This window comes from Arachis hypogaea, chromosome 18 (genome assembly GCF_003086295.3).
Source record: "Arachis hypogaea cultivar Tifrunner chromosome 18, arahy.Tifrunner.gnm2.J5K5, whole genome shotgun sequence".
Lineage (NCBI taxonomy): Eukaryota > Viridiplantae > Streptophyta > Magnoliopsida > Fabales > Fabaceae > Arachis > Arachis hypogaea.
Window position 1 is genome coordinate 22,724,035 of NC_092053.1, and position 65,534 is coordinate 22,789,568.

Consider the following 65,534-nt stretch of genomic DNA (forward strand, 5'->3'; position numbering starts at 1 on the left):
TACTCTATGATAGGTTGTTGCCAATTGTGAACATTACATATCTGCGTACTTTCTTTTGTTTCTTGACAAGCCTTGTAGGAAGCTTGTAATTCATCACAATGAGACTTCATTTTCGGCCAATAAATTCCCACCTCTGGAGCCTTCGGTACAAATCGAGGCCCTCTTCTCCGCAAGTGGCTCCATGCAGTCGTTCTGCTTTTTCTTTCCCTTCCTCTTCTCTTACACATTTCATGAGGAGTCCATCATTGTTTTTTTTTTTTTGAACATTTACCCATTGAGGAGGCAAAATCCTCTTGTTTCTTTGGTGATGTTGAGCGTTCTGAGCTGTTCATGTATAGGCGTTCGCGAATCATTGGTTTTTTCTTCCACGGACATCCTTTCTTCTTTGGAAGAACTTTCAGCTACCCGGTGTTCTAAAGCATGTTGTCCATTTTGAATAGTGATTCTACTCCCGGATGTTGCTAAAGCATCCGCATGCTTGTTTTCTGTTCGGGGTACATGCTCAAATGAGATCTTATCAAATACCTTCATCATGCGCTACACTTGTTCTCTGCATAAGGCCAGACTCCTTTCCTTCGTGTCGTACCCTCCTTGGATCTGTTGTATTATTAGGTTAGAGTCTCCTTTGACATGGAGTTTCTTGATACCAACTTCTTGAGCCATCTTTAGACCGAGCATTAGCGCTTCATACTTTGCCTCATTGTTGGTGCAAGAGAAATCCAATTGAAACATGAAGGACAGATTTCTTCCATGGAAGTCTGTAAGGATTACCCCTGCCCCTCCTTGAGGATTTGAAGGTGTTCCATCAAACATGAGAGTCCATGTTTCCTTTTCATTACAAGCATAAACAGTCTCTATTGTTTCTGGAATCTGATCCGGCAACTCTTCAATCGTTGCTTTTTCAAGACATATCGACAAGAGGTCAGCCAAAGCTTGGCTCCTAATGGTGGTAAGTGTTACCGATTTCACATCATATTTGCTTATTAGGAGTGCCCAACGACTCATTCTTCTAGTCAACATTGGCTTTTTGATTAAAAATCTGAGACATTCATTTTTTTATACGATTTATACTTGATGTGTTTGAAAGTAGTGTCGGTGATTCGGTGAGTTTTGTGAAAAATAGATTAAGTGAAAAATAATAGTTAAGATGAGAGATTCGGGGTAAGTAAACTTGTGAGAAAAAATACTTCTATTAATGACAAATAAGCAATACGAGAACTAATGATGAGAAATAGAGGTGGAGAACAAGTGTTGAGACCTCCACTAATGTCACAAGAGGATGAATGAGCTTTGTTTAAAGTGGACAGGGGTTGGTTAATGGTTGTTGAGTGTTTTGGTGGAACACCAGAACACCAATTTTTACTCGTAAAGGTGGTGAATGAAATGAAGAACAATGAAAGGAAATTTGGGTAGAGGAAAAGATGGATTTTTTAGCTTCTTAGCTTCAGAAGTCAGAAAGGTCTAGAAGAAGGTGAAGGTGAAAGTGAAAAATAGTGAAAGTGAAGGTGAAAGTCTGGTTGAAGGTGAAAGTAAAGGATGAAAAAGGATTCAAGGTCTGTGAAGAAGAAGGTGATCAAGGTGAAAGTGAAAAGTGAGAGTGCTTTACAGAGGTGGCTTGAGGTCTTTTTTATAGTGTAAAACCATGATGAAGAGAAAATCTATTGTCCAATGGTCTTAGTCTGATATTTGGTTTACTGCTTTTTTCCAAAATATCTTTAGGTATTTGTGTCACCTCAAGTCTTGTCAACTGAAAAGGTAGGATAGGAAGTTGATTCCCACACGTTAAACTAAAGCTCCTGACATGTGACATTAGTGAAGGGACATCTAGTTTGATTTTCTTTCAATTAGATGACACCTTTACACTCCAAATCCAACCAATCCACTTCCACCAATATAGTTCCCACTGAAGAGAAATTCAACTCCTCAAGGTGTTCTTTTGGGTTCCATCCTTTTAGCCCAATACCTTTAGGAGGAACTTAACTCTTTTTTGACCATATTTGTAGGTCATTATAAAAATAGATTATGTACAAAAAAGGTTTATATTTTTAGTACACAATCATAAGTCCCCATGCAGTCTTTGAGGGTACAAAGTATTCCCTCAAGCTGCATTAAACTTTTTTTGTACTCAACAGAACAAGAAAATTTTTGTTTTGGCTAACATATCATAACTCTAAAGAATCAAATCTCCCCTCTTTTATTCATTTTTTGTCATAATGAGATATGTATTTGTAAATATTATGATATTCAAATATAAATATGTCTGTATAATTTAAATATGATTATGTACTCATAAAAAATGAATAAAAGAACGTTATTTGCAAATATTTTAAATAAAATAAAATAAATAAATAGATAAATAAGATTAGTAAATAAATATATTCATAATTTATTTGTATATACGTATGTATTTATTCTTAAAAGTAGTGTATGTGTGTACATAATATTATTATTATTATTATTTATTTATACATATATATACATATATATTTTTTTATGAAAAAAGAGGGATGATTTGATTTAATATAATAATTTAATATATAAGGGAATAAGAAGGGGAGAAACTCTTACCCTTTTAATTGGACGCGTTTTAAATTTGAGTACCTGAATTTGGAGAGACACATAAGGAGAGAGAACACCTGGAAGGGTAGGAGAGAGGTGTTCCTCATAATCTCTGCTAGGGCATTTTTTACACCGCGCAGGATCATCACTGCTATCACCACCACCATCCAAATCCTCTGTCTTCTTCAACAATTGGGAATTTTTCTTAGGGTAAAGGACACTCCCACATTCAACTTTGCTCCGTCTTTTTACTCTGTCTTCTTACTTGGTAAGACCCTTTTTCTTCTTTCCTTGTTTTTGTCTTAACCCCTCTCAGGCCCCATGTATATTGGGTTGCTAATTTTGGAATTAGCTATAGAGATTCTTTGATAAAGATCTTTCACCTTACAGCTTTAGATGTTATATCCTCATTTGTATATGTTTCCAATGAAATCCCAAATAAAAAAGAAATTGAATTAAAATTATGAGCAATGTTCATTTGTAACCATAAATAGATATAAAAAATAAAAATAATTTATTTTAATTAATTTTTTTTGCAGGGGGAGTGTATGATTTTAAAAAAAGCAGTAGCCATTTTTTTCTGCCCTTTTTTTTAGGCAAAAAAAAAAAAGAAGGTACCCATAACTTTCTTGCCCTATTTATGCTCGACTCTTTTTAGGAGCTTTGAGGGTGGGACACTTCACTTTTTTGAAATAGTTCCAAAAAAAAAAAGGAAGGTACCCATAACTTTCTTGTCCTATTTATGCTCGACTCTTTTTAGGAGCTTGAACGGTGGAACACTTCACTTTTTTGGAACTATTTTGTACTGCAAATTTCTTAAGATGCATCACTCACATTTTTTGAGTGCATGATTGCTAAAGCAGTTTTCTCATGTATTGCAGAATGCTTGCAGAATAATATAACATAAACATTGGCTCTTGATAAAGAAGCCTTTTGGAGTTAAAATTCTAGCTTCTAAAAATGAAATTAGGCATAGTACTGTTTAACGTACTTGAAATTGATGGGACCGATGGTTGTTCCATGATCCGGGTCCAGCATGATGCAGTGTCCATTAGGGTGTACCTCAGAAACAATGTAAGGACCCTCCCATTTGTGAGCCTATTTTGGCAAAGACATCTTCCTTATTACTGCGTCTACTGATTTTTAGTACTAGATCTCCCTCTAGGAACACCCTGGGCCGAATGTGCTTGTCATAAGCTAATGCCAGTCTCCGGTGATATTCTTCCATCTTGCTTCCCACAACTTCTCTTTTTCCTTCCAACTCTTGCAACTCAGCTTCACGATCCCTTGACTTTTAGAATATGCGTCAACTCCCTACAAGTAACTGGGGTGTTCTCGTCTTCCTCCATATTCTCTAGATTCACGAACAGAGGTGGTGAGGGGGTTCTATAACTCGTTTGATCTCTAGCCATCACGTCAAAGTGTTCCTCCCCAGTGGAGTCGCCAAATGATTCGGGTGAGTTTTGTGAAAAATAGATTAAGTGAAAAATAATAGTTAAGATGAGAGATTCGGGGTAAGTAAACTTGTGAGGAAAAACACTTCTATTAATGACAAATAAGCAATACGAGAACTAATGATGAGAAATAGAGGTCGAGAACAAGTGTTGAGATCTCCACTAATGTCACAAGAGGATGAATGAGCTTTGTTTAAAGTGGACAGGGGTTGGTTAATGGTTGTTGAGCGTTTTGGTGGAACACCAGAACACCAGTTTTTACTCATAAAGGTGGTAAATGAAATGAAGAACAATGAAAGGAAATTTGGGTAGAGAAAAAGATGGATTTTTTAGCTTCTCAACTTTAGGAATAAGAAAGGTCTAGAAAAAGGTGAAGGTGAAAGTGAAAAATAGTGAAAGTGAAGGTGAAAATAGTAGGTCCTTTTTATAGTGTAAAACCATGATGAAGAGGAAATCTATTGTCCAATGGTTTTAGTCTGATATTTGGTTTACTGCTTTTTCCAAAATATCTTTAGGTATTTGTGTCACCTCAAGTCTTGTCAACTGAAAAGGTAGGATATGAAGTTGATTCCCACACGTTAAACTAAAGCTCCTGACATGTGACATTAGTGAAGGAACATCTAGTTTGGTTTTCTTTCAACTAGATGACACCTTTACACTCCAAATCCAACCAATCCACTTCCACCAATATAGTTCCCACTGAAGAGAAATTCAACTCCTCAATGTGTTCTTTTGGGTTCCATCCTTTTAGCCCAATACCTTTAGGAGGAACTTAACTCTTTTTTGACCTTGTTTGTAGGTCATTATAAAAATAGATTATGTACAAAAAAGGTTTATATTTTTAGTACACAATCAGTCGGTATTTTTGTGAGATGTACACCAGAGCGAGACAATATTTCTCTGGTGAGGAGTATCTTTGTTCTGGCCCTTTCATGGCTCTACTAACATAAGCAATGGGTTTATCTTTGCCTTCACCTTCTTGTGCAATTAATCCACTAACTGCTTCTTCTCCTACCGCTAAGTATACCTTCAATGGTGCACCAAGTTGAGGGGACGTCATGGTGTGAGTGGATGTAAAAACGTCCTTGATCTTGTCCATTACAGCTTGGTGGCGTTGTTCCCACTTAAAGGTGTTCTTCTCTTTCAACAAAGGTCTTAGGGGTCCTAAGAGCTCCCCTAATGCTGGTATGAACCTTCGAATGTACCCCAGCTTGCTTATGAACTTATGAAGTTCCTTGATGTCTTTTGGAGGTTCCATGTCTTGGATAGCTTTAATCTTATCCTCGTCAGCTGAAATGCTTCCTTTGTGGACTCTGAATCCCAAGAACTTTCCAGATGACACCCCGAAGGCACATTTCATGGGGTTCATCTTAAGTCTATACTTTTGCATCTAGAGAACATAGCTCTGAGGTGTTCTGTGTGTTGCTTCTCGGATGTTGACTTGACAACCAAATCATCTACGGGTGTTCAAAATGCTGTCTTTTCTTCATCTTCCGAAACCATTCTAATTTGGTTGTACCCGCTAAATCCATCCATGAAGGAGAACCTTTCAAATTCGGCTGTAGCATCTACCATTCTATCAATATCTGGCAGAGGAAAATCATCCTTAGGGCATGCTTTGTTTAGATTTTTAAAATCCACGCAGCACCGGATCTGCCCATTTTTCTTTTTCACTGGTACTATGTTGGCTAACCAAGAGGGGTGTTGTATTGGTTTGACAAATTTGGCTGCGAGTAATTTTTCGATTTCTTTCGTTACTTGGGCTTCTATTTCATTGGAGAATTTTCTAGGAGCTTGCATAGGAGTTGTTCCTTTCCTCACAGCTAAATTGTGAGTTACCAGGTTTGGGTCTAACCCCGGCATTTCATCATAGTTCCAAGCAAACACATCTCTGAACTCTGTTAATAGCGCTATCAAATCCCTTTTCTCCTTCTCCCCTAGAGCTTTGCACACGAACAAAGGCCTCGGGTGTTCTTCAGTCCCTAAATTAATCTCTTCCCATTCTTCCTCCTTCTGCTTTGCTTCATCTTGGAGTTGGGGAAGGGCATTTCCTATGTTGCTTTGAAGATGTTCTTTCTCTTGTACACTTAGGATGTCGGGGCCAGGGGAGTTCTGGTAATTTTCTTCCCTGGACCCCCGAGTTCCTATAGGATACACCACTTATATCCTCCACCTGGAAGAATTTTCTTATGAAGCCCTAGGTCTTCGATTGCTGTTGCTTATTTTTTGGTGTTTTCTTTTGGTGCTTCCTCCATCAGGGTGTTCTTTCATACTGCTTTTTGTCTGGGTATTCCGATGGCGCATTCCCACACAGGCTTTATTTTGTTGACCCCCTGGTAACGCAAACTCTTCATAAAAACTTGCATCCACTAAATGTGCTTCTCCTGCATCAAAGGGTGTTACAGTGGCTGAGATGCTAATATCCTTCCCTCTCCAGCTAGACTTTATGCGTTGATGCCAACTTGAAGGAACGCACCGATGTAAATGAATCCATGGACGTCCCAGTAGGATGTGGTAGCTAGAGCTTCCATCCACCACATGAAACTTATTATTGGTCTTTATGGGACCAACTTCCAAGACAGCATTAACACATCCTTTAAATTTCACACCCACTCCATTAAAAGCATTGAGCCCTACTTTAGTAGGCCTTATCTGATCAGCAAAACCTCCCATTTCTATAAATATATGAGTGGGTATGATATTTACTCCCGAGCCAACATCCACCAAGGCCCTTCTGACCTTCTTGCCTTTTACCACTGCTTCCACGTACAATGGTTTATTATGATAGAACTCCCCATTGAATGAGTCAGGGTCCCGAAACACCAGGGCGTTTGCATGGGCCTTTGCTAATCTTGTGAGCGGAGCGTTGACGCCCCCAAAACTTTTTTCATGCTTCTGAACTACTCCTATTGGAGCTCTAGCCACCTCTTTCTGAATGTGGAGTTCCAAGCCAAGTTGGTTGAACATGATTCTACAACCTCAAGACTTCAAAATACCTCTTGTCAACGTGTCTTCATCCAAGGACTCCTCCATAGTGACCATCTCTTCTGCTTGATCTACGATCTCTGTCAGCATTATCTCTCCTTCAACGCCTATCATTCCAACATCATGATGAGGAAAAGGAGTGCTTTTTACACCTTCTTGGTTTTGTTCTCCATTTAAGAGTATCTTCCCTTCCTTCACTTGCCTATAAAACATCGTCCTCACCATATAACAGTCAGTCAACCCATGGCTGTTATTTCGGTGCACCATGCAATATTTTGGGTCTCTCAAGTCTTCAGGTATTGGTGGCTCTCTATCTGTTATGGGGTTTAATGTTCTATCCTCAAACCATCCATTTACGATAACCATGGCCTGATCTTTGGAGAGAGGTAGCGGGGGTGGATGACTGTTTCTCTTAGCACCCCTAGAATAGGGACTCCTTCTGCCCCTGCCATCAGCGGCACACACCTTCAGAGGAAAAACTTCTTTAGATCTCCTTCCATTGCGCTTCATTGCCTCGGTTCTGTCAGATGCTCTCTTTAAGAGCTCAGAGAAAGTGTTTATGTTGCTCATAGAAAGATAAATTTGGGATCCATCTTCCACATTTCTAATACACCCGTACACCAATTGTGGCTCTGAGAGAGTGTCTATACAAAGTAAAGCTTGATCTCTGTATCTCTTGATGAATGCTACCAATCATTCTCCTTGTCTCTGTTTCACTCTTCCCAGGTCCATGATGTGCATAGGGGGTTCCTCTTCTAGGAACTTGTTGCAGAACTCCATCACTAATTGCTCCCAGGTGTTGATGCTGTTGGCTTTCAACTTGTAAAGATGTGTTCTTTGGCACTTCCGGTACCATCAAATTTACAAAAGGTAAGTGGTTGGTACCCCTAAGGGTATGATTTTGCCAAAATATGATGCCCGTTCTCGTCTTGAGGTGATCCCAAGCTGAGATTGAGATTCCGAGGGGTTATTGAACGTCGCCTAGGTGGTCGATTCTGCCCAAAATGAGTATTGCTAGACTCAGCCATTACGTCGAAGTGTTCCTCCCCAGTGGAGTCGCCAGGTAATTTGGGTGAGTTTCGTGAAAAATAGATTAAGTAAAAAATAATAGTTAAGATGAGAGATTTAGGGTAAGTATACTTGTGAGGAAAGCACTTCTATTAATGACAAATAAGCAATACAAGAACCAATAATGAGGAATAGAGGTGGAGAACAAGTGTTGAGACCTCCACTAATGTCACAAGAGGATGAATGAGTTTTGTTTAAAGTGGACATGGGTTGGTTAATGATCGTCGAGTGTTCTGGTGGAACACCCGAATGCTAGTTTTTACTCGTGAAGGTGATGAATGAAATGAAGAACAAAGAGAGAAATTTTGGGGAAAGAAAAAGATGGGTTTTTGAGCTTCTTCCCTTTCAGAAATAGGTAAAAGGTCCTTTTAAAGAGGTGGCTTGAGGTCCTTTTATAGTGTAAAACTATTTTGAAGAGGAAATCTATTGTCCAATGGTTATAGTCTGATATTTGGTTTATTCCTTTTATCCCAAATATTTTAGGTATTCCCGTCACTTCAAATCTTTTCAATTGTTCAATGGAAGAAGTTGATTTTCACAAGTTAAACTAAAGCTCATGACATGTGACATTAGTGAAGGGACATCTAGTTTGGTTTTCTTTCAACTAGATGACACTCTTTACACTCCAAATCCAACCAATCCACTTCTACCAATTTAGTTCCCACCAAAGAAAAATTCAACTCCTCAAGGTGTTCTTTTGGGTTCCATCCTTTCACCCAATACTTTTAGGAGGAACTTGACTCTTGTTTGACCATATTTGTAGGTCATTCTTAAAATTATTTATGTACAAAAAAGGTTTATATTTTTAGTACACAATCAAATGTAAACTACTGTGTCTCCATATCGTAGTTGTCTTTATATATATATAAGACTATAATTATTATTACTATTATTATCATTACTTATTCTCTTGGATTTTATATTGTTATTGTTTATTATTACTATAATAGCATTTCATGGCCCAATTTGAATTTTATGTTTAAAAGAGTATTTCTTGGTCCAGACACTAAAAAGGGAAAAAAGAGATTATCTCCTTTGACAATTAATTAATCTTTCAATTATGTATTAATTTATCCTACAAACATCACCAATTATTTTTCTTTAACTGACGGATGATTGACATCTGATTGTGTACTAAAAATATAAACCTTTTTTTACATAATTAATTTTTATAATGACCTACAAATATGGTCAAAAAAGAGTTAAATTCCTCCTAAAGGTATTGGACTAAAAGGATGGAACCCCAAAAAAACACATTGAGGAGTTGAATTTCTCTTCAGTGGAAACTATATTGGTGGAAGTGGATTAGTTGGATTTTAGTGTAAAGGTGTCATCTAGTTGAAAGAAAACCAAACTAGATGTCCCTTCACTAATGTCACATGTCAGGAGCTTTAGTTTAACGTATAGGAATCAACTTTCTACCTTTTCAGTTGACAAGACTTGAGGTGACACAAATACCTAAAGATATTTTGGAAAAAACAGTAAACTAAATATCAGACTAAAACCATTGGACAATAGATTTCCTCTTCATCATGGTTTTACACTATAAAAAGGAACTCAAGCCACCTCTATAAGCAACCCTTTTTCATCCTTTACTTTCACCTTCACCTCCACTTTCACCTTCACCTTCACTTTTTCACCTTTACCTTCATCCTCTTTTGAGAGCTTCTTTTCTGAAAAACTTTTATCTTCTTTTTTACTTCTGAAGCTGAGAAGTTAAAGAACCCATCTTTTCCTCTCCCAAAATTTCTCTCATTGTTCTTCATTTCATCCATCACCTTCACCAGTAAAAACTGGTAATCGGGTGTTTCACCAGAACACTCGACGACCTTTAGCCCATCCCTGTCCACTTTAAACAAAGCTCATTCATCCTCTTGTGACATTAGTGGAGGTCTCAACACTTGTTCTCCACCTCTATTTCTCATCATTAGTTCTTGTATTGCTTATTTGCCATTAATAAAAGTGTCTTTCTCACAAGTTTACTTACCCCTAATCTCTCATCTTAACTATTATTTTTTACTTAATCTATTTTTCACGAAACCCACCCGAATCAACACCCATCTGTTGTGTATCAGTTGTTGTTCCCAATTGTGACTATAGGTAAACCACGCATCCACAGTTTTTTCATGCCACTTCATTTCAGCATGTACTGAAAAAAAATTACTTTCAGCATCATAGTATTATCCTTAAATTTTTTGAATAAAAAAAACCAAACTGGCACTATCGTTTTGTGTAGAAATGAATAATTTAAAAAGTGACCAAAGTTGAAAATAGCGCTGTCATTTTGTCTAAGGGCAAAATTTTTTTAATTTAAAAATTGAAAACGGCGGTGCTATTTTGTGCTGAAACCAATTTTACCGTTGAGAATGGTCAAAATGGTGGTGACGTTTAGTACACGTGTGAATAAAAAATATAAAATTAACTATATAAGGTACGCTAATGTTATGCGGGAAACACGTTGAGTAGAGTAGAAAGTGAACAACACAAAATTATTTGCCTTTAAATTTTCAGAGAGTTTAGAGCTCTTTCTTCTTTAGCAATTAAAGTTGTTCTTAGTTCTTTAGCTTTTGAAGTTGTTCTTAATTCTTTAGCAGTTGAAGTTGTTCTGCATTTGTTGAGTGAAATAAGTTGTAGGTAAATGTAATAAGAGTATAAAATGGAGATTTATGTTAGTTTAAGAATATATTTCAATAGTCAGATTTTGTATGATATATATGAGGGTGTGAATTTTTTGTGTGAGAATCCATGTGTTATTGTTGTTCCTCTTTCAATAACATATGAAGGACTTAAGAGTGTACTTTGTCAGAGTGTACGTTAGCAAGGCCTGAAGAGAGTGACCAATATTTTATACAGGCAGCCTGTGTTAGTATTTAGGGGTTTCGTTCAATTTCAAATAATGCACGTGGCTGATGAAGCTATTATACAAGGAATGTTTTCGACCTACCATCAAACTAGAGCACGAGCTTCACTTATCGAATTATATGTTGAGATCGAAGAAATTGAAGATATTGATTTTCCAGAACCCAATATAGACCGGATGGATTATAATACCAAAAATATTCTAATATATGCTCGTCAGTACGTGTGATGTCACGCTTTCCCATTTTTGTCTTTAACTCTACAATAAAATAATATAGAAAGAAATTACTTATATTTTTCTTTTTCTTTTTTACTGAAAACAATAATAATAATAACTTTTAATCTATTTACTAAACACATATCCTAAGAATTAGTAATTATCCGATTTAAATATGTTTCTATTATTTTTCAATATATATTGCAAAAATGCCTAAAATTACTAAACATACTAAAATTTAATAACAATGATTTTGTTTTCCAATAAATAATTAAAATAAAAAAACGTAACGGTATATATATATATATATATATATATATATATATATATATATATATATATATATATATATATATATATATATATATATATTAAGAATTAATAATAATTCATTAAAAACTTCACACACTACATATATAAATTAACTAGAAATTTAAACTAATAAAAACTGAAACATCTAACATTTTATATAAAAAATTTAAAAATATCCCATATTCATTAAATAACAATCAAGGCTAATATATTTTAATTAACTTTTAACCTAAAAACTTAAATCACTAAAAAATTATATCCGAATTAAATAAATAATTCTGTTTTAAAATCAATTATTTAAAATAAAACTAAAATTATTAAAAACGCCTGTTTTTCAAAAAAGTAAAAATTAAAACAAAACTAAAATTCTAAAGCGCTTGTTTTTCGCATAAATTATATAAAATCAAACTAAAATGAATAAAAATTCTGTTTTTTAAAAAAATAATTAAATAGAACTAAAATTAAAAAAAATATATACTAACATTCAACTAATACTATACACTAACGATAATTTATCAACGCTAACAATTACTACTATTATTATAACTATAACAAAAAAAAATATATTTTTTAACTACTCCTAATCAACTAATAATTAATTTATTTATCTACTTAACCAAAAAAATTATTTTAAAAAAATTATATACCGTTTGTTTTTAGAACTTTTAGTTCAAAAAAATAGGATTAACCCTAACTAACTACTAATAAAACGTTTAAAATACTAACCTTTTTCTATCTTTGACTGGCTGCCGTTTTCTTTGTGGTGGGATAAGTAAAATGGCAACTTTCAACTTCTTCAAACAAATGAATAATAGGAATGGAGACTATGGACGGAAGAAGAAAGAATGAATGAAGAAGGGAGTTGGCGTTTTGATCAACGTGTGGGAAGAGAAAGGAACATGGCACGTGTCGACCATGCACAACAAAACGTCGGTGACGTTTTTCGCATAATGGCGTCGACGTCTTTCTTGCGGCATCTGACAGCTCCCATAGCACTGTTAAATTCTCCTGTTCGGTCATTTTGGTGGGTAACAACACCTTTAGCCCAATACTAAAAAAAAAGTTTAAATTATGATTGTTCAAAAATTAAAACCAAAAACAATTACAAACAGAGATAATATTATTTTGAGTTTACTAACATGTGTCTTAATTCTTAAGGACACAAATTACTAGTAGTAATGAGTTTTAAATAATTTATTTTAATCAATACATAATAAATATATTAAAAATTTAAATTTTGTATTTTTTATAAAAAAGTTTAATTAGTAATTTTATCGTGTGTCTTTATTCTTTAGGACACATATTAGCTAAATTTTATTATATTTCTAATAAAAAATTATCTCGTGAAAATTTAAATCGTAATTTTCGTATGAAGTTGATAATTGAGAGTCATTATTAGATGATAATTTAATTAAATTTATCAAATCATTTAATAATTATCACTTGAAGATATATTCATTTGAATTTTCACCAATTTATCATTTTTAGCTAATTCGATTGATTTAGTAGTTAGGCCACTAATTCACTTAAATAAGTATCGAAAATTAAAATTTGATTGTTTTATATATGCAGCAATTTATTAACTAATCTAAATCTTTAAATAAAATCTAAATTTATAACAAATTAATTTTTAGTCTGTCAAATTGTAAATACTAAAAATAAAAAAAATATTATTTTTAATTAATCCGCAAACTCTAGAGTAAATACCCATAGTCGTCCCTGAGATTTACGCAGATAACCAATGTAATCCTTAAGATCCCGATTTTTCCATTGTAGTCCTCCAGGTAGAGCTCCGAGCACTCATAATGGTCCCTGGATATATTTCTGGTGATGAGTCATCACCGGAGCGCTGACATGGACTCGGTTTGCCACGCTAGAGGACTCCCAACGGCTAGCTGAGCTGGCAAATTTCCAATTTGTACCCAAATTGGTCCCTCCTATTATATGTAACCCTAAATCCCTGAATTCTCAGACACTTCATCTCTTCGTCTTCTTCATATCCTCTTCTTCTTCTTTCATACACTTCTTCCTGTTCATACACTTTCATCTGGGGCTACTACTCATGTCGATGATGGGTGGTGGTAGCACTACAGGTGGAAGCTCTGTTCGTTCCCCATCTAGCTGGAGCTGGACTAGAACACAAACGAAGAACAGAAGATCGACCCCGCCAGAATGGTGCGGCTGTGGCTGCAGGCCGGTTCTCAGATGGTCTGGCACAGATTCGAATATGAACAAACCGTTTTATGGCTGCCCCAATTATAATGTGGGTTAGAATAATTACTTGTGTTGTTATGATTCTCCTCCCCTGACTGTTCTTGTGTTGTTCCTCTCTGAACTTTGATCCTTTCTTGGTTATAGACAAGTGGGAAGAGATGGTGCGAGCTTTTTGTGTGGGCAGATTCTGGGAATGAAGAATAGGTTGAGAAGTCAGAATCGTGTGGTGATGAAGTGAAGATGAACTTTGACTGGAGGCTTCGAAGGTTGGAGGAGGATGTCCAGATGCAAAAAGTGATTACCCAGTTGTTAATGTTAGTTGTGTTTGTACTGATAGTGTTATTGGTGATCCTGTATTGTAACTGATGAATGAGTTGGTGGTTTAGGGTTCCCTGTTAGCAACAGATGCAAAAAAATTTTCTTGATGGAATGAAAAATGCTGTTAACTATGAAACTGTTGTTAAGATAAATTTCATTGTTTATCAAAAAAATAAAAAAAATTACTTCTTGAATGGTAAACCACAAAGCATAGTATATAAGATAAATTCCATTGTTTATAAAAAAGCAACAAAAGATGAAGGTAAAAGGCAGCCTAGAAACCATTATGCTACTATCTGTAGTTTAATCAAAAGCAAGGCATATCAAAAAGGCCTTTGGATCACAATTCACCATCTAGTCATTGTAGATGGAAAAGACTAATTACACAAAACAGAAACTCCTAAGTAGATATATCTAAAGTCTTCAGTTCTTCTTTCTTGGCGGCTTAAATCCTGGCATTGGGATGAACTGCATCAAGTTGGCAAACTTTGAAGCTGTTGCTGAAGATGCACCCTGCAAGGAGTTTACTGTTAGTGTGGTTGGCGGCAGAGAGGATCGTCTTCTTGGTGACAGCTTCGAAGGTCTTTTCGGTCCAGAATCCTATAGGAGAAAAACTTGGGCATTAAGTAAGATTGATGCATGGAAATAATAAAAGTTTGAATATGTAAAATTTTAGTTACCTTTTGAGAATCCTCTTACTCAGAAGCAATAGGCTGAGTTATCTCGATCTCCTGGGATTGCTTTCCAAATCTTCTTGGCTAGAATCGTCTTGGGGCTGCTGAACAAGCTGCTCAGGCGCAGGATGTCCTTCATCATTTTTCTTCTTCTCAGCCGCCTCGGCAGCAGCGGCAGCATCAGCATCTCTCTTCTTTTTGCAGCCTCTCTTCGTATGCCCATTTTCACCACAAAAACTGCATGTAAAAGTCCCCAGCTGTCTTTTTAGGTGCACACCATCTGCAGTGTTGCCCGACAATTTTGGGTCAACTTCAGGCTTCTTAGTTCTAAAACTACTCTTCTCATCTGCATCCATCCTCCTCTTCATCTTTAGTTTTCCAGGTTTTGTCTTGATTTTAGGAGCATGTGGCCTGTTACAGTCCTCTGGTTGCTCCCACATTGGTTGCCCCAGAATTGGATTAATGTGGTGGTTATAAGTTTCCCTGTATGATTTCATGGTCAGCCATCTGTGACAGAAGTCCTCTGGCTGCTTATTCACACGAGAGAGGGCAATACAAGCGTGTACACACGGAATACCTGCAGGTGTCAAACAATGACATGAACCATGATAATAGTTATGGTTGAAGTAACTAAAATGCATAAAGACAATTGTGTTACACAATCAACTTACCCATCAGTATCCAAAATTGGCAGGTGCACAATCTTTTTTCTATGTCCACAACATGGTTAGTTGGATGTCCGTGCACCTCAAATTTTTTGTATCTGTTATCCCCAGTCCAAATAGGCTTCCAGTACTTGGATTCTTTCCTAACCTTTTCCAACCTGCTCTTTATAACCGGTGTGAGCTTCCCAGTGTGATTCTTTAGCTTTACCTTGTTTTTTGTTATGGTGCGCATAACAAACATCCTTACCTCCTCCAGCAATGTTATGATGGGTTTGGCTCGTGCATCATTGATCTTAGAATTAAACACCTCGCATGCGTTATTACAGATGCTATCCAACTTCGGCTTATGGCTGAATAAGCTTCTGGTCCAAGCATCCATCGGCCACTTCTGTAACTATGCCCAAGCATCCTCATTTAACCTTTTGATCTTGTCCATCTTGGTATGTTGTTGTCCTTGTACATTCCCACAAAAGTCCCCGTAGCTGTAAGTCCTTCCAATTCTTGTTGAAATTTTTCCATAAATGCCAGACGCAGAAACAGTGATGCACATCAGGCATCACCTCTTTCACTGCTGATATCAGTCCCTGCCAGATTTAGGAAACATTATACATATATAGCTTCAACAAAATGTATACATATATGACCCTGACTTTGTATTCGTGATCCATATTAGTCCCTGGCGTTTATGCTTATCCCATAAAGGTCCTTAAACTTTACAATCGATCCCCATAAAAGTCCCTAACATACATGCATATAATCAGACAATGATTCAGGAGCTGAACTATATAAAAGGTTTACAGGACACCCTGATTAATCCCATTCCTATTTGTCATTTCTAGCAGCAATGTTTCCCATAACAGATATGCAGATAATCATATGAGCATGTATACTACATAGATAAGCATGTAAAAGATAAGCATGTGAGCATATGAGCATATAACATATAAGCATTTAACCATCAATAATTAGAAGTGTATACATTATACCTTTTACATATCTGATATGAAGCATCAGTCATGATCTTTATAGTAACCCAAGTCCTTATGAAGTAGCTCAAGAAACCATCTCCATGTCTTTGTATTCTCCATTCGGACAATAGCCCAAGCTATTACATAGATATGGTGATTTGCATCTAACCCCACGGCTGACAATATCTGGCCACCAAACATTGTCTTAAGGAATGCACCGTCCGGCCCTATCAAAGGACGGCAACCAACCTTGAACCTGTTTTTATAGCCGCTTAAGCATACATACATCCTTTCAAAGGTAACTTCACCGTCTGGCTGTGGGCTGGTACATATCTCTATAGTGGAACCGGGATTGGTATTCAGCAGCGTCATACCATAATCCCGAACCATCCTATATTGCTCTTTCTCATCACCATACACCACACTTCTAGCATCCATTAATGCCCTCAAGATTGAATTCTTATTCAGTGTTAAATCAAACCGTGTCTTGAAGTAAGTTGTAGCCTCGTAGTGTCTAAAATTCAGGTACTTTCTCACCTTCTTTACAAGCTTGCTGCATACCCAATTCCTGTTGGCAGCCCTATTTTTGTCCTCTCTTGGACAAGTGTGGTCATCGTTGAAGGTTTTAATTTGCCAACATGTGTCTTCATGGTCTCATGATGCATAAGCCACCCAAGGACAATCACTGACCTTACAAATCGCCCTGCATCTTATGTTGTCATTTTTCACTAGCTTTATACTTCAACCCTCCTGGATTGTGTATTCCTTCACAGCTTCTCTAAATTCCCATTTCGTTCCGAATTTCATGCCAACCTCAAGATGCAACTCTCTAAACCTTGCACCCTCCCTAAACAGCGAATATGCCTCCTCAGAATCATTTCCTTCCTCCAGCTCATCTTCTGAGTTCGGAGGAATTTTCATCTCCTCTGAGTGCCAGGAATTGGTACCATCTGAGTCAATACTTGAGTCTAGTCCATCATCTTCCACTTCATCAACACAACCCACGAACCCAAGATCAACTTCAGTGTCGCTCACCTCCTGCACCAAACCATCATCTTCATCCAATATCTTCTCCTTCCCTTTCCATATTGGATTAACATTTCTGGATCCTACATCTGATTGTACCTTGTGTCTCCTAATCCTACTACCAATTTCATGATCATTCCCTGTAGCCTCAGAATCAGAGGAACTACCCTCATCCAGTCCTGGCTTAAAAAGGGTATCCTTTTCACTGTCAGAAGAGTCAGAAGACACAGCAAATGAAACTTCATTACTAAACACTTTGCTCCTGAATCCTCTGAGAGCAGACCATGTATAGGGTCTCCTGAAAATACTTGATCCTTGGGCTTCGTGGACTGGCTGGATCTGGTGGGCTTGGTGGGCTTGGTGGTCTTGATGGTCTAGGTGGGCATCGTGGGCTTGGTGGGCTTGCTGGGCTGGTGTAATCTATTGGGCTTCGTTGCCTTGGGGGTTAGTTGTCTTAGGAGGTTTAGTGTTTTTGTTGGCACCTTGGGTTGGGTAGGAGTCCTTGACACTGGTGGTGGCTGTGTGACTTCAGATGTAGTATGAACTTTGGTGTTGGAGTGTGAAAGTACAACCTTCGAGGTGGGAGCAACTATGAGTGCATGAGTCTCAATCAGTTGGGGACTGACATCAACATCTTTAGCATTACACCCCTCTCCACCATCTTCATCCAAGTACACAATTGTGTTACCTCCCTCTAACACCTTCAGAACTGACACTCCATACTCGAAATATACATCAATCATTCCCTCATTTGTCCTAGCACATTTCACCATCTCGCTTATCTCTTTGTCGCTGTTTATATTTCTCAACCCATTATCCAAGCCTTTTCCAGGAACATGCCACCAGCAATGCGTTATGTCATTGTACCTAAGCTCCTTATGGTAGTTCCATATGAAGAATACATCCAGCGTGTCAGTGTCTAGATCACCTAAACAGGCCTTGTTGTCCGGAGAATAAATCATAACACCTTCTGCATTCTTTTTGAAGTCACCCCGATGATGAAACATGATGTCCAACCTCTACTCCATCTGCAAGAAATTTATAGTTTTACTTAATACAAGCAGAATTTGAAAGCCTACTAATACATTATAAAAAAAATAACATCAACACCTCAAGAACACATTTTTGAACCATATCCCTGTTTCATCCCTGTTTCATTCCGGTTAAATATAGCAACCCCACAAACCCCAGCCAACCTTCAAACCCTAGACACTACAACGACACCAAAACTCCCAAACTTTAGACACACAAACAACTTGCATATCAACAACCAACATTGAATCGAAAATGCAAAGTAAAAAAAAAAAGAGGGAGATTACCTTAAATACGATCACAAAGTTCGAACCTCTTGCTTCTGGTGATGGAGGGGAAGAACGAAAATCTCTTGCTTTTTGTTCTCTCAACTTTTTCAACCCAGGGATTAGAACCCTACGGTTACGCCATTGATGAGTATACGAAGACGGAGTTAGAGGGTGGAAGAAGAAGAGACAAGTAAAGTTTGTATTGGCGAGAAAATTGATATTTATGCTAAATAATGTCAAAACAGCTTTGTTTTTGGTTATCAAGGGCGCCAAACCAAAACGACGCCGTTTCGGAGCCCTCCAGCGTGGCAAACCGAGTCAACGTCAGCGCTCCGGTGATGACTCATCACCAGAAATATACTCAGGGACCACTTTGAGTGCTCGGAGCTCTATCTGGAGGACTACAATAGAAAAATTGGGATCTTAAGGATTACTATGGGTATTTGCATGAATCTCAGGGACACTAAAATTAAAACAAAACTAAAATTCTAAAGCGGCCTGTTTTTCGCATAAATTATATAAAATCAAACTATTTGTTTTTAGAACTTTTAGTTCAAAAAAATTATATACTATTTGTTTTTAGAACTTTTAGTTCAAAAAAATAGGATTAACCCTAATTAACTACTAATAAAACGTTTAAAATACTAATCTTTCTCTATCTTTGACTGGCTGCCATTTTCTTTGTGGTGGGATAAGTAAAATGACAACTTTCAACTTCTTCAAACAGAATGAATAATAGAAATGGAGACTATGGACAGAAGAAGAAAGAATGAAGGAAGAAGGGAGTTGACGTTTTGATCAACGTGTGGAAAGAGAGAGGAACCTGCCACGTGTCGACCATGCACAACAAAACGTCGGCGACGTTTTGATCAACACGTCAGTGACGTTTTCCGCATAACAGCGTCGATGTCTTCCTTGCGGCATCTGACAACTCCCATAGCACCGTTAAACTCTCCAGTTTGATCATTTTGGTGAGTAATACCACCTTTGGTCCAATATTAAAAAAAAAGTTCAAATTATGATGGTTCAAAAATTAAAACCAAAGAAAATTACAAACAGAGATAATATTATTTTGGGTTTATTATCGTGTGTCTTAATTCTTAAGGACACAAATTAAAATTACTAGTAATAATGAGTTTTAAATAATTTATTTTAATCAATACATAATAAATATATTAAAAATTTAAATTTTATATTTTTTATAAAAAAATTTAATTAATAATTTTATCATGTGGTTTTAGGACATATATTAGCTAAATTTTATTATATTTTTAATAAAAATTTATCTCGTGAAAATTTAAATCGTAATTTTCGTATGAAGTTGATAATTGAAAGTCATTAAATGATAATTTAATTAAATTTATTAAATTATTTAATAATTATCACTTGAAGATATATTCATTTGAATTTTCATCAATTTATCATTTTTAACTAATTTGATTGATTTAATAGTTAGGCCACTAATTCACTTAAATAAGTATCAAAAATTAAAATTTGATTGTTTTATATATAACAATTTATTAACTAATGTAAATCTTTAAATAAAATCTAAATTTATAACAAATTAATTTTTTGACCGTCAAATTGAAAATACCATAAATAAATTAAAAAAATATCATTTTTAATTAATCCGCACACTCTAATTTAGCGTTGTTCAACCAGGCCGAACTGAATCGGGATTTGGCCGGTTTTCGTATTTTGGACGAAAAGACGCCGTTTTGTTCCTTCAAAAAAAAAAATGAAAAAGAGAACGTAACCCTAAGCTCTCTCACTCACTAGCAGAAGTGCAGAACCAGGCAGCACCGCAGCAACATCTCCTCCATCACTGCCAGACTTGCGCCGTCAAGCCACCGCCATGTCATTGCCGCCGTCGCAGCTGCTCGACGCCACCTTCCCCGCCATGGACGTCTGAACACATTGAAGAACGTAGAGAAGAGAACTCGAACACAGCTGGGAGGAAGCACGAAGCAGCCCTCCATCTCGTTGCCGTTCTTCAACGTCCAGCCACCGCTGCCATCCGCACTGCTACAGCGTCGGCGCAACGCGTCGCCCTTTTTCTTCCGCCTCCTTTTTGGCGGAGCTTCTACCTCTGTTTGGCTGTGATTCCGCCGCTGTCTCACCGAGGCTCTGCCGATGTTCCGCCGTTCTCCAGCCCTCGTCTTCTAGTTCGAGCTGCTTAGCCCTCTGTTCAGCCCTCTCCGTCGCGTGTTCAAGCTGCTTAGCCCTCTGTTCAGCCTCCGTTCCGCAGCCGTTCTGCCGTTGTTCAGCCATCTCCATCACGTGTTAAAGCTCCAGCTACCTCTCCGTGTACTGTTTGAATTTCAGAACGTGCTCCAGCCTAAGGTGATTTCTTTTCCTTCTTGTTCTTTTTTGTATTAATTATTCAGTTGTTGTTTTATTTGATTGTTGTTTTAATGATTAATATGTTGTTCCAGTTCTTGTTTTGTTGGTGGTTTGCTGTATTTTAAAGTTTTAATTGTTCTTGTTATTTTGATTTTCAGTTTTAATTGATCTTATTAACTTGTTAATTTGATAAATTATTTTTTTGGTGCTGTTCTTAGTCTTTTGATTGTTAGATTGTTCTACTGTTCTTGACCTTTTGATAACTTGTTAATTTGATAAATTGTCTTTATTGTGTTTTCCTGTCCTTGATTTGATAAATTGTTCATTGGGTTGCCGTTAACTAAACTTCATATGAGATTAAATGGTTTGTGATTGGTATTTTTTTTTTATCAAAGTGGTGGTGGGGGGCATCACTTGATTGGTGATTCTTCTTGTCCAAACTCGACGAAGCAAATCTGCAGCAAGATTTTGCATATTTTGATGATTGATGACAAACTTTGATGTTGGCATTTTATGTGTGGTTTTTTTGTTATTTAACTTTTGAGTGTGTGTTTGGATTAGAGTTTGATTGTATAAAATTGATTTTACAAATTTGATTTTAATAAAGCGTGAGTTAGTGATAAAGTGATTTATATTTGGTAATTTTGTATCAAAATGGATTATAATAAAATGAATATTGTTTGGATTACATCATTCAAAATTACGTTTAGATAACAATTACTAAAAAAAGACATAAATTTATATCATTCAAAATTATATTATTTTAGTACTCTTTGACTATAATTTCTTTTGGAAAAAAATTTAAATTTATGTGTTAAAATTTAGTATTCTTTTTGTTATAATTTGTTAGTACTCTTCTTTAGTATTCTTTTTGTATTTAATTATATCTTTCTAATGAAATTTATATTATAAAAATCAACAATAATAAATAAAATATATACTAATTTAAGAACATATAATAAAAAATATATAAAGTCAAATAAAAAAATAAAGTTCTATAAAATAGTACGTATTAATAAAAATGATTAAAAAAATTTATATGAACAATAAATACTAAAAATTCTATTAAAAAAATACAATAATATACATAAGTGAACATAAAAAAAACTCTAAACAAAATATTCATACTATTAACAAGAAAAATAAATAAAAAATTGATAAAAAATTAAAACTTAATAAAGAGTATTAATAATAATATTAAAAATATTTGTTTGTAAATCATAGCCATGAAAAAAAAAATTCAAGAATTTTGATGATTGTTTTTGTATCTTTTATTGTAAATGAGATTGAATGGCAAAATTGGTAAAATGTCAATTAATTTTTTAATTTATCAAGTGAACGTAAAAGCTAAATACAAAAGCTACAATTTGTTGCTTCTTGTGAACGAGAGTTCAAATTCAGAATCATGTTCGCGTTTAGAGAAAAAAATTAGCCAAACAAAAATTACAGCATCAAGAAGATTGAACGTGGTTCTTGTGCTTCCAACTATGAGATTATAATATTGTTGTTGATGTAGTACTTTTAATTTGGATGCTATTTTAAAATTTATATTAGACTATAATTATGTTTTAATGTGTTTATTTATATTTTATTTATTATTTTATTATAAAATAGTTATTCCGATTGAAGCATGGTTGAATCGGTTGAATCAATAAATCAGTGAACCAATAGTTAGAGCTGTTCGATGATTGGTTCAGTTTTTCGAACCTTGGTATTTCTGTTAATTTTGTATTGTTTTATTACATTTTAGCTTTCCTCACCAATCGCCTAAGTTCTAACCCACCGCAGCGCAGCACTGCACCCACCATCTCCTCAAACTGTACCCGCCAGCAACATCCCAACGACGGTGGCGATTTCAACAGTATAGTGGCGACAACACCAGCCAACAGCGGCAGCCACTCCACATCCACAACCCATAACCAGCGACAACAGTGGCTGCCTGCTCATCTCATCATTGATTTCAACCACCGATTCCACTTCCCCACCCTCTGTGGTTAGTGCTTTTTCTACTGTTCCATTGTAGTTCCGCAGTTAGATTGATTTTCTTTTCTGGAATTTAATATGATATGTGAATTCATCTTTCCACTTAGTATTTTAGTCACGTATATATTTTCTTTTTAGGAAATTTAGAACATTCGATCATTTTATTTATCATAGTGTATAACCTTAAAAAGTCTAATATTGTGGAATGAAGGTAGTAATGGAGTATCATATTGTAAAGTTTTTGAAGTTTGCAATCTCCAATCCAACTCTGTAACATGTTTCGACTGTTTTTCTTTGAAAAGGAAACGGCAAAAATAAACAAAATGCGGAGGGTTCTGGGAAAGATTTCTGGGTTGCTGAGCAATCGAAATATGATGGGAGTGGATAAAACTGGAAACAAATACTTCACCAAAATGGAAGAGGTTGATGGTATCAGTAAGCGTTTCTCTCTTTCTCCTTATGCATATGCTGCAATTATTCTGGTTTTAATATTGAATGATGTTATTATTTATTTTTATAGATTATATGGGTGATAATGGACTGTGCTATTATTTATTTATTTTGTGGTAAAAGAAGAATTTCATTAAGGTGGAGAGAAGAAGAATACAATTTAGAGGATAAGAGGTCTTCTGTAATAGATAAAAAACAATAAGAATTATCTATAAAGAATAAGTTTCAGTCTCTCAATATGTCTAGGACGGAAAGTCCTCCTTAAAGAGTTACACCAAATAGATGCCAAACATCTATGCCACAAAACTTGCTTGTTAGAAAATTTGTCATTGTAGGTGTGTGCATTGTGCTCCAACCAAATACTCCAAATAGTAGCGTATATTGCACAGTGCCACAATGATTTTGCCTCTTTTCATACTTCTGAAACCAATAAAAACCTAGTTAAGAGGAATTCATCTAAGGTTGCAGGGACCACCCAATATTCATCAAAGATGGCAAACAAATTGTTCAACAAAATCACATGCGAAAATGCAAAAGCAGATGTGAACTTGATTCTGAGTTTTCCAAAAAATAAGACACATTAGGGGAGACAACCTATGTGGCCTTTGAACCTAAACCCTAAACATGCCATTGGTGTTAATTCTGTTAAGCATATCTATCCATATTGAATATTTGACTTTAGAGGGAGCTTTGGACTTCCAAATAGGTTTTGTCAATATGGGAAGAGGTTTTATTTTAGGAATGCATTAGAGATGAATGATTTACAACTAAAACTACCAAGGGAATAAAGAGACCATGACCTTTTGTCGGGGTTGGAATATAAAGAAAAATTATCAAGGAGACTTAAGAGGATCATAAGTTCAGAGGATTCCTTATGATTTAGGTTATGGAAGAATTGGAAGTCCCATGTGAAGAAAGAACCTCGTCTGGTGTAGAAGGCCTGGATAGGGGAGTTATTCAAGGAAGATAGTTAATAGAGATGTAGAAACTCTTAAGAGAGGTATCTTCTATTCAGTGGTCTTCCCATAAGTGATAAGTTAAAACAAGAACTATCACCTACATTCAAAGAAAGCTAGGGTTTAAAAATAGTATAACCTTGAGAAATGAACTTCCAAGGGCTAGAATGAGTAGTATGGGTAGCAGCATTTGCATCCTAACCAGTCCTGTCCAAACCATACTTATTCTTGATAAGTTGATGCCATAGATAGTGAGGTGTTAAAGGAAAGCGCCATAGCCATTTAGCTACCAATGTAACTATATATATGTTTTAGGGTGGTTTCTTTGGTAGCGTCCGCTCCTAACAACCTTGGAAGTATGGCAATATTCGCTTTTATTGGACAAAGGGCCGTTTGAGAAGCTGCAAAAGTTACTTTTTTTTTTTAGCTTTTGATTTATGAAAAGTATTAGTATTAATGTTTGGTGCAATTTTCAAAATCAAATTGTAGTTTTTTAAGAAGTTATTTAAGTGCTTATAGAGAAGTTAAAAAAAAAAACTTCTCTCATAATAAAAAAACTTTTTATCACATTTCTTTTAAAATAAGCACTTTTAGAACTAGAAAATCAAACACAAAATAACTTATTTATAAACTACTTTTAATATAAGTATTTATTGTTTAAGCTATTTTTTTAAAAAGAGCTTAATTAAGCTGTGATTCGGCCCGGCCCAGTTGGCACAATGCCTCGACCCGGGCGGTCGGCCTAACAAGGCCGTCAGACCCGAACCGGGAAATCGACCCGGACACCTATTCCCCAGCAGCCAGCCACATGACAGCTGGGACAAGGAAGCTTCCTGGAAGGTGGATCTGCCCTTGTGGGACTCACCCTACTGACAGAGTATATATGGGGAGGGCCTTATCCCTCCCCCACGTTACGTGACAATCCCTTTACTTTTACTGCCATCTGTACGGTATCTGACTTGGGCGTTGGAGTCCTTTTTGCAGGTGGCTCCCCCTCTCCAGCACAACTGCTTGTGAGGTCGTGAGGTCCCGTTTTCTACTCTCCTATACCGTAGCCCGAGAGATCCATCTGTTCACCATCAACGTAGACCAGGCTCCCACCGTCACTCACCCTCTTTGTCCATCCGATCCGTTTGATACCCGAGTCACCGAACATTTAGCGCCGTCTGTGGGGACCTGGCGTGAATGGATTTCCTATTAGGTCCTATGGAAGGAGATGATGGAGGCGAGCCACGTAGGGAGGAAGTGGTTCCCCGAACCAGTGGGGTAGCCTCCTTGGCTTCTTCTCGTGAGCACACGAGACCCCCCCTCGGCGAGGAGAGCCTTCCTCCCGCTCCCGTGAAAGGCGTCCCTTCGGAGGGACGGGGAGCGACTATCCGCGGATAATGCAGGAGCTGCGCTACAGGGTGCAGAACCTGGAACGGGAGCTAGCGGGTAGAGAGCACTATTAGCCTGCCCCGAGACAACATCGTTCCTCATCCCTTCAAAGGAGGAGGGAAACCAGAGGGAGAAGCCTCCGAAGAGACCGCTCTAGGGGCACACCGTACTACCGGTCCGATCCAGAAAGCCAAGGGGAAAGTAGAGAGGTGCCGAGGAGGCGGCAAGACCCTATAATCTATACCCCCCGGCCTCCGGCGAGACGCACTGAGAAGGAAAACCGAGAGGATAGCAGAGAGAGACCAAGGAGAACGCCACGACGCCCTGTGATCATGGGGTAACCCCTTTCCACCACTCCATTCTCGAGGTCCGGCTTCCGAAGCATTTCGATAAGCCGACGGACATGAGATATGACAGCACCCAAGATCCTCAAGAACATCTAACGGCCTTTGAGGCCAGGATGAATCTGGAAGGTGTGGGTGATGAAGTGAGGTGTCGAGCCTTCCCCATGACTTTAGCAGGGTCGGCAATCCGCTAGTTCAACGCTCTCCCCCAAGGCTCTGTGACAATTTTTGCGGACATAACCCGCGCCTTCTTGGCTCAGTTTACCACGCGTATTGCTAAAGCTAAGCACCCGATCAACTTGATAGGGGTAACGCAGAGAAGCGGGGAACCGACCAGGAAGTACCTAGATAGGTTCAATGATGAATGCTTGGAGATTGATGGCCTAACCAATTCAGTGGCCAGTTTATGCTTGACGAACGAGTTGCTGAATGAGGATTTCAGGAAGCACCTTACCACCAAGCCCGTGTTGACGATGCAAGAAATAAAAAATGTGGCTAGGGAGTATATCAATGACGAAGAGGTTAGCCAAGTCGTGGCAGCCAACAACCGGCAGTCCGCCTATAACCGGCAGTCTTCCTATAACCCTTCCCGTCATCCCGGTAACTGGGAAAGGTCGAAGGAGCACTCCAAGGACGGAGGGCCAGCTAAAGCCTTCAAGCCGTTCTCCCGGGTAGGGAAGTTTACTAACTACACTCCCTTGACAGCCCCGATCGTCGACGTGTACCAGCAAATAGCCGACAAAGGGATCCTGTTGAAGCCCCGACAACTCAAGGATAGAACTGGAGGGAACAAAAACCTCTACTATGACTACCACAAGGGCTTCGGCCATAAGACCCAAGATTGTTTAAATTTGAAAGATGCTTTGGAGCAGGCGATTCGGGAAGGTAAGCTGGCAGAGTTCTCACACCTCATAAGAGAACCCAGGAGGCGGGATTGTGACCGATCTGGTGACGACAGGAGCCGTGCCGTGAGACCAAGGCAAGAGCCCGAGGAGGACAATGAGTGCGGCCTTACTATTGTGAACGTTGTAGTCGGGAGAGACGTTGCTCCTAGGTTGAAGTCAGCATGTAGGAAAGATGCCAAAGTCTTGACTGTGTCATTGTCTAGCCCCGTGCCTTCCTCCAGGAGAGTCCCGTCAATATCATTCGGACCAGAGGACCAATGGTTCGACGACTTGCTGGAGAACCCTCCTATGGTGATCACAGCAAGGGTGGGAACTGGTCTGGTCAGGCAAATTCTTGTAGACACCGGAGCTAATTCGAACATCATGTTTCGTAACATGTTTGATGCTCTAGGCCTCCGAGACATCGACCCGAGAACCCATCAACACGGTGTGGTCGGCTTAGGCGATAACTTTATCAAACCTGATAGAATAGTCTCTCTACCAGTCTCCATAGGAGGAGGTCGAGGGAAGAGGTCGGTAATGGCGGAGTTCATTGTTCTAAGGGACTCCACGGCCTCCAACCTCATATTGGGAAGGAAAACCATCGAGTTTGGAGCAGTGATTTGTACCAAACTACTGATGATGAAATTTGTTGCTGATGATGGGTCGGTCGGATCCATCAGGAGAGATTTGGAAACGGCGGTCGCATGCGACAACGCCAGTCTCTCCCTAAGAAAAAAGTCCAAAGAGGCATCCCGGGTCTTCCTAGCTGATCTAGACGCCAGGGTCGACGACAAGCCCAGGCCAGAACCTGAAGGAGATCTCGAGAAGTTCAGGGTTGGCGACTTAGAAGAAAAGTTCACATTCGTAAACAGAAATCTCCCTCATGACTTAAAAGAACCACTGGTGGAAATGATTCAAGCAAACGGCGATCTGTTCGCTTGGACACTAGCCGACATGCCGGGAATTGACCCCCAATTTATGTCCCACCACCTTGCCGTGAAGGCAGAAGCTAAACCAGTGTTATAAAGAAGGAGGTAAATCTCCCAGGAAAGGGCTGACGAGGTGGCCAGGCAAACGGCCAGCTTGCTAGAAGCAGGGTTCATCCGAGAACTGGACTACTCGACCTGGCTGTCAAACGTAGTCCTAGTTAAGAAAGCCAATGGAAGGTGGAGAATGTGCGTGAACTATTCCAATCTTAATAAGGCATGCCCCAAGGATTCCTTCGCCCTCCCTAATATTGATGCTCTTGTAGACGCGGCCGCGGGGTATCGGTTTCTGAGTTTCATGGACGCATACTCTGGGTACAACCAGATACCGATGCACCGGCCAGACGAGGAGAAAACGACATTTATAACGCTAGGGGTACATACTGCTACAAGGTGATGCCTTTCGGACTGAAAAACGTAGGAGCTACATATCAAAGGCTGATGAACAAGGTACTTAGCGAGCTTATCGGCAAGACGGTAGAAGTGTACGTTGACGAGATCTTGGTGAAGACCACCCGGGCCGAAGACCTCATCAGTGATCTAAAGACCGTGTTTGCATCTCTTTGGCGGCACAACATGAGGCTTAACCCTCTCAAGTGCGCCTTCGCCATGGAAGTCGGGGAGTTCTTGGGCTTCATGATAAACCAAAGAGGAGTGGAAGCCAACCCAGAGAAATGTGAAGCAATCCTCCAGATGAATAGCCCGGGGTGTGTCTAGGACATACAAAGGTTAGCCGGAAGGCTTACTGTCCTGTTGCGTTTTCTCGGTGCGTCGGCAACAAAGGCACTCCCATTCTTCAACCTGATGAAAAAAGGGATTGCGTTTGAATGGACCCAGCATGTGAGGAGGCTTTCCACCATTTCAAGAGAATACTGTCGGCACCTCTTGTTCTCGGGAAACCCAAGGACTTCGAAGCATTGTATCTGTACCTAGCCGTAACCGATGAGGCCTTGGTGGCCGTCTTGATACGGGAAGAAGGGAGGGCCCAACAGCCAGTGTATTTTGTTAGCAAAACACTCCAAAGAGCGGAGCTGAGATACAGTAAGTTGGAGAAGTTGGCGTATGCGCTGCTAACCTCATCCAGAAGGTTACGTCAGTATTTCCAAAGTCATCGTATTGTCGTCAGGATGGATCAAGCAATACGTCGAGTCTTGCAAAAACCCGATCTGGCGGGACGGATGATGACCTGGGCAATTGAGCTATCCCAGTACGACTTGCAGTACAAGCCGAGACATGCGATCAAAGCCCAGGCCTCACGGGGGACCCTCACGAAGCTCCGGGAACACGGTGGAAGCTCCACGTTGACGGAGCCTCCAACCAAACGTCTGGAGGAGGAGGGATAATTCTCGAGAGCCCATTAGGAATAGTGTACGAACAAACCATCAAGTTTGAGTTCTTGGTCTCCAATAACCAGGCGGAATACGAAGCCCTTATCAGCGGCCTGCTACTGTCAAAGGAAGTGGGGGTGACAAGGGTAGAAGTGAACAGTGACTCTCAGGTCGTCACATTCCAGATCAACGGGATGTATCAGGCCAAGGACCCCTTACTACAAAAATACCTGGAAAAGGTTAAGAACTTGAGCAAGGACTTTGAAGAAGTCGTGGTACAGCATGTCTCAAGGGAAAGGAACACGTGCGCCGACCTCCTATCTAAACTGGCCAGCACAAAACCGGGAACGAGAAACCGTTCCTTAATTCAAGGCTTGGTAAAAGAACCAACAATCGCCCTGTGCAACCCGTGTAGACGTCGATCCGTCGTGGGTCGCCCCCGTCACCGAATTCTTGGGAAGTGGCAAACTCCCTGACGACCACAAGAAGGCAAAGGAATTGAGAAAGGAGGCAGCCAAATACACAATAGTGCAAGGCCAACTGTTTCAGAGAGGGCTGAGTCAACACCTATTGAAGTGCCTACGACCCGACCAGATAGACTACGTCCTCAGGGAGGTCCACGAGGGTTGTTGCGGCCATCACATAGGGGGGAAGGCTTTGGTTCGGGAGCTCGTCAGAGCCGGTTACTATTGGCCCACGATGATGGCTGACGCCCAAGAATTCGTCAGGAGATGCAAAAAGTGCCAAGAAAACACAAATTTCCAGAAGGCGCCGGCATCCGAACTCAGCCTGCAAATGGCCTCCTAGCCTTTTAGCCAATGGGGGATCGACCTCCTGGCCCCTTCCCAGTTGTCCTTGGACAGGTCCCCGAAAGGCATCACCTTATAGCAGTATGTACCCCCTGGCATTATGAACGCCGTTTTCTCCTCGTTTGGCCAGTGCATCGGTATCTGGTTGTAGCCAGAATATGCGTCCATGAAACTCAGAAACCGATACCCCGCGGCCGCGTCTACAAGAGCATCAATATTAGGGAGGGGAAGGAATCCTTGGGGCATGCCTTGTTAAGATCGGAATAGTCCACGCACATTCTCCACTTTCCATTGGCTTTATTGACTAGGACTATGTTCGACAGCCAGGTCGAGTAGTCCAGTTCTCGGATGAACCCTGCTTCTAGCAAGTTGGCTGTTTGCCTGGCCACCTCGTCAGCCTTTTCCTGGGACATTTTCCTCCTTCTCTGTGCCACCGGTTTAGCTTCTGCCTTCACGGCAAGGTTGTGTGGCATGAATTGGAGGTCAATTCCCAGCATGTCGGCTGGTGTCCAAGCAAACAGATCGCCGTTTGCTCGAATCATTTCCACCAGTTGTTCTTTCAAGTCATGAGGGAGGTTTCTGTTCACGAAGGTGAACTTTTCTTCCGAGTCGCCGATCCTGGCATCTAGATCAGCTAGGAAGACCCCGGATGCCTCTTTGGACTTTTTTCTTAGGGAGAGACTGGCGTTGTCGCATGCGACCGCCATTTCCAAATCTCCCCAGATGGATCTGACCGACCCATCATTAACAACAAATTTCATCAGTAGTTTGGTACAAATCACTACTCCGATCTCGTTGATGGTTTTCCTTCCCAAGATGAGGTTGTAGGCCGTGGAGTCCCTTAGAACAACGAACTCCGCCATTACCGACCTCTTCCCTCGACCTCTTCCTATGGAGGCTGGGAGGGAGACTATTCCATCAGGCTTGATAAAGTTATCGCTTAAGCCAACCACACCGTGTTGGTGGGTTCTCAGGTCGGTGTCTCGGAGGCCCAGAGCATCAAACACATTACGGAACATGATGTTTTAATCGGCTCCGGTATCTACGAGGATTCGCCTGACCAGACTAGTTCCCACCCTTGCTGTGATCACCATAGAAGGGTTCTCCAGCAAGTCGTCGAACCATTGGTCCTCTGGTCCGAATGATATTGACTCTCCTGGAGGGAGGCGCGGGGCTAGACGATGACACAACCAAGACTTTGGCATCTTTCCTACATGCCGACTTCAACCTGGGTGCTAACGTCTCTCCCGACTACAACATTCACAATGGTGAGGCCGCGCTCATTATCCTCCTCGGGCTCTTGCCTTGGTCTCACGGCGCGGCTCTTGTCGTCACTAGATTGGTCACGATCCCGCCTCCAGGGTTCTCTTATGAGGTGAGAGAACTCTGCCAGCTTACCTTCTTGAATCGCCTGCTCCAAAGCATCCTTCAAATCGAAACAATATTGGGTCTTGTGGCCGAAGTCTTTGTGGTAGTTGCAGTAGATGTTTTTGTTCCTTCCAGTTCTATCTTTAGGTTGTCGGAGCTTCGACAGAATGCCTTTGTCAGCTATTTGCTGGTACACCTCGACGACCGGGGCTGTCAAGGGAGTGTAGTTAGTAAACTTCCCTACCCGGGGGAACGGCTTGAAGGCCTTTAGCTGGCCCTCCATCTTTGGAGTGCTCCTTCGACCTTTTCCCGTTATCGGGATGATGGCAAGGGTTATAGGCGGACTGCCGCTTGTTGGCTGCTACGACTTGGCTAACCTCTTCGTCATTGATATACTCCCTAGCCTCATTTTGGATTTCTTGCATCGTGCACACGGGTTTGGTGGTAAGGTGCTTCTTGTAATCCTCGTTCAGCAACCCGTTCGTCAAGCATAAACTGGCCACTGAGTCGGTTAAGCCGTTAATCTCCAAGCATTCATCATTGAACCTATCCAGGTACTTCCTGGTCGGTTCCTCGCTTCTCTGTGTTACCCCTAACAAGTTGATCGGGTGCTTAGCTTTAGCAATACGCATGGTAAACTGAGCCAAGAAGGCGCGGGTTATGTCTGCAAAAGTTGTCACGAAGCCTTGGGAGAGAGCGTTGAACCAGCGGATTGCCAGCCCTGCTAAGGTCACGGAGAAGGCTCGACACCTCACTTCATCACCCACACCTTCCAGATTTATCCTGGCCTCAAAGGCCATTAGATGTTCTTGAGGATCTTGGGTGCCGTCATATCTCATGTCCGTTGGCTTATCGAAATGCTTCAGAAGCCGGACCTCGATAATGGAGTGGTGGAAAGGGGTTGCCCCCATGATCACAGGGCATCGTGGCTTTCTCCTTGGTCTCTCTCTGCTATCCTCTCTGTTTTCCTCCTCAGTTTGTTTCGTCGGAGGCCGGGTGTAGCTTATAGGGTCTTGTCGTCTCCTCGGCACTTCTCTACTTTCCCCATGGCTTCTCCCTTTGATTTCTCTCTGCCCACTAGCTCTCGTTCCAGGTTCTGCACCCTATGGCGCAACTCCTACATTATCTGCGGATAGTCGCTCCCCGTCCCTCTGAAGGGACGCCTTTCCCGGGAGTGGGAGGGAGGCTCTCCTCACCGAGGGGGGGATCTTGTGCACTCACGAGAGGAAGCCAAGGAGGCTACCCCTCTGGTTCAGGGAACCACTTCCTCCCTACGTGGCTCGCCTCCATCATTGCCTTCCATAGGACTTAATAGGAAATTCATTCACGCCAGGTCTCTACAGACGGCGCCAAATGTTCGGTGACTCAGATATCAAACGGATCGGATGGACGAAGAGGGTGAGTGATGGTGGGAGCCTGGTCTACATTGATGGTGAACGGATGGATCTCTCGGACTATGGTATGGGAGAGTGGAAAGCGGGACCTCACGACCTCGTGAGCAGCTATGCTGGAAAGAGGGAACCACCTGTAAAAAGGACTCCGACGCCCAAGTCAGAGACCATACAGATGGCAGTAAAAGTAAAGGGATTGTCACGTACCGTGGGGGAGGGGTAGGGCCCTCCTCATATATACCCTGTCAGTAGAGTGGGTCCCACAAGGACAGACCCACCTTCCAGGAAGCTTCCTTGTCCCAGCTGTCATGTGGCTGGCTGCTGGGGAATAGGTGTCTGGGTTGGTTTCCCAGTTCGGGTCCGACGGCCTTGTTAGGCCGACCGCCCGGGTCGGGGTATTGTGCCAACTGGGCCGGGACGAAACAGTACTTTTATATGAGAATGTGATTGTAGCTGTTCGATCAAATTATGTGTACATTAAATTTATAATTAACAAAGTCATATTAAAAATCATTCTTACATGGTAACCACTTGGTTTATATCCTAATTCTTTAACATGAATGTAGTTCTAATAAATTGTTTAAAGGAATGGAAATATGTTTGATTTGTCTTCTTTTTTTCGGTGGTTTTTTCTTGGCCAAGGCTTTCTACTTTTTTGGTGAGGGTGGTTGTTTTTTGTTTGAGGTTTAAATGGGGTTAGGATTATAAAGGGATGAATAAATAAGAGATAGTTGTTCATCAATATTTTCAACCAAAACTAATCCATGAGTTGGTTACTCCTATTTGTAACTTTGTAATGGAATAACAAAATCTTAAACTAAATAATGGCTTGTATTGTTTACTGAGAAGTGAAACTTTTATGAACAGGCTTTTTGGCAGAACAACTTATACTATTGCAGTAGCGCTTGATAACACTTTCTTATTCCTCTCAGGAAATGATGGAATTGGAAGCAAGGCGTGAACGTGTTAGACAAAATGTTGTTCGTGTGTGTAACTTATATTTTCACGTTAGCTAATAAGTGTAACAAAACAATAATTTTTTCGTAAAAGTCTAGGTCTACAGTCCCCAACACTTTCTTCTTTTATTTGTGTGTTTCTTTTTCTTTAAGTTCTAAAGAGAGAAGAGGAAAGGAGGGCCAAAGAAGGAAGTACAGGCAAACGTGTCAGCCCTGGTTAGATGCTTAAAATTTTGTTATATTCCAAATTTTCTTCTACTTCTTGATTTATTGATTAATTGAAGTTTGATGCAGGAAAAGTTGCTGGTCCAGACTTGAAAAGTTTTATCCGGCAAATTCCAGTTGGCTCAGAAGGTCATCATACATTGCTTTTCTTCTTAAATTATTTGATTCTTTTTTATTTTTTATTTTTTTGAAGCTCACCTTTTTATCTCAAGTACTTAAACTTTTCTGACCTCAAAGCAGAATAATAGATGAATTTTTTTTTTTTCCATAAAAGAAGCCAATAAATTTTTATCACTCTCTGCAAATGATTTACTGATTTTTAGGCTTTGCCATCCAGCATTGAGGTTTCGTACAATTACTATGTATTAATAAACCAGCTCTCCCATTAATACAATTTGACATAATTGCATTATAGGTAGTGAGACTGAAGAATCATCTTGGGCAAGGGGTAGCTTGAGGTGAGTCTTTTTGGAATTGATGGATCAATAGACAAATATCTATTTGAAATTGAAAATGCACATGCTTTGTCATGTTGTGTCTGCAGTCTTGTTTTTTGCTGAGTTCTTATTTTCGAATTTTCAACTTGTGTTGCTTTTAGGCTGGGTTCAAGTCATGCTTCGGGCTTGGTGAAATTAGTGATAAATTGTTAACCTTATATACTTCAACTAATATTTTTTTATATTATATAATATTATTTTTCCATTGTAATAATTTATTTTGGTACAAATATTGTATAATATCTATTGAATTTTATCTCTAACTTTTGATATTCCATTACTTTACTATGTGTAATGTCTAAAATTATATCCATTTGTCCTGGTCCTTTTTGGGTCTATTTTTTTGGACTGGGATGAAGTTTAGGTCTTGAAAAGACCCATCCAAGAAATGGGGTCGGGTCGGGGACTGGGTCTGGGTCTGGGTTTGGGTTTAGCTAAACCTGGTCCAGCCCATGTTCCAATGGCTGTATTTTGGTTTAGCTTCTCTAAGGAGTAAAATTAATTACTATACATACCTAGTCCTAGCGGCTAGAGTGCATCTCTGATGTTTACCAAAAAAAGAAAAAGAGAGTGCATCGCTGATGCTGTACTCTAGAAATTTCATCTTCTATACAAGGTACTTCATTCTTCTTTAGATGTTCTTCATTTTGTGTGACCTGAAGGTCACGGTTTAAGCTGTAGAATTTGCGGATGACTTTATCAGATTACGTTGCATACATTACACCCTTTGGGTGCAATCTTTTCCTAGCTTATTTTCTCCAATTTCCATATCGTATTTGTTATTAAGTAATGCTTTTATTTTTTTTTTTTCATATAAAATACTTTAGAAGTAACCATTCAACATATAGTAATTACATACTCTTTTTGCAGGTTCACTCAAGAGAACAAAACTGAGAAAGAAAAAGTGGAACCTAAGTAAGTTCACAGCAACATGACTGGATATTCCAAGTCAATTAACATTAAAATGAGCCAAAATTCTGTAAATCACATTTTCATTTGGAGATCTATATAAAAATCATAACTCAGCTAATTGATACAAATCTATGCTATAAATACAATTATTCAAACATGTTGAATTTCTTAAAGTAATCATTTCCCAAGCTTTTGGGTTATGATATATAATTTCTGAACTTTCTTATTTGCTCCTTAATATATTGTTTAGGTCCTCAGAGTCAACAGGATCTGGTGCAACTTTTAGGCCCGGAACCTGGCAACCGCCAACTTGAGTTTTTGTTACAATAAAGAGGAGCCTTTTTGACATCAACATTCTTGTGTGTTAGCCTCATGCTATGTTTTTTAGAAATTACATGCTTGGTTTATTTTCTTGCCAAAAATTTTTTGACAATTTTTCCCGTACAAAGTACAAAATTGTAGTATTTCCTTGGTCATTCATAAACATCAATTCAACAAATGTGAACACCAGAACAAGCCAACATGAGGGTACAGCCAAAACAATGGTGCACTATGGATTTATGATGTGGGAAGCTCTAAAATCAAAGGACCAAACATGCATTTGGATCACAGCTTTTCGGTTAAGTCTCCTGCATTTCATTTGAGCTCAGGATCGCATTCAACTCTCATTTTTCAACCTTTTTTACCTCGATTGTAGAAATCATGACCTATTGCTTTTCATTTAGCTATTTATCTTTTAAATGATAGATTTGGATCCACCATATAGTTAAGGTTCGAGGCATAGCTGCAGTTAGTTACAATGAGAAAGGCATATCTGAACTTGATAGACTCGTATGTTATCAGAGGATAGATAACTTATCTTTGTATGACTGTAAGTTCTGTCTAAGCATCGAGGATTTGGATTCATAAAAAGTTTAATCTCTCTCTCTCTCTCTCTCTCTCTCTCTCTCTCTCTCTCTCTCTCTCTCTCTCTCTCTCTCTCTCTCTCTCTCTCTCTCTCTCTCTCTCTCTCTCTCTCTCTCTCTCTCTCTCTCTCTCTCTCTCTCTATTGGAATCTATGTCGGCGACTCAGCTGGGAAGAGCAGAAGAATAGTGGAACGGTAGGGTTCGCGCCATCGTTGCCTCTCCTCTGTCTCCTTTGAAGTGCCCCTTCGATCTCTCTCAAGGGTGGAACCCTTGAACTATGGAGGCTGGTTCTGGATCTCTGACTCGCCTGGTGTCCCTTGTGTCTGCTGGGTTGCGTCGTTGCTCTTCGGAAACGGTGAAATTTGGCTCCTGTTCGTTCCTATTCTGTGCTCTTACATTGGTGAGTATAATTTTTTTAGCTTTGTTCTATATCGGAGGAATATGCAATTATGCTGAATTTGTTGAGATGGTTGTTAATCTGTTGTGTTAGGCATTGGATATACTGGTTTTGTTTCCCAAAAAATGCACAGAGTTGCTTAAATTGAATTTTTAAAAGTAAGTTAATACCTCTATTATGATGCTTAGGAACAAGATGAACCCTGTAATCGACCGCCGAAAAAATTGTTTATTAGGGGCTGATTGTGATTGGAACAAAAGCAGATCCTTATGGCTTTACCAAGAATAGTAAACTTAATAAAATATTTAACCGTTGTCATGGTCTTGAGGTCCCGATGCTGTAAAATCAAATAACCAAACTTATGCTTTTGAAAACAAAACTATGTGCGTTTAGTATAAATGATTTTGGTTAAACTGAATTTGATATATTCTTTTAGCAATTCTCTTCTGGTCAACCTTAACCCAAAAATTAAGAAATTATCTTTGTAATGTTAGAAACCAATGAGTCAACCAATTTATTTAGACCATACACTGTGATAAACTATTGACTGACGACTATGGACTTCGCTTAATGCTAATTTAAGTTGCAATTTTCTCCATTTAAGTTAATTCCATAAGCGACGTGTACAACATGCTTTGTTCCTCAATGGATTTTTTTTAAATCCAGGGATGTCTGATAGTGAGTCGGATTTGGATGATGGCAGCACGTCAGAGTTGTCAGGTCATTGGACTAATGGTTGGAGCACCGATTCGGGAGATGGGGAATGACTTGAACGGGTTGGAGGAACCGCTGACTGAGGAAGGGGATAGTGGCCATTCCGACAGTGAATACGACGGCAGGGATGGTGGTGGAAGCTATATGCATGCTGCTGCAGAGGATCATGCAAACTCCGAGAATGTCATGGGTAAACAATTCAGTTGTCCAGACCCTGTGATTGCTTTCGTGTTGTTATCTGCAGAATTTAATGGGATTGAAGATGCGTATGCAAGCTATGTCGCGTATGCAAAGGGAATTGGCTTTGCAGTGCGAAAGGGAGATTCTATTAAAGACAAGGAGGGGAATATTGTTAGGAAGTTTTTCTACTGCAATCGGCAAGGGCTGCGTGAAAAGAAGCATTACGAGCGAGTTGATAGAAAAAGGACTCATAAACCGGAGACGAGAACGAATTGCAATGCCAAGCTTGTGATGTTTCTAGAAAAAAGTTGTAGGAAATGGCGGACGAAAACATTGGTCGAGGAACATAATCACGAATTGGCACCCCAAGAGTTCACTAATGTCATGGCTCCACATAGGAAGATCCCTGAAGGGCACAAAGCGCATATACATAGCATGCATGATGCTGGGTTCAAAACAACTCAAATAATGGGCTTCTTTGCCCACATGTGTGGTGGATATCGGAATCTTAACTTCATTATTAAGGACTTGTATAATTATATGGATGGAGTTAGGCAATCAAGGATTGTCGAGGGAGGTGCAGCCGCAGCAATAAGCTACTTGAAGGGCAAGGCTGAGTTGGATCCGATGGCAGTTGTGCAGTACTCTTATTGCGTTGAGAAGCACCTTGGGCACCTATTTTAGTCAGATGGTAACATGCAGCATGACTATGAATGCTTTGATGATGTGTTAGCATTTGACTCAACGTACAGAAAAAACTTATATAACAGACCTCTTGTGATCTTTTCTGGCACCAACCATCATAGACAGACAATTATTTTTGGGTTCGGTTTGCTAGAGGACGAGAAGATTCCTTCCTACAAATGGTTGTTAAGTAGCTTCTTGGAGGTAATGAGGCACAAGGAGCCGAAAGTCGTTGTCACAGATGGCGATGAATCCATGCGAGAGGCCATTAGAGGTGAATTCCCTAGTGCGACACATAGACTATGCACCTGGCATCTTGCTCGAAATGCAGTTGTTAATATTAAAGACAAAGATTTTTGTGCTGCGTTTAAGACTGCTGTGTATGGTCACTTTGATATGGAAGAGTTTGACAGATATTGGGTGGACATGATCACATCATTCGGTTTAGAGGACAACGATTGGGTCGCAAAGACATACGAAAAGAGAGAGATGTGGGCAAATGCTTATTTGTGTGAGAAGTTTTGTGCCGGCATACGAACCACTTCTCGGTGCGAGGGTATTAATTCATCACTTATGAAATTTATCAAGTCTGGGAATTGCTTACTTGAGTTAGTTGAGAACCTGGATCGAGTAGTTAAAGATTACCGGAATAACGAGTTCATTGCAGATTACAAGACTCTTTACTCAAATCCGGTGTTGACAACGGGTCTTGAAGCATTGGAAAGATCTGTGAGCAAGTTCTACACGAGGGAAATATTCTATGAGGTGCAAAAACAGATTGAGGGAGTTGGGCCATTGTTAGTGTTGCACAGGGACAGTATCGGTGGCACGGAGAAGTTCATGTTCCGAAAGTATCGAAAGCCCCATCATGTAGACTCGGTTTTCGTGGATAGAAGTTGTGATAAGTATGAATGTTCTTGTAAGTTATGGGAGAGATTAGGGATACCTTGCTGCCATATATTTTGTGTCTTGAAAGAGCTAGAGAAAGAAGAATTGCCGAGCCGATTGGTCCTGCGCAGGTGGTGCAAAGATGCCAAGGTCGCCGATAGTAGTAGTCAGCATGCCTCAGTCAATCCCACGGATGGATTTCGTGTTAGATATGGTGCATTGTGGAGTGCCTGCCTGTCACTGTGTTTTACAGCCGCGCAATGCACGGAAACATACAACACTGCCATGACAGAGGTAGCCAGAATGTCGAGGGAGTTTGAATCTCTAGGTGACATAGGGCAAAGGAGCAGTCGTGTTCAAGTAGGAGCGGATGAAACTCACATTCTCGACCCAAAGGTTATCAGGTCCAAGGGTGCACCTCGGGGGAGCACAAATGCGAATAACGGGAGGCACTGTAGGCGGTGCCTCGGATTAGGCCACGACAGAAGAAATTGCACTGCCATGGATGACGATGTTGTTGATGAGGTATGTATTTGTTGATTAATTCCTGGTATTCTGGTGATCCGTATGCGCTTGATGTGGTAATTCTTGACATTTATACTTGTTACTTATGTCATGATAGTTCTAGTGCATTAATGTTTTGAACTATACCATTTGATTGCACAAGCGATTTTTTTGTTTGCAGGGTGGTGGATCCGGCTGTAGGCCAGTTTATACTTCCGGAAAGAGGTCACAACGAAAGTAGGTTCATGGTCATGACTGCATGTGATTGAAGTCTTTAGGTGGTTAGGAAAAATTTACATAGTTGTACCTTGGTTGTTCAATGTAAATGATTCTAGTTGTGCTGTCAATTTAGTTGGTTTTTTTGGTAGGTTAATGTGATGTAAACATTGGTTATTATGTGATGGTTGTCCCATGAATGAGACCTTTTTGAGGCATTACTTTTGGTGTTGAGTGCAAGTAGTTTGTTCTATTCCTGTCATAGCTCCTTCATTTTGATTTTAGCCATTATTAAGGCAGGTTTTTTTTCTTATCTTTTGTTATTGTGAAGAATTTTTAAGCCACGCAGTAACTTATGTCATTCACTTACTTATGTAGTTCCAAGTTTTGAATTTCTTTTTTTGAGCATGTCTAAACTGTTGGCCATTTAAATAAGGCTAGAATTGTAACTAAAAGAAATCATTACTTAACATTAGGCATTTGTGCAATCTAACTTTTCATCAACATCAAATCACCAATAAAAGGATATAACTTTTCATCAATATCAAATCACCAACAAAATGAGATGCATCAGGTCACGCTTGGAAAAATATATTCCATTAACTGCAACGTTGTTGGGGAGTGGAAAAAATAAATTCCATCAATTGCAACATTGTTGGTGAGTGGACCTGTATTATTAACAATTTGCCATGCATGAATGCTTTGTGCTGACAGTTTAAATGGTTGAATCTGTGAACATAAAAGGTGCTGCTAATGACAGTAAGAAACTTCATCTAAAAGTTATAGTCATTGTACACAAGTATACACCAAAGTTATCGGGCAACCATTTCTGAAGGCACACCAACAAAAGTATGCCACTCAATCTGTATTCTCTAACCATTACTAAAGGCTATGCCAATAATGTTGTAAATTAAAGCCTACACACCATTCAAAATATATATGTCCGGTAGCATCAAATCCACATAACATGTTAAAGATCACATGTGCTGTAGCACAAACAGATCAGTTTTCACTTACATATTGGTTACACAAATGACCTTACAAAATAGCACAACTAAAAAGTCCTTGAACGGAACAAAAGTTTGTATGCCTCAAACAAAAGAAACAGATTCAGTGGCAAAGTACGCCTTCCGGATTGCTACCATGGAGCAATTGTGAAACTCCTCCAGTAATTTAGAGCTGCTTCAACGGTTTCCATTCTGTTATCATTGTGATACTTTAAAACCATGTCGATTGCAAGGCGCATCCTTCTATAATCAGTCACAAACTGAAATGCCTATAATAATCACAAGCGCGTTGTGGGTTAGGATACGCAATAGTGCAGCTTTACATTTGACGATATTTCATACAAGCTCATTGGGAAGTGAGGTAATTCATTATAGTTGCATGTAAGGTAAGTGCAGATGATACCTCGATATCGTAGTCATAGAACAAGTGGTACATGATCATCCACTGCGCAACAAATACGCCACAATCATTGCTATTCGGGTTATTGGCCCCGTGTTTGATAACAAGACAAATCAAGTCACCCAATCAGATTTCAATTTGTTTTAACCAATTGAAGTAACGTAATAGTTGCAACCATTAAATATAAATTTTACTTTGTTCTACGTCTAAATAATTCACCTTTCAGGAAGTTGTTGGGCAACTTCAGGCTCCTTTATGTCAAACTCATTGCATTCTATTTTGTCAGTATCTGCATTAGCATACCAAGCACAGTCATCCAAGAGGTCATCCAGAAATATTGCCTGTGTAACAATAATAGTTCATTTGTGTTAATTATGTCTAGTTTAATGCAAGAATTAGGTTGGGAATTTTAAATAAATAACTATAACCAAATGGTCCGGGATTAAACTATCGCAACATACACTTATCGCAAACACAGCAACCTTAATTTTGAATTTCAACATGTGAACTGTTTCTGCATGTGATTTTATTACCTAGGTAGAGGAAGATCCAGTTACTCCAACCGTAAATTAAGACTGCAAAGTTGATTTAATCATGACTTTTGGATTTTTTAAACAAATTGGAATGGTTAGTATTCTACAATATAAGTCACCCATTCTTTTCAACTCATAGCAGTACATTTGATGTGGATATTAAAGGAAGACACCAGGATTCGACAGTTGGAGGCCTTTAATTCAACACCCCATGGCTAGTAGTTTTGTCGACACTAATGCAACTTGATCTACAGTTACATGTTAAGGTCATGCAGTATAGAAATGGGGACATATGCTTTTTTCAAAAAATCGTTCATTGTCATTACTACGCAGTTAGGCTATTTAGACCTTACGGAATAAGAACATTACCAATTTTTGGATCTGGCGACGTCTCTTTGACCTGGCTGTTGGGGACCGCAGCGAGCCAAGATACACCAGTTGCTTTTGTGAGAGGTCAACAATAACGAGAAACCAATGGTTATCGCACCACATAGGGCAGTAAATCTACCACAAAATTACCGGAGACAAAGTGTGTAATCAGTCATGTACGATAGTCATGTAGGCAGCAGGCAGAAATTTAATCATGTTTGCGTACCTTCAGCACATCGTCAGCGTAGCCCATGAAGTCCTTGCGTATAGCAGAAATGGTTGCTTCAGGTATAGGTCCTCGCCCAGTCGCTATTTGCTACAAATAAAAAATATTACATCGCCAGTCAGAGTTTCGGTTAATTAAAAACCACGTGTACAGGGACGGATCAACTTTGGAGATTGTGGGGGACAAGTGCCCCCTTTAAAATGTTATAGCGGCACATGTAGTACATGGGATAAAAATTTATTCGCCCACACTCAATAAATAAGTTTGACGCCGATATAATTTTTTTTAATCAACCTCTGTTTCCATAATGTACAGAGAAAATATCTAACTATTTTATAACAATATCATGTTGATTATAATAATAACTAAATAATCAGAATAAAAAGATAATACAAAATTAAAATAAAAAATTAAGTCAGTAATTTAAATTTAAGTATTAAAAGTCATGTTTTTTTTAATGCTCTCTGAAATTCTAATCCTCTTCACTTGTTCTTTCTTAACTCTGTTATTTCCAAGAAAACCTACTTAACTTCATTCTTTAAATTCTTTCGACTCAATTAAAGATTTATTATTGAATTTTATATATTTTAGGCCTTCGATTATTTTGCATGTTATTTTGTAATTATATTTCTGTACATTTTGTCATTACATGGTTGATTATTATTGAATAATCAGATCCATGAGTAATTTAAATTTGGAAATCTAGCTATATTAACTAACGATAGAGAACAGTTAAAATGAAAAGTAACATTCAAATATACGGATATTTATTCATGTTTCTTCTATTGAAGTTAGTTCTAGCTTTTTTAGTATTAACGACATCAAGTAAAAAAATTAATTATTTATATTATAAAGAGTCAATTTCATCGTCGTGTAAGACATGAAATTGGACCTGATTATTTAGTAATATATATAAAAAAATGAAACATTTAATTGTCTTCTTAATGAAAGAATTATTCAAACTTTTCAAGCGGTGTAATTATCCGTCGCATCTCATGTATCACGGGCATTCGCTACTTTCCTGTTTATCCCCTATTGCAGTTGATCAATGTAAACCAGATTATAGGGTTCGGAAAATAACCACAAATGTCGTTGGAAGATACCACTGCAGCCTGGTCGAGTCAAACGCAAGCATCCTTGCCAGCAGAATCAACACCTGCGTTAAAAAAATGTCATCAAGAAGAGATCATGCTGCCAAAACCAGATAGCAGGCACAAACTTTAGACAGATATGGATGTGTCACATACGTCATCCACTATTTGCTTTCCCGGTTCTAATGTCCTCAGTGCCTTCTGTGTCATCGCACAGTGTGGATTCGAAACAAGCATCTCCCTGAATTCGTTAATCATATCAAAGTTAACGAGTAAACTACTAAGGGTGTGTTTGGCAAACGCGTTGAGGAGGAAAGAAGCACGTTTGAGTCTCTTGAAAGTTTCACTTTTATGTTTGGCAACTTTTATCCTTCTGAACGCAGAAGTGATTCTGCCTTTAAACGTACGTTCAGGAGAAGCTAAAATTTGTAGCTTCTGCGTTTCACGTTCACGGTGGCTGATTATCTTAGAAAATTAGGTGGAAATTTTATTTCTTTTTCACTAATCCTATCCTTCATTTTCTTCTATACAAAGGATACTAGTAACTATTACCATCACAGTTCTCTATATTTTCTCCTACTTGTTCTTAGTTCCAATTTTTTTCATCAAAATGGTTCAAATTTGTTTCAATCACTAGCAAAGTGAATATTTTAATTTTTTTATTATTTTTAGTATTCACTTTCATATTTTAATTTTTATATTTTTTATTGTATTTTATATTTATAGGATAAATATTTTTATATTATTTGTGTAGTATTCTAATTTCTCATGTTATGTTGTTATATGAGTTTTTTTATCATTTACTATACTATTTTTTATATGTATATTTTTTATGAAAATTTTTTTATTTTTGTTTGCTTTGTTCATGTGATTTTTATTTATTTTATTGTATTTTTTTATTCATATGACAAATGTTGTTGATTTTTTTATTGTGTTCTAATTTTTAAATATTTTATTAATTTTATGATATTTTTATTATTTTTTGTTCATATGAATTCTTTTTTTTCTATCCTTTACTGTATTGTATTTATGTTGTCTATGAAATTTTTTTATTTTTTTATTTGATTTTATTCATATGAATTTTATTTACTTTTTATTGTATTTTTTTTGTTCATATGATATATGTTGTTGGTTTTATGAAATTTTAATTATTTCTTATCTGTATCAATTTTTTGTTATTCTTTGATGTACTCTATTTTTGTTTTGTATTAATTTTTTTATTTTTTATTCTGATTTTATAAAATTTTTAATTGTAATTATTATATACTATATTTATTATCAAAAATTTATAATATAAATTATGATCTTATAAAAAAAAACAAAATAAATAAAAATTAATTATAAGTAACAATAGAGTCATAGATAATGAAAAAAGTTGATACAACAAAGGAAATGGATTATAGTCCAAAATAATACTAAATTAAAGAGTACTGACAGTACTAAAAAAATTATAAAATATTTTTTTTTGTTTGATATTATAAAATTTATAGTACTCTTTTTTATATTTTTATTTTTCATTGTATTTATTTTATTTATATGATAAATATTTTTTATATTATTTTTGTTAGCGTTTTGATTTTGCATGTATATAAAAAAATTATTTAAATTGATGTCTTTTTTGGTAATTTTTCATCTAAAAGTGATTTTGAGTAGTATAATCCAAACAACATTTATTTTACTATAATCAATTTCGATATAAAGATGGCCAAATATAAATCACGTTAATTCAAACTTACTTTTCATCAAAATCAATTTTACAAAATCAATTTTATGCAAACTCCCGTTTGCAAACTGTAATCCAAACACGCACTAAATACGTGTTTTGTCCTCCAACAGGAACCACTTTTGATGGGAAAATGTTTGGAACAGGGATTAAATTGGATATATTGCCTTTTTAAAAATACTTGACAGATTCAATTTTATCTCCCGTGGCCAAGTCAAGTGATTAGTTTCCACGTTATTTGAACCTATTTATATAATTGCAGTTTCTAGTGCCATCATGTATACAAGTGTGGATATGTAAAACTCACTCTTGATCCAGTTTTGTGTTAAAGATGTAGGCGGCGATGGCCAAGTGTAAGCCTTCTATCTCCATGTCGAGTGTAGGTTGAAACGAGACCGGCATACCCTGAAAAATGATAGCAGGATTTAAATTCATTCAGAAACAGAAACGATTGACATCAAATAGAATAAATTCAACTACCACCTCAATGTTAAAGGAACAAACCTTGGGTATTGTTTTACCAATGTCTCCCGCCATGAAACTGCTATCCAGGTTCCGATGCAGCATGAACTTCTGTTGAAGGTTCCTTGCTCGAGCAATCTTAACGGTCGTGTTCATGACATACGAGCTTTTGGGTCCGTGACATCCACGTGAACTCATCGAAGCCGGAAACAGATTACGCCTCCCCCTAGGACTGGACTTCGACATAGCAGTCTTGAATGAGACCTTTTTTTTGCCCTTGCCTCGGCTGAACTTGAACGACCCATCGTCTGAGTTGGTGATATGATTCAGCTTTGGATCATAATCCGGGTCATCATTCCTATTGTTCTTGGTCCTGGTCTTACGTTGTTTGTAAGTTCTTAGCCCTGTGGTGTCCGGCTTGTTCAGGGGTTCCGTTGTAGTCGTCCCCCTGTTCCTAGACCAAATGATGTACGGGGAGTTGCTACCAACCATTGGTAAACCGTCCTTCCCACTCATGGCTTGCTGGAGCATTTCAAGCACATCGTCATTGAATTGCCCTTGTTTTGCGATTATAGCCTTCAGGTCATCTATCTGTTGTTGGATCTTCACAACTTGAGAAGCCACATTTAAGGTGTCACCTACCTGTCAAACCCCGTGGCTGTTTTCTTTCCTACACAGACAATTGTTTGTTTAATGAATTTGCGGTCGAGAATGAAATTGTGTTTACACAACTCCAACATGAGCTACAATAGTCGAAAAAAGTCTCAAAACCAAATGAACTAGAACATAATTACCTCTGCGACTCCGGTGGGGTTTGGGTATGACTTAAGATGGTTTTGAGGAGTGGGCTGCTGTTTAAAGGCTTTGATGCAGGCCATTCTTGAATTTTGTCATCGTCGGAGGAAACCTCCACCGGCCCATCAAGTAACTCCATCTCCTTCTCCATTTTACCGTTAACCTGCAGACAACCAATTTCCTCAGCATTCTAGCAGAAGGAATTGGGTGCCGTTAATTGGGTGACCAACTCGTGGGTTCGTGTGCTAGTGGAGGTCAGGCGAAGGTCACTATATTTAGGTGCGGGATCAAAGTCACCCACTGATTTGCATGAACCCTAATTCAGTTAACATGATGTGAACACCGTGATACCTCATTCTTGCATTGGGTGGAAGTTTTGAGTACTGCCCAATGGAAGGCGCACAAAGCCTTTTAAATCCACTCTTCTTTTATGTCCTTTTATATGCTGGGTTAAATTTCTTTTAGGAATTTTTTAACCAAATTTTTTTTTTGGTTCGAGCCTTTGAAGTAAAGATCTTTGGGTCGAATTGTTTTTTCTTTTTTCCAGTATCTGGACACTTTTTTTGTTGGACTATGGGGACAAAAAATAATAGGAACAATAAGTTTGAAATGGCTTATATTGCTTAGTCATGCAATGGCGCTGGGTGGTTTTTGGTCATCATCCCGTTTGTGGTTCCCGAAACCCAAAAAGCTAAGAAACATGAAACAACCACATCGAGACAAATGAGGTAGCTAGGAAAAGGTAACTAAGTTGAACACAGCAACGAAAGCATAATTTAGAGTATAACATGGTAATAATGAAAATCATGGAAAAACAATTGGCAATAACATATCGAGTGCTGAATTTCTGGACTAATAAAATGTTTTTGTTTAAAACAAATGGCAACCATCTCTAAGGAGTAATATTGTTAAATTATTTGGGGACCCGTGTTCAACGTTAAAGTGCACAATGTTTCTCTGTTGTGGTTCACAGCTTAAAATTTGTCTACTTGCAGTCGCTATGAATACCCCCACTGGAAGTTGACAAATCATAAAAGCATTAGGTGTTATTGCAACAAAAAGGACAGCAGCTTTCCCGATATACTAGGATAATAAATAAGAACACTGGCTGAAGGGTCCTGAATATTGAGTACACAAGGATAGCCCTTTTTTAATGAAATGTGCTACGTTGCTTACTTTTAATGTTAGCTAACGGACTAGCAGAGAAACTATTTCATTCTTACAACATGAATTAGCTAAATAATTGTCTCAATAGGAAAGCAGTTCCTTTCGCATAGCCCACAACTCTCATGGTTCACACTGTCGTAAACCGATAAAAGATGCCTTGGGTTAGATAAAAACAGTGGATAACAAGCTATGTAAACTAACGAATTATAGTTCTCAATCTCTTGCAAAAGACACATGGCAACGTTTGCCTCCAACGGTGTGAATGCTTTATATAAAGTTGAGTGATGTTGTCACTGAAGGGACGACAGAGACAACATTAGAAGAGTCAGGGGAATACCTTTTACTAGACAACAACTGGCGAAGAATATATTCCCTGGATAGATCCTCCTTAGCCCGAGAAAGAATCACTCATTGTGGAGAATAAGTATGTGTATTTACTTTGGACGACGATGCTGGTCTCTTTAACAGGAGTCACCCTCCATGGACAAGCCAATAAAGGTGTGAAAACGTGAAGAGAAGGTTTGAGTGATTCGCAGTGGGTTATTAACCAAAGGATGTGAATAGATGAAGAATTCGTTAACCAACATCCCGCATTCCTAAACCAGAGACATGGTCCGACCCGGTTAAAACAGCGTTTGCGCTCGCGCCTTCTTCTTGACTTGCATGATTCCTGGGATTGGTGGACAGGTCTATGATTCCGTGCATTACCTCATGTGTACTTTGTTCTACACTCCCATATTTAACCATTTTTTTATTGATTACTGTTCGACTCGGTTATTGCAGTGTACTTCATCTGACTATGGCATGTAATTTTCAATTGACCACATCGTATTTGATTTTTCCTAGTTGCCAAAGTATAAAATTAAGTGTCAACTTCTTTTGTTTGATGCCATTCTGAGTTAGATATTTTTTACTCACTGTTAGGGACATTTTATTTTTGTTACCCATTTTTTGTTTACATTTAAATTATTCATAACTTTTGTTATTTTTTTAAAAATTGCTTCGATTTGCGTGTAAATTTTGTGTGATTCACTCATTTAGTCTTCACGTTTACTTTAGATTGGAGTTGTTGCCGACATATGCTTACCCCTATCATATTTTAACATTTTTTCTTTTGTATATGATAATTAAGGAAAAGAATTATATTTAAATAATTACTAAACCAACTACAAAATATAGACTACATCCAAAAACTGGACATAAAGTCAGTAAGAAATTATAAGGTTTGATGCGTTGTTGTATCCATTAATATTCAGAAACATAGTAGTGATAGCATTTTCAAAGAACTACACTCAATTGTTGTCTTATATTTAAGTCTTAAGGTGCACACATTCTTGTGAACCTCCAAATGTAGAAAGCTATTTACACAATAGATATTTGAATAATTATAAGTGATTCACTTAAATATAGACGCGTATTTAATCTTTCATCAAAGATGTTTTTATATTGAGATATAATTAGTTTTTGTATAATGTATTCCCTGTTTATCACTGCATATTATTTAATTTTTTAAAAGATTTTTTATTCAAAAGAATTAAAAATTATTTAATTTGGACAAATTTTCAAAAAGTAATAAATTAACTGTTACATTTTTTTAAAACACACTCATCAACATAATCATTGATGGCTATTTGATGGCTACAAATCACCAAAATTGTTGGCCCTCTAGCATTGCTCTATATACTCACAAGTTCGCACCTCTTAAAATTTTTTACGAATAAGTAAATAATTAATTTATGTTCTTCTAATATATAAAATAATTACTATATAATTTGTATTTTAAAGATTAAAATTTAGTAATATAAATTTGTTTTATTTTTAATATAAGAATTAAAAAAATAAAATTTTTATAACTGGATATAATGTAACACAATATGTTTAATATTAATGACATTTAAAAAAATTCTTAACAAGCAGTTTCTTTCCTTTTAGTCGAATAATTATTTTTTTAAATTGCACAAATTAATTAAATTCTTTTCATGTACAATCTTTTTAAGACAAAAAAGTAATTAATTAGGATATTGGTCGATATAATTAAAGTCACTATTTTATTAAATTTTTAACTTAAAGAGAAGACCTAGTTAATTTTGGTACAGAAATTTTGAATTCGTAATGTATTGATAGATTTTTTTTTAAATTTTGGTTTTATTTTATTTTCAATTAAACTAATAACTACAGAAGTTAAAGTTCTATTTTGGATTTATATTTGAGCTTCAAACTGATTTTTAAAGTTTTAATTTATTTAGTTTGATTTTCTACTTAGGTATCCATAACTCAAATTAGAGTTTTTAATACTATTGAGTTGTTACTATTATAAATTTTTGGTATTTTGTGTACTCCTTATTTTAGAGATTTTTGATATGAGGAGTACTAGGAGGCCAGCAAAATTTGTGATGTTTAGCCATCAATTAGCCATCATTAATATTTTTAATGGTGTGAGATGATATCTAATGGTGTAGGATTAATCATTTTCCTTTTGATGGTTAAGTGCTGGCCAGATTTCAACAAAAGTGCTAGCCCCCTAGACTTTCTCTTTTGATATTCTTGTACTGTTAGCACTCATATTTTTATTAAAAATATTATGTATACATCAATAATTAAAGACTAAATGAATCATGATGCAATTCTGTATAAATATTATTTAACTTATTTTAAATTTTAAATTATACTTTTAAGTTGACTTTTTTAATTTAAATACTTATATAAATGATACTATTTCTACTCGTTATCACTGTTTTACATGGAATAGAAAACCTATAAATTTAAAATTAATATAAGATATTAAAATTATATATACAATATAAAATTGTTCATGATGGACACTCAATGCAATTTGATGAAATAATAAACACTAAAGAAAGTGTATTTATGAATGTTATATGTGAAACAGTCATTTAAAAAAAAATAAACCGTCTATACTGTAATTTTATTTTTAAACAACCTTTATTTTTAATTTAGACTGAATTTTATTTTTATTTGTTAATAATAATAATTCTTTACAGTATGTAATTAATCAATTTATTTCTAATCACATACAACTAAATTACTCTTAATAAAACTTTTGCTTTGAATTAGCGTTTAAAAAAGAGTTAATTGCTAATAAAAAATTATTAGAAAGATAATTTTTTTTCAAAATTTTGACAACAATAAATAATATTATAGATTTTTAGTTTCGCTAATTATTACTCAAAACTGTTCCTAAAGCTGGTTCACATGAATAATTTATCTTACTAAGTTGAACAAGGTTAACACGAATTAACTGTAATATTGTTCCTAACTCTAGTTCGCGCTGTCCATCTAATGACTTTAATTAAGAAATCAGAAAAAGGATCAAACAAGTAATGTATTACAGAGCCAAAATGAAGTACCAGAGACAAAACAAGTATTGTATTTTTTTTTCTGTTATGCTTAATTAGATTATAGTTTAAACTTTATCCTATGTTCATGTGTAATGAGTTTTAAACATAGTACAAAATTTGTAGTTCAATAATTCTTTATTGTAGTTAACTTATACTATTTAAAATGTATACAGTGGCCGTGGCTAACAAAAATTACACACAACCATAGTATTCTAAGCTAATTCACATTTCTTATGATGCACCTACCGAAACTCCATAATGGATTTTCTGGCCAATAGGTCTCCACTCTTTCTGCAAATGAACATAGTAAGTAGGGCCCATTTTATGTGGTGAAGGGGATGGATCTCTTGCCTATTTATACTTGTATCCAGACATTTTCTTGTCTTCACGCTGCCTCGTATAGAACACACATAAGGGCCTTCAAACTCATGTTGTCTCTCCAACCCGATAGCCATGTCGCACCCGATCAACCCTGCCGCCATCGCTGATGAAGTTGCATCTATGGAGCACATCCGGGCACTAATTTGTGTAGCGCAATCAGCGCGGCGACGATCTGGCTCAAGCATTCGTGCTAATCCATGGTCATTCAACCTGAACGATGTCCTTCGCCAGTTGACCCTCGCCGACCGCCACGACCACGGTACGTGCCCGTCATCCTCCACCTACTTGAACATCCCCATCTCGCACATGCAATACTTGTTTGACCACATGTTTCTTTGCAGGAGTCGAATTCGTTCCGGATCGTGATTGGAGCCATGTGGCTCTTTACAAGAGCCGCCAAACCTCACTCCGGCCAGTGTGTACTAGTCTGCACGAACCTCCACCTGTGTACCACAAGCAGACCTACGAATCCACCACCAGGGGAACTGTTCACAGATTTCTAGTTGTCGTTCCAACCGACTCAGAGTATTCCTCTTGCAGTGCGGCCGGTAGATACTCAACGGACGAACATCTTGCGCGCGAAGATGCTACAGCGGCCTTGATGAGAAAGGTGTTGGAGTTGCATTCGATGGTCGTTGATGACTTCAACCACGATTTGTTAGAGGAGGAGAAACTTGTCCACTACGAGACCTGCAACGCGCTTGAACGACTCCGTGCACGTTATCGCGACATGGCTTCATCATTCAGGAAGTATCGCCGCCTGAATCACCCTTAGTACATGTCATCAAGTTCCAAGTCTGTCTCGGAGTAGACGATCCCTACGTCTTCGTAGGCCTCAACGACGTCTTTTTCACAACCAATATCAAGTTACCTTTAGAAATAGGAGAACCTTAAGCCATTAGGAACAATGCTTTTTATTTTGCTATGGCACCAATTTAGATGCTGTACTTTGGTGTACTACGCGATCGAACATTATTCTGCACTTTTACGTTGCCTTTAAATTGGAAACTATTTATCATAGTTTGTGATCTTTTTACATATCCATTTCAATATTAATTAAAAAGATAAAAGGTACCTACATGTCAGTATTATTGTTTTATAAAATGGCTAAAAATTACAAATTTAAATTTAAAAAGTAAAGAAATAAAATGAAGTTTACGAAAACCAAAATATTTTTTATAATTAATTTTGTTAGTGAAGTAACAATGTTACGTATTAAATTAGATTTTGAAGGATTGGCATACATGGGGTTTATATTTTTAAATCGACAAACAGGCTTGTCATCTAAATAAGGCAGGTTAAAAAAGTTTGCATGCGATATTAATGGATTTGAATTCTCTAAATTTTAGATTTTATTTTAGAGTATAAAGTATGATCTTACACCATTAGAAATAATAACACAAAATGAAATATATATACTTTTATTTTCTATTGAATTGTGCAGTGTTAATTTATAATATATTAAAGTATAATGTTCTCATAGATAAGAAAATATGATTTAATATTATTCTTTATTAAAAATCATATCTGTGCAAACGTATTAGAAAATAAGGAGGTTTTTTTGCTGGGAAAAGAATAATCTGAACCCTGAAGAACCAGGTTATAAATTCAAATAATAAAAAATACATAAATTGGTTCACAAATAAAGCAGAATTACATTTGAGAGGAATTTGAAAATAAAGTATAAAATTTTTTATTACAAGAAAGCACCAATGCCACGTCATGCTGGAGGGGATCCCCTTGGTCTCATCGCTGCGTCGTCTTCCCCAACAAGTTGGCATGGACTCAGTGCTACTAGTTGAGGAGATCTAAGAGAAGAGCAAAACAGAGAGATTCATAGAGGAGAGAGACCTCGCCTCGCCGTCGTCGTTGCCGTCGCCACCGCTGTTCATCGCCTCTCCAGATCTAGTCGCAATGTCCAAGTCTCTGAGAATGTTCCATTACGAAGTGGGGGTGTAGGTGGAGGCCACTATCGGAATTCTTTGCAGCCGTTTTTCAGTACTTGAAATCTAATGGAGATATGGAGGAGACAGAGGATTCGATAAGGGTACTAAGCAGCAAGAAGATTGTCTCCCTTAGCTTGAAGTTCATAACAAGATGATGAGTTGGATTAAGGATGTGGAATCAAATGTACTTGCAATTGATGTGCTGGGAGGCGATTCACATAAACAAATTGGTGAAATTTTACAGCCAGAAGAAGATGGGAACACGAACTACCCTGACTTCAAGCCCGAATGTGTTGGGGTGTTCGAGGTCATCTCAATTGACCCAGTCACAATACTGTAGATCCGATGTCGCGACGAGGCTGGAAGCTGATCAATCTTGCTATTATTTTTTTATTAATCAGAGTAATATTTTGTGGATTGTGTTGGTATATAACTTTTTAGGAATTCCGTTACCTGATGCACTGATCCTATTCAACCAAGACACTATGGTTTTTGAGAATAAAATGTTATCTTCCAAAATAATACTAAATAAAAAAATATTGAGAATATTAAAACAATTATAGAATATTTTTTGTTTGATATTGTAAAATTTATCATTGTAATTTTTGTGTATTGTTTACTATTCTAATGTTTTTATAATATGTATTATTGTTCTTATTAGAAATGATAAATTAAATCACTTGGGATTTACTATAAACTCCTTTTCATTTTCTTCAAATTTTTGCAGGAAAAAAAAATCATATGTCAATATGAAAGCTGAAGTTGTACAGGAGAATATGTGTTTCACTGAAATATGTAGTGTTTGATCATTAAGATATGGGTAGTAATTCAGGCAATTTTTTCAGAGTATGGAGTTATGTTACATTATTTTAAGTCCATGTTACAAAAAAATATAATCGGTAAAAAACAATTCATTTTTTGTAAAAAAAACCCGTCTTTAAATAATTGGTCCAACCAAACTATACTGAACCGGTCTGCAAATTCATTAAACTTTGGATCAAACATAAAATTTCTAACACTTGTTGTAAGGATACAATCCTAGCTATTGAATTTGCATCTTTCCACTAGATCCATCAAGGTATGAAAAATACCATCTCCACCAAAGACAAGGTCTAAAAAATAATAGTATGTCATCCAATGAAAGAATATAATTAAAAATAATAATTCTAGAAGTCTAACCGGTTCGATGATCAGTTCAGTTTCGACAACTATGACACAGAGGCAGCAACGAAATATGTTCTGACGAGGATTCCACGCAGCGTGTAGAGAGTCCACAAAGAACATCATCTTCTTCAACGTTCTTGGAACTTTTATATGTTACTATTGGAGGAAGAAGGTCTACGTTGGAGTGGGTGGGATCCAAGTCAGAAGTATGGGTCTATTGGGAATGGGTCGAATTCTGCGGGTTTGGTCTGCTTTTGTGAACCTTAACCCAAATCTAAAAAAAAGACAAGTCAGTCATTAAACTAATAAATTAGATTGCTTCATGTATTTCAACTATTTTATCTTCTCGAAAAAAATAAAAGTCTAATTTTCTTTATAATTTTAATTGTTTTTTCGTTTTTCTGTTTTCAGAATGTATAAAAAATAGGACAATAAATAATTATATTTTATAATTTTAATTCTTGCATTAAAAAATTTAGTCTTCACTTTAATTATCTACAATGTGAATGCTTTTTTTTTTCTCCAAATCATCAAAAGGATACACAATTAATATAAATTACTTAAAATAACTTTATGTCATCTGATAAAAATAATAGGCAAATAATTTTTTTCTAACACAAAAGAATTATTTTAAGTAAATAAATCTATAATAAATCGTAAATTAAATGAGATAACGGAGCAAAAGAGTTTATTAAGTTGAAAACAATATGCCATCTAAATTTTAACGAGAGAAAAAATTATGTTTTACATTTTAATTGTTAATTTATAACAATAATAATAAAATTGAATATAAATTTCAAAATAATAATAATAATAACAATAACAATTGAGTTTCATTTTTTCCGGACTTCTTCCAACTGAATCTAGGTTTTTGCTCTCTACTATTTATTTCATTCAGCATTGTTTTTTATTTAATGGTGAACATCCCAACGGCCAATCCTTTTCGATTTTTGGCTGATTGTTTCTCTGCGGTCCATCTCAACCCATTCTTTTTTATCTTAAAATTACTTAAATGCCCTAACGGTAAACCCAACATAATAACCGTGCTCAACTTTAAACTTGTTTTGACAACCCGTTCAACAACTCATTCCAATAACCCACGTGTCTCAAGGTTATTGGAAGGTCAACCAAAAGTCATTCTTGGTCACTCTTGGCCACCTAATACATTGTCACCACAGAGTTGTCCATAGGTGACTTCTGTGGTGGCCAAGGTATTTGGGTGGATAAGGTGGCTAATAAATATGTAGCCAATTGAAGCGTGACACATGGAATGAATGTTGACTAACTCACAAATGAGTTTGACCATAGAAATAATTAGTTTGGTTAATGAGCCACGGTAAATGTGAGTAAACACCGGTAAGTAGGAAATGTAATGGATTAGTAATTGTAGTTTGTGAGGGTCATTTATTTGAATATCAAAATACTTGAAACAGGGAGAATTGAAATAGAAATCAAAAAGAAAAATTAAAAAATATCCCAAATTTTAGAATTGAATGAGTAGACCTTCAAGCAAGTTAGAGAAGTTAGGGTTCATCTTGAAGCTGTGCAAACTGTTGCGGGAGGTGGCTGCATGCCATCCCCAAAGAGGCAATTGGAATTTATGTCGGCAATTCAGTGGGGAAGAGCAAAAGAATAGTGGAACGGTAGGGTTCGCGCCATCGTTGCCTCTCCTCTGTCTCCTTTGAAGTGCCCCTTCGATCTCTCTCTAGGGTGGAACCCTTGAACTCTGGAGGCTGGTTCTGGATCTCTGACTCGCCTGGTGTCCCTTGTTTCTGCTGGGTTGCGTCGTTGCTCTTCGGAAACGGTGAAATTTGGCTCCTGTTCGTTCCTATTCTGTGCTCTTACATTGGTGAGTATAATTTTTTAGCTTTGTTCTATATCGGAGGAATATGCAATTATGCTGAAATTGTTGAGATGGTTGTTAATCTGTTGTGTTAGGTATTGGATATAATGGTTTTGTTTCCCAAAAAAATGCACAGAGTTGCTTAAATTGAATTTCTAAAAGTAAGTTAATACCTCTATTATGATGCTTAGGAACAAGATGAACCCTGTAATCGACCGCCGAAAAAATTGTTTATTAGGGGCTGCTTGTGATTGGAACAAAAGCAGATCCTTATGACTTTACCAAGAACAGTAAACTTAAATAGAATATTTAACCGTTGTCATGGTCTTGAGGTCCCGATGCTGTAAAATCAAATGACCAAACTTATGCTTTTGAAAACAAAACTATGTGCGTTTAGTATAATTGATTTTTTTTTAAACTGAATTTGATATATTCTTTTAGCAATTCTCTTCTGGTCAACCTTAACCCAAAAATTAAGAAATTATATTTGTAATGTTAGAAACCAATGAGTCAACCAATTTATTTAGACCATACACTGTGATAAACTATTGACTGACAACTATGGACTTCGCTTAATGCTAATTTAAGTAGCAATTTTCTCCATTTAAGTTAATTCCATAAGCGACAATGTGTACGACATGCTTTGTTCCTCAATGGATATTTTTTTTAAATCCAGGGATGTTTGATAGTGAGTCGGATTTGGATGATGGCAGCACGTCAGAGTTGTCAGGTCATTGGACTGATGGTTGGAGCACCGATTCGGGAGATGGGGAATGACTTGAATGAGTTGGAGGAACCGCTGACTGAGGAAGGGGATAGTGGCCATTCCGACAGTGAATACGACGGCAGGGATGGTGGTGGAAGCTATATGCATGCTGCTGCAGAGGATCATGCAAACTCCGAGAATGTCATGGGTAAACAATTCAGCTGTCCAGATCCAGTGATTGCTTCCGTGTTGTTATCTGCAGAATTTAATGGGATTGGAGATGCGTATGCAAGCTATGTCGCGTATGCAAAGGGAATTGGCTTTGCAGTGTGAAAGGGAGATTCTACTAAAGACGAGGAGGGGAATATTATTGGGAAGTTTTTCTACAGTAATCAGCAAGGGCTGCGTGAAAAGAAGCATTACGAGCGAGTTGATAGAAAAAGGACTCATAAACCGGAGACGAGAACGAATTGCAATGCCAAGATTGTGGTGTTTCTGGACAAAAGTTGTAGGAAATGGGGGATGAAAACATTGGTCGAGGAACATAATCACGAATTGGCACCCCAAGAGTTCACTAATGTCATGGCTCCACATAGGAAGATCCCAGAAGGGCACAAAGTGCATATACATAGCATGCATGATGCTGGGTTCAAAACAACCCAAATAATGGGCTTCTTTGCCCACATGTGTGGTGGATATCGGAATCTTAACTTCATTAGTAAGGACTTGTATAATTATATGCATGGAGTTAGGCAATCAAGGATTGTCGAGGGAGATGCAGCCGCAGCAATAAACTACTTGAAGGGCAAGGCTGAGTTGGATCCGATGGCAGTTGTGCAGTATTCTTATTGCGCTGAGAAGCACCTTGGGCACTTATTTTGGTCAGATGGTAACATGCAGCATGACTATGAATGCTTTGGTGATGTGTTAGCATTTGACTCAACGTACAGAAAAAACTTATATAACAGACCTCTTGTGATCTTTTCTGGCACCAACCATCATAGACAGACAATTATTTTTGGGTTTGGTTTGCTAGAGGACGAGAAGATTCCGCCCTACAAATGGTTCTTAAGTAGCTTCTTGGAGGTAATGAGGCAAAAGGAGCAGAAATTCGTTGTCACAGATGGCGATGAATCCATGCGAGAGGCCATTAGATGTGAATTCCCTAGTGCAACACATAGACTATGCACCTGGCATCTTGCTCGAAATGCAGTTGTTAATATTAAAGACAAAGATTTTTGTGCTGCGTTTAAGACTACTGTGTATAGTCATTTTGATATGGAAGAGTTTGACAGATATTGGGTGGACATGATCACGTCATTCGGTTTAGAGGACAACGATTGGGTCGCAAAGACATACGAAAAGAGAGAGATGTGGGCAAATGCTTATTTGTGTGAGAAGTTTTGTGCCGGCATTGGAACCATTTCTCGGTGCGAGGGTATTAATTCATCACTTAAGAAATTTATCAAGTCTGGGAATTGCTTACTTGAGTTGGTCAAGAACCTGGATCGAGTAGTTAAAGATTACCGGAATAACGAGTTCATTGCAGATTACAAGACTCTTTACTCAAATCCGGTGTTGACAATGGGTCTTGAAGCATTGGAAAGATCTGTGAGCAAGTTCTACACGAGGGAAATATTCTATGAGGTGCAAAAACAGATTGAGGGAGTTGGGCCATTGTAGGTGTTGCACAGGGACAGTATCGGTGGCACGGAGAAGTTCATGTTCCGAAAGTATCAAAAGCCCTATCATGTATACTCGGTTTTCGTGGATAGAAGTTGTGATAAGTATGAATGTTCTTGTAAGTTGTGGGAGAGATTAGAGATACCTTGCTGCCATATATTTTGTGTCCTGAAAGAGCTAGAGAAAGAAGAATTGCTGAGCCGATTGGTCCTGCGCAGGTGGTGCAAAGATGCCAAGGTCGCCGATAGTAGTAGTCAGCATGCCTCAGTCAGTCCCACAGATGGATTTCGTGTTAGATACAGTGCATTGTGGAGTGCTTGCCTGTCACTATGTTTTACAGCCGCGCAATGCACGGAAACATACAACACTACCATAACAGAGGTGGCCAGAATGTCGAGGGAGTTTGAATCTCTAGGTGGCATAGGACAAAGGAGCAGTCGTGTTCAAGTAGGAGCGGATGAAACTCACATTCTCGACCCAAAGATTATCAGGTCCAAGGGTGCACCTCGGGGGAGCACAAATGCGAATAATGGGAGGCGTTGTAGGCGGTGCCTCAGATTTGGCCACGACAGAAGAAATTGCACTGCCATGGATGACGATGTTGTTGATGAGGTATGTATTTGTTGATTAATTCCTGGTATTCTGGTGATCCGTATTCGCTTGATGTGGTACTTCTTGACATTTATACTTGTTACTTATGTCATGATAGTTCTAGTGCATTAATGTTTTGAACTATACCATTTGATTGCACAAGCGATTTATTTGTTTGCAGGATGGTGGATCCGGTTGTAGGCCAGTTTATACTTCCGGAAAGAGGTCACGACGAAAGTAGGTTCATGGTCAGGACTGCATGTGATTGAAGTCTTTAGGTGGTTAGGAAAAATTTACATAGTTGTACCTTGGTTGTTCAATATAAATGATTCTAGTTGTGCTATCAATTTAGTTGGTTTTTTTGGTAGGTTAATGTGATGTAAACATTGGTTATTATGTGATGGTTGTCCCATGAATGAGACCTTTTTGAGGCATTACTTTGGGTGTTGAGTGCAAGTAGTTTGTTCTATTCCTGTCATGGCTCCTTCATTTTGATTTTAGCTATTATTAAGGCAGGTTTTTTTTCTTATCCTTTGTTACTGTGAAGAATTTTTAAGCCACGCAGTAACTTATGTCATTCACTTACTTATGTAGTTCCAAGTTTTGAATTTCTTTTTTTGAGCATGTCTAAACTGTTGGCCATTAAAATAAGGCTAGAATTGTAACTAAAAGAAATCATTACTTAACATTAGGCATTTGTGCAATCTAACTTTTCATCAATATCAAATCACCAATAAAAGGATATAACTTTTCATCAATATCAAATTACCAACAAAAGGAGATGCATCAGGTCACGCTTGAAAAAATATATTCCATTAACTGCAACGTTGTTGGGGAGTGGAAAAAATATATTCCATCAATTGCAACGTTGTTGGTGAGTGGACCTGTATTATTAACAATTTGCCATGCATGAATGCTTTGTGTTGACAGTTTAAATGGTTGAATCTATGAACATAAAAGGTGCTGCTAATGACAGTAAGAAACTTCATCTAAAAGTTATAGTCATTGTACAAAAGTATACACCAAAGTTATCGGGCATCCATTTCTGAAGGCACACCAACAAAAGTATGCCACTCAATCTGTATTCTCTAACCATTACTAAAGGCTATGCCAACAATGTTGTAAATTAAAGCCTACACGCCATTCAAAATATATATGTCCGGTAGCATCAAATCCACATAACATGTTAAATATCACATGTGCTGCAGCACAAACAGATCAGTTTTCACTTACATATTGGTTACACAAATGACCTTACAAAATAGCACAACTAAAAAGTCCTTGAACGGAACAAAAGTTTGTATGCCTCAAACCAAAGAAACAGATTCAGCGGCAAAGTACGCCTTCCAGATTGCTACCATGGAGCAATTGTGAAACTCCTCCAGTAATTTAGAGCTGCTTCAACGGTTTCCATTCTGTTATCATTGTGATACTTTAAAACCATGTCGATTGCAAGGCGCATCCTTCTATAATCAGGCTCAAACTGAAATGCCTATAATAATCACAAGCGCGTTATGGGTTAGGATACGCAGTAGTGCAGCTTTACATTTGACGATATTTCATACAAGCTCATTGGGAAGTGAGGTAATTCATTATAGTTGCATGTAAGGTAAGTGCAGATGATACCTCGATATTGTAGTCATAGAACAAGTGGTACATGATCATCCACTATGCAACAAATACGCCACAATCATTGCTATTCGGGTTATTGGCCCCGTGTTTGATAACAAGACAAATCAAGTCACCCAATCAGATTTCAATTTTTTTTTAACCAATTGAAGTAACGTAATAGTTGCAACCATTAAATATAAATTTTACTTTGTTCTACGTCTAAATAATTCACCTTTCAAGAAGTTGTTGGGCAACTTCAGGCTCCTTTATGTCAAACTCACTGCATTCTATTTTGTCAGTATTTGCATTAGCATACCAAGCACGGTCATCCAAGAGGTCATCCAGAAATATTGCCTGTGTAACAATAATAGTTCATTTGTGTTAATTATGTCTAGTTTAATGCAAGAATTAGGTTGGGAATTTTAAATAAATAACTATAACCAAATGGTCCGAAATTAAACTATCGCAACATACACTTATCGCAAACACAGCAACCTTAATTTTGAATTTCAACATGTGAACTGTTTTTGCATGTGATTTTATTACCAAGGTAGAGGAAGATCCAGTTACTCCAACGGTAAATTAAGACTGCAAAGTTGATTTAATCATGACTTTTGGATTTTTTAAACAAATTGGAATGGTTAGTATTCTACAATATAAGTCACCCATTCTTTTCAACTCATAGCAGTACATTTGATGTGGATATTAAAGGAAGACACCAGGATTCGATAGGTGGAGGCCTTTAATTCAACACCCCATGGCTAGTAGTTTTGTCGACACTAATGCAACTTGATATACAGTTACATGTTAAGGTCATGCAGTATAGAAATGGGGACATACGCTTTTTTCAAAAAATCGTTCATTGTCATTACTACGCAGTTAGGCTATTTAGACCTTACGGAATAAGAACATTACCAATTTTCGGATCTGGCGACGTCTCTTTGACCTGGCTGTTGGGGACCGCAACGAGTCAAGATACACCAGTTGCTTTCGTGAGAGGTCAACAATAACGAGAAACCTATGGTTATCATACCACATAGGGCAGTAAATCTACCACAAAATTACCGGAGACAAAGTGTGTAATTAGTCATGTACGATGGTCATGTAGGCAGCAGGCAGAAATTTAATCATGTTTAAGTACCTTCAGCACTTCGTCAGCGTAGCCCATAAAATTCTTGCGTATAGCAGAAATGGTTGCTTCAGGTATAGGTCCTCGCCCAGTCGCTATTTGCTACAAATAAAAAATATTACATCGCCAGTCAGAGTTTCAGTTAATTAAAAACCACGTGTACAGGGACGGATCAACTTCGGAGATTGATGGCTACTAATCACAAAAGTTGCTGGCCCCCTAGCATTGCTCTATATACTCACAAGTTTGCACCTCTTAAAATCTTTTACGAATAAGTAAATAATTAATTTATGTTCGTCTAATATATAAAATAATTACTATATAATTTGTATTTTAAAGATTAAAATTTAGTAATATAAATTTGTTTTATTTTTAAAATAAGAATAAAAAATAAAATTTTTATAACTGGATATAATGTAACACAATATGTCTAATATTAATGACATTTTAAAAAATTCTTAACAAGCAGTTTCTTTCCTTTTAGTCGAATAATTATTTTTTAAATTGCACAAATTAATTAAATTCTTTTCATGTACAATCTTTTTAAGACAGAAAAGTAATTAATTAGGACATTGGTCGATATAATTAAAATCACTATTTTATTAAATTTTTAACTTAAAGAGAAGACCTAGTTAATTTTGGTACAGAAATTTTGAATTCGTAATGTATTGATAGAATTTTTTTTTAAATTTTGGTTTTATTTTATTTTCAATTAAACTAATAACTACAGAAGTTAAAGTTCTATTTTGGATTTATATTTGAGCTTCAAACTGATTTTTAAAGTTTTAATTTATTTAGTTTGATTTTCTACTTAGGTATCCATAACTCAAATTAGAGTTTTTAATACTATTGAGTTGTTACAATTATAAATTTTTGGTATTTTGTGTACTCCTTATTTTAGAGATTTTTGATATGAGGAGTACTAGGAGGCCAGCAGAATTTGTGACGTTTAGCCATCATTAATATTTTTAATGGTGTGAGATGATATCTAATGGTGTAGGATTAATCATTTTCCTTTTGATGGTTAAGTGCTGGCCAGATTTCAACAAAAGTGCTAGCCCCCTAGACTTTCTCTTTTGATATTCTTGTACTGTTAGCACTCATATTTTTATTAAAAATATTATATATACATCAATAATTAAAGACTAAATGAATCATGATGCAATTCTGTATAAATATTATTTAACTTATTTTAAATTTTAAATTATACTTTTAAGTTGACATTTTTTAATTTAAATACTTATATAAATGATACTATTTCTACTCGTTATCACTGTTTTACATGGAATAGAAAACCTATAAATTTAAAATTAATATAAGATATTAAAATTATATATACAATATAAAATTGTTCATGATGGACACTCAATGCAATTTGATGAAATAGTAAACACTAAAGAAAGTGTATTTATGAATGTTATATGTGAAACAGTCATTTAAAAAAAATAAACCGTTTATACTGTAATTTTATTTTTAAACAAACTTTATTTTTAATTTAGACTGAATTTTATTTTTATTTGTTAATAATAATAATTATTTACAGTATGTAATTAATCAATTTATTTCTAATCACATACAACTAAATTACTCTTAATAAAACTTTTGCTTTGAATTAGCGTTTAAAAAAGAGTTAATTGCTAATAAAAAATTATAAGAAAGATAATTTTTTTTCAAAATTTTGACAACAATAAATAATATTATAGATTTTTAGTTTCGCTAATCATTACTCAAAACTGTTCCTAAAGCTGGTTCACATGAATAATTTATCTTACTAAGTTGAACAAGGTTAAGACGAATTAACTGTAATATTGTTCCTAACTCTAGTTCGCGTTGTCCATCTAATGACTTTAATTAAGAAATCAGAAAAAGGATCAAACAAGTAATGTATTACAGAGCCAAAATGAAGTACCAGAGCCAAAACAAGTATTGTATTTTTTTTCTGTTATGCTTAATTAGATTATAGTTTAAACTCTATCCTATGTTCATGTGTAATGAGTTTTAAACATGGTACAAAATTTGTAGTTCAATAATTCTTCATTGTATTTAACTTATACTATTTAAAATGTATACAGTGGCCGTGGCTAACAAAAATTACACACAAGCATAGTATTCTAAGCTAATTCACATTTCTTATGATGCACCTACCGAAACTCCATAATGGTTTTTCTGGCCAATAGGTCTCCACTCTTTCTGCAAATAAACATAGTAAGTGGGGCCCATTTTATGTGGTGAAGGGGATGGATCTCTTGCCTATTTATACTTGTATCCAGACATTTTCTTGTCTTCACACTGCATCGTATAGAACACACATAAGGGCCTTCAAACTCACGTTGTCTCTCCAACCCGACAGCCATGTCGCACCCGATCAACCCTGCCGTCACCGCTGATGAAGTTGCATCTATGGAGCACATCCGGGCACTAATTCGTGCAGCGCAATCAGCGCGGCGACGATCTGGCTCAAGCATTCGTGCTAATCCATGGTCATTCAACCAGAACGATGTCCTTCGCCAGTTGACCCTCGCCGACCGCCACGACCACGGTACCTGTCCGTCATCCTCCACCTACTAGAACATACCCATTTCGCACATGCAATACGTGTTTGACCACATGTTTCTTTGCAGGAGTCGAATTCGTTCCGGATCGTGATTGGAGCCATGTGGCTCTTTACAAGAGCCGCCAAACCTCACTCCGGCAAGTGTGTACTAGTCTACACGAACCTCCGCCTGTGTACCACAAGCAGACCTACGAATCCACCACCAGGGGAACTGTTCACAGATTCCTGGTTGTCATTCCAACCGACTCGGAGTATTCCTCTTGCAGTGCGGCTGGTAGATACTCAACGGACGAACATCTTGCGCGCGAAGATGCTGCAGCGGCCTTGATGAGAAAGGTGTTGGAGTTGCATTCGATGGTCGTTGATGACTTCAACGATGACTTGTTAGAGGAGGAGAAACTTGTCCACTACGAGACCCGCAACGCGCTTGAACGACTCCGTGCACATTATCGCGACATGGCTTCATCATTCAGGAATTATCGCCGCCTGAATCACCTTGAGTACATGTCATCAAGTTTCGAGTCTGTCTCAGAGTAGACGATCCCTACGTCTTCCTAGGCCTCAACGACGTCTTTTTCACAACCGATATCAAGTTACCTTTAGAAATAGGAGAACCTTAAGCCATTAGGAACAATGCTTTTTATTTTGCTATGGCACCAATTTAGATGCTGCACTTTGGTGTACTACGCGATCGAACATTATTCTGCACTTTTACGTTGCCTTTAAATTGGAAACTATTTATCATAGTTTGTGATCTTTTTACATATCCATTTCAATATTAATTAAAAAGATAAAAGGTACCTACATGCCAGTATTATTGTTTTATAAAATGGCAAAAAATTACAAATTTAAATTTAAAAAGTAAAGAAATAA

General features: G+C 37.5%; 3 protein-coding genes across 9 annotated transcripts; 2 read left to right on the plus strand and 1 right to left on the minus strand.

Moving 5' to 3' along the window:
- The first annotated feature begins 20,288 nt into the window (after positions 1–20,288).
- LOC112772714 (protein FAR1-RELATED SEQUENCE 5) lies at positions 20,289–40,202 on the plus strand. 6 transcript variants are annotated; one of them, XM_025817702.3, is made up of 8 exons: positions 20,289–20,963; positions 22,714–22,956; positions 23,249–23,381; positions 33,952–34,014; positions 34,093–34,152; positions 34,439–34,481; positions 35,391–35,435; positions 39,887–40,202. In XM_025817702.3, exons 3-8 carry the CDS (start codon positions 23,270–23,272, stop codon positions 39,972–39,974), a joined length of 411 nt encoding a protein of 136 aa, XP_025673487.1. In that variant the 5' UTR covers positions 20,289–20,963; positions 22,714–22,956; positions 23,249–23,269; the 3' UTR covers positions 39,975–40,202. The 6 variants fall into 6 exon arrangements, with proteins under 6 accessions (XP_025673487.1, XP_025673488.1, XP_025673484.1 ...); XM_025817703.3 differs by lacking the exon at positions 39,887–40,202 and adding an exon at positions 35,683–36,358; XM_025817699.3 differs by lacking the exon at positions 39,887–40,202 and adding an exon at positions 35,944–36,358.
- A 620-nt stretch (positions 40,203–40,822) lies between these two features.
- LOC112772289 (uncharacterized) lies at positions 40,823–48,405 on the minus strand. Of its 2 annotated transcripts, XM_029295291.2 has the most exons (9): positions 46,527–48,405; positions 45,775–46,402; positions 45,578–45,675; positions 43,538–43,612; positions 42,457–42,546; positions 42,231–42,365; positions 41,548–41,669; positions 41,332–41,401; positions 40,823–41,197 (listed from the first exon to the last, which is right to left on the minus strand). In XM_029295291.2, exons 4-9 carry the CDS (start codon positions 43,589–43,591, stop codon positions 41,060–41,062), a joined length of 609 nt encoding a protein of 202 aa, XP_029151124.1. In that variant the 5' UTR covers positions 43,592–43,612; positions 45,578–45,675; positions 45,775–46,402; positions 46,527–48,405; the 3' UTR covers positions 40,823–41,059. The 2 variants fall into 2 exon arrangements, with proteins under 2 accessions (XP_029151124.1, XP_025672979.2); XM_025817194.3 differs by lacking the exons at positions 40,823–41,197; positions 41,332–41,401; positions 41,548–41,669; ... (1 more) ...; positions 42,457–42,546; positions 43,538–43,612 and adding an exon at positions 43,644–43,788.
- A 9,210-nt stretch (positions 48,406–57,615) lies between these two features.
- On the plus strand, positions 57,616–58,776 carry LOC112769753 (protein FAR1-RELATED SEQUENCE 5-like). The gene has a single exon (XM_025814225.1). The coding sequence runs from the start codon at positions 57,616–57,618 to the stop codon at positions 58,774–58,776; it is 1,161 nt and encodes a 386-aa protein (XP_025670010.1).
- Positions 58,777–65,534: the final 6,758 nt, after the last annotated feature.

Excerpts from the sequence above, each read along its gene's own strand:
- LOC112769753 (XM_025814225.1), top strand. The coding sequence starts at position 57,616 with ATGAAAACATTGGTCGAGGAACATAATCACGAATTGGCACCCCAAGAG.
- LOC112772714 (XM_072225632.1), top strand. The coding sequence starts at position 38,326 with ATGCAGCATGACTATGAATGCTTTGATGATGTGTTAGCATTTGACTCA.
- LOC112772289 (XM_025817194.3), bottom strand. The coding sequence starts at position 46,263 with ATGCTCCAGCAAGCCATGAGTGGGAAGGACGGTTTACCAATGGTTGGT. Across the intron at positions 45,676-45,774 it reads TTGGTAAAACAATACCCAAG|GGTATGCCGGTCTCGTTTCA; the intron begins GTTTGTTCCTTT and ends ATCATTTTTCAG. Across the intron at positions 43,789-45,577 it reads AACACAAAACTGGATCAAGA|GGAGATGCTTGTTTCGAATC; the intron begins GTGAGTTTTACA and ends TAACGAATTCAG.